This window comes from Mesoplodon densirostris, chromosome 1 (assembly GCF_025265405.1).
Source record: "Mesoplodon densirostris isolate mMesDen1 chromosome 1, mMesDen1 primary haplotype, whole genome shotgun sequence".
Lineage (NCBI taxonomy): Eukaryota > Metazoa > Chordata > Mammalia > Artiodactyla > Ziphiidae > Mesoplodon > Mesoplodon densirostris.
This window is the reverse complement of record NC_082661.1, coordinates 49,930,412-50,001,315: the sequence shown is the minus strand read 5'-3', so window position 1 is coordinate 50,001,315 and position 70,904 is coordinate 49,930,412. Positions and strand designations below refer to the sequence as shown.

At 50.7% G+C, this 70,904-nt stretch overlaps 2 protein-coding genes across 2 annotated transcripts; one reads left to right on the top strand and one right to left on the bottom strand.

Annotated features, from left to right (window-relative positions):
* Positions 1–42,595: 42,595 nt before the first annotated feature.
* Positions 42,596–43,570, top strand: ZNF488 (zinc finger protein 488). Its single transcript, XM_060079556.1, has one exon. It carries the CDS (start codon positions 42,596–42,598, stop codon positions 43,568–43,570), a length of 975 nt encoding a protein of 324 aa, XP_059935539.1.
* A 9,979-nt stretch (positions 43,571–53,549) lies between these two features.
* RBP3 (retinol binding protein 3) lies at positions 53,550–63,033 on the bottom strand. The gene is made up of 4 exons (XM_060079495.1): positions 59,986–63,033; positions 57,549–57,739; positions 55,527–55,669; positions 53,550–54,028 (listed from the first exon to the last, which is right to left on the bottom strand). Exons 1-4 carry the CDS (start codon positions 63,031–63,033, stop codon positions 53,550–53,552), a joined length of 3,861 nt encoding a protein of 1,286 aa, XP_059935478.1.
* Positions 63,034–70,904: the final 7,871 nt, after the last annotated feature.

Below are 70,904 nucleotides of genomic sequence, written 5' to 3'. Positions count from 1 at the left end.
CAAAGATATTTGGGGCTTTTTGGAAAGAGCATATTTTGGCTAAAACCCCACGTATCTCAACCCATGTTGACAGATGAAGGCCTGTCTGTGGGGAATGAGACTCATCATGTCTACATCCACAGGACACCAGGGTGCTTTGTCCTGGCAGGAGCAGTAGAGCTGCATCTCATACAGTGGAGCAGTGCTCACCAGGTAACAAACTCTCTTGCTAATCAACAACAAATCCCAACTCCTTTTGACTGTAAACCAAAACATAATATATGTGTCTAATTCAGTATAAAAGGGGCTCTTAACAATTTTGTGTTTTTGGTGCTTTAGATGTTGGGCTATGGGGGTTGGGGGGACAAAGTACTTCTGCAGAGGTTCCGGGCAGTAGGATGGATCAGCGGCAGCATCCTGGAGAGTGACTGACAGCATATGGTATGCAGATGTTGACCATGTGAACAGCAGTTACTGAGGGGGAAGGACTCCTGGCCGGGTTGAAGGCAGATATTTGGGCTGCAGAACATTTGTGTGCAGTGGGGATTCCTTAAGGTGAAGTTGATGCACCTCCCCTGTGTGAAGAAGAGTAGAGAGAGAAGGTCACTGAGAAGCCATTGGAATTGGGAGCAGAAGGCTGTGCTTTCCTTGCCTCAAGGGGATTAGGCTCAGTACCTGCCAGGATCCCCAGGGTGAGCCTTTGTTGATGCCCTTCCTCTTCCTAGGTCCTGGCCTCCAGCCTGCGCTTCTAATTCTAGACTCTGTTCAGATATTGGACATATGCCCTCCCTTCCCTATGGAGCCCCATTGTTGTGACTCTGGACTCCCTTTGCTCCGGTGTTGAACTTGCCTGCTCCCCTCTGCACTGGGAGCCTGGTTAGCAAGGACAAGGGCTTATTGCTACTGTAGCCCCAGCATTGCCCAGGATCTCTTGATGAGTATGTGCCGAAGGGATGGGTTCTCTCTGCAACCCTCAGGCTGGGGTTGAGTCCAAAGTGCAAGGGCAGGTGACGGTGCCCTCAGATGGGTGATGGGCTCTGGAGGCAACAGCACATACAGACCCCTTGGTTTGGGTAGAGATTGATGCGGACCCTTTGGGACACCATAATCTGTCTGCAGCATCACAGGGAGGGTGGTGAGCACACTGACCAGCTGACAGCATCTATGAGCAGCCCTGGACTGGATCTGTCAAGGGGACTCCAGGACCTGTGGACTTTTGGTTATTCGGACTCACCTGGACACTTTCTTAGCCTCACCAAAAACTGACCGAGCATTCTTCATAACTGCATTATTTGTTCAGTGGCATTTTATTATTTTATCCCTGTTTTTGTTTAAAAAAAAGGTAAGGCTTGGAGCGTTTCAGAAACTAGACTAACTTCGGAGATTTAGTAACAGGTTGAAGTCAGTACTTTCCTACAATCACTCCTGAAAATGCCAAAGGGACCTTTCCCCATCCCTGCACAGTGTCCCGCAAAGCAGATTTCTGTGCCCTATATTGTCAGATCCAAAATGCCTCCTTGTGTCACAGAAATGACCTAAAGCCTCTACACAGGAGCACGTGTAACTAGAAGTGCCCATTCATTCATTCATTCATTCATCATCAGAGGGCTCAGTGTGTGGACCATGTGCGTCGGAACAACTGGATTTGGTGCCCTCGCAACACTCTGACCTGCAGGACTGGTGTGCCTCTGTCCCCCACACCCTATTGGGTGACACTGGGTATCCTGTGACATCTTGACCATTGGATTGATGAGGACAGTACTTGATTTCCAGCCTTTCAATTCACCAAGCCCTACAGCCCCAGGGCATACGCACTGGCTGTTTCCTCCGTTTGGAAGCACCTCTCTGGATTTATTTTTATCAGTTATTTCTCAGCTTAACTGTCACTCTCTCACAGATTCTGATCTGGCCAAACAGGCACTCACTGAGATATTCATGACTTTCAAGTGTCTAGAGAGCTGTCTAGAGACAGGTGGAGAATGGGGCTTCTGTGCAAGCAAGGCTGGGACTCAGAGCTCGATTCAGACCCAGAGCCGGGAGCCAAGCTGCAGAAGGAGCCCCAACACCACTGTCACCAGACAGTGTCTCTGCTGGATGTGAGCATGCCTCAGGTGTGTCATCAGCAGTGTCCAAGAGACTTTCAGGCCTATCCAGAGCTTCTAAGTGCCCACCTGTCCAGCCACCAAGAACCAGTGTTTTCCTGATTCAGTGAATGTGGTCAGTACAGACCTCACTGCAGATCTTGGGACTGCAACATCCTCCAGGCCCCTGGCCCGGTCTGTACAAAAGGTCTGATAATGGGGACACCAGGAATATGATGCCCAGGCAGGTGCTTCCCAAGAGAACCAGGAGCAAGGCCCTCCTTGGATCTGGAGGCCTGAGAAGGGCAGCTCTCTGATGGTTTGGGGGTAACCATCATGAGACCATGAGTGCCGAACCGAATGGGGGACAGAGCGGTGAGAAGGGTGGAGCCAGGCTCAGAATTCAAGTCCCGCTCTGCTGCTCCCAACCTTTGTGAGCTGGGACAAGTCACTCAGCCTCTCTGTGGGTCAGACCCGCCTCCATAAAGCTGGGATCTACCAGTACAGTAGTATCTACCTGTACATTCACTGGGAGGATTCAAGCAGTGAGAACATGTAAATTTCTTGAGCAACTGACCCACAGAAAGGATGCAATAAAATTATCTATCATTATTATTATTAAATAACAAGGATGACAAGTGGAGAAATTGGGCTTCTCCACATTGTCACAGGCACTGACACAAGGAGGGCATCTTTACTAGCTGGTAAAACCAGTCAGTGTTGACCAGACAACATTGGGGAGGGGTGTCACCATGTCCTCCGGCACTCCTGCAGCTGAGTGAGCAGCCCAGGAGGGACTTATGGATGGGGTACAGCCAGCAGTCCCACAGGGTCGGGTAGGCAGTGGGGAGGGACGATGGACGGGAGTCCAATAGGCCTCTCCAGCCCTTTTCGCTTAAGATTGCAATTGCTGGGCATTGCTCTGGAGAAGAAAGGTCCTGACATCCTTGAGACGAGGACGCAGGGGAAATGCACGGGCACCACGTTGAGTATCGTCTGGAAGCTCATGAGCTCCAGGTCTCCACACCTTGGGCATTCCTCTCGGAAGATGCCCGGAGAGGGCTCTCTGACCCACAGTCCCGGGGGCAACTGTCAAGGGTAAAAGCAAGACCCCAGCCCACGGGGAGCATCCCTGTGCCCTGCTTACCATGTCCCTGGGCGGACAGCACGTCAATGGCAGCTGGCTGCAGTGCTGGACAAATTCACAAAACGTATCCAGTTTTCCCTGAAAAGCAGATGTGGTTGTGAGGAAGCTACAGGCACAGATGCTGCTCCCAGATGGGTGGTGTCCCCTCTGTCTCCCATGGCTTCCCAGGGCTGTGTCCCCACGAACTGGCTAAGACAGCACTGCAGCCGTCACCTGGGCAGGGGGCTTAAAAGCCTTCTGTGTGTGTTGGGAGCTCGTCACTGTGGGTCACAGATAGTTTTGTTTTCTGGAACAAATCAGTACTTTTGGTGTAGGAGGAGGAGTCGGGGCTACATTTGAAAAAAGTGTCAAAGTTTGGAGGAGATATGCAGTAGCCAAGGAGAGGTCTTCAAGGAGAAAGATGAGGGGGGCATGGGGACTGGGCAGTAGCTTAAAGAAGAGGGAAGAGGGCCTGCTTTTGGGGGGCTCAGAGGGAGAAGGCAGGGAAGAGACCCAGTCCGTGCTCAGGGCGGAGGATCCTGAAATGGGGGGGAAAGAGAGAGATGAGGAAACCAAAGAACAGGTGAAAACGTGGACGTGGTGTGGGTGGAAGGTGGGGCCGGGCCTGCGGCAGGAACGAGCCCGTGGCAGGTGCTTCCTCCCTCCCTGGAAGGTGAGCTCTGGCTTCTCCGTGCCCTCACACTGACTCTCAGGGGACATGAGGGGCCCGCCCTCCGGCTGCCATTTGAAGCTCCCAGGAGGACCAATGGATCCCAGAGCAACAGAGGCAGGACCAGGGGGAGGAAGGCAAAGCTGAACCCAGAGATGGTGGGGTCTTTCTTCCTCACACCTCCCACCTGGGGCCCTCTTCATCCCTGTCATCTCTCAGCCCCCTTCCAGCTGGGGTCTCAGTCACCTGGGGGAGGGAAGTGTCCTCCATGTGGCCCTTGTCACCCCATCTCAAGTGCCTCAAGGACAATGCGGTGAGCTCTCTCCCTCCCTCACTGAGCAGACAAGAGCCATAGCCACTCCCAGGTTAGTTTGATGCTGGTAAGATCTTGGCTCAGAAGTTTCTTTTCTTTTTCATTTCTTTTTTCCCCTGACCGGTGTGTGTCTTTGTCATTATATGTTTTCAGTCATCCAGTCACTGGCCAGTGAAACCAAGGACATTGCCAGAGCTGATGACAACCTCTATGAGAATCAGGAATTGGCCGGCTGTGAGTCAGCCCCCAACATCCAGAGTCCTGGGCCCATCCCTAGGCGAGGTCCCTGGTGCTGGCACTGCCTGGAGGTAGGGGGCACCTGAACCTTCAGCTCTTTGTCCTCCCCTGGGCCATTAGGGTCGGGAGGGCCTCTGGTTTTTCTCTGTCACCGAGGGGTGGGAGACCAGAGCCCATAAAGCTCATCTCCATGCAAGCCAGGTGTTTTAGGCCCAAGTCTGTGTGCATTGAACTGGCTCCCCCTCCTCCAAACTCCCAGCCCTGAGGGGCTCATCCCTCCCTTTCTAAGTTTGCTTGTCACCTCCATCTGTTTTATCCTGTCTTCTTGGCACCCACAGCAGGAGACAATAATCGTGGTCTCTACAGAGCATGGATTCTAGAAAGAGAAATAAATTTCAGGCTTTCTTGTCTGGCAGCTCCTGGGTGCAGACACACGACATCTGTTGCCTGGGCCCCTGTCAAGTAGTGGCCAGTCAGCAAATGTTTGTTTGAGAATCAAGGACAAATGAGCAGGACCCAGCACAGTAAGAGAGTGGCCTCCATGTGAAAAACACACCAACTCCTTTTGGTTTACAAAGATGGCTCTTTTCCAAATAACAACAAACTCTATCCTGTCCCCTTGGTTCCTGGCAGCCACCCTTGTAGGAGAAGCTGGGCGTGAGGCTGTGCCATGTGATGGAGGCGGGCAGGGGTGGGGGCATTAGTAGGTGACAGGGCTGTATTCACCCAACTCTGGCAGATCCAGCCTCCCCAGGCCACACTGCAGCCAGTGTAGACGTCAGCCCGGGCAGTGATCCTGTTTCCCACCAGATCTCAGGCCCAGCTCCCACTGTCTGGTGACATGGCACCCCTGCTCTAACTACTTCTTATGGGCCGTGGGTTGGGCCCCACCTCGGGTCAGCCCCAGCCTCCTCACCTGACCCTTGATCCCTGTGCTCACCTGCGCTATGCCCCAACAGCTCAAAGTCAGGTTAGGATTTCCTCCGCCCTCCCCAGTCCCCGGTCCCTAAAGGCCAACCCTGCCACGACCCTCATCCGGACATAAGCCAGGGATGAAGAACAAGGAAATGGAGTCCAGCATACATCAGAGCCCGGGGAGGGGGACCAGGTCCCTGAAACCTGAGGATCCTTTTCCAAATGCTAGCGTGAGTCCTGGGAAGGTTCAGTCTACAAAGAGTCTTTTGGGAATTGAGAAAAGGCCCATTTATATCAGGAGGGACCATAGCTGTTTCTGAAAGAGGCTACCCCATGTTGCTGATTCAGTGATAAAGGCCCTGGTGCAGGCTGTCTTCGGAGGTGGGGAACCGTGTTGTCTGGGTGACATTTTGTGAGTCTCAGGTCCTCTCTGGGGTCCCTCCATGCCATCTGTCACCGTCTTCCTTCTGCCACCTCTCTCTGCCCAGGTAGGTGGGAGCGGGAGGGGTGGGGGACGGCATCTCCCCATACATGTCAGAGGGCCTCTCTGTGCAGGTCCGTGTGGGCATCAAGTATGCTGACAACATCACTACGAAACACACCACTTACTTTTTCTGGTTTCTGGGCTGGTGGTGGCTCCTTGACGATCTAGGATGTTAAAGAGACATAAACACAGGCTGAAAGGGGCATGGAGGGCTCTGGCTCAGCTATGCAGACAGAAGGGGACCCTGCTCGGCAGCAGTAAGGGATCAAAACATGGGCTTTGGGGTGTCAACCTAGGTGCCCAGAGCCTGAGGGTCTGTGGCCAACAGGCTCCACCTCCCTGAGCCTCAGGCTCCTCAGTCATGAAAGGGGAATGGGTACCTCCATGGAGGGTCAAGGTGGAGAGAGGCAGACTAAGGCCCCTGGTCCCTGGTAGAGTTTTCAGCAGCAGCCCTGACATCATATGAAGACAAGAGAACACTCCCCACACCCCTCCTCCTCTCCCCTTCCCTCCCTCCCCCTGCAGCCCTCCCTGCCTCCCAGCCCTCAGGGATGACAGTCCACCTCCCTCTCCACGACCTGGCTTTCTCTCCTCACTTCTCGCCCTTTGCAGAAATTTGACCTGCTGGCTTCTATGCTGCTTTGCTTGTCCTTTCTCAACTCTGCTTGTTCGTCTTCTTCACCCACCTCTGGCCTGTGTCCTTGCAAACCCAGCCGGCCAGTGCCTCTGCCTTCCCTCCCACCCAGGGCCAGTCTCTGTCCTTTATCATTATCAGGACACCTGCCACACCCTCTGAAGGTGACAGTTACCCTCAACGCTCCCCAGCTACCAATACCAGACCAGACACCAGATGGTGAGCGCCTGTGGGCAAGGGAGGCGGCTGCTTCATTTCTGCCCCTCTGTGCCCAGCACGGGGCCCTGCACATCCTGGTGACTTAGTGATGACTGATGAAGGAATGACGGAAGGCACCAGAGATGGGCAGGGATCCATGCTGTTTTCAAAGGCGCAGCTGCCCCCGGGGTTAGCATCCTCCCGGCCAGCATCCTTCTCCCTTTGGACCATCAGTGCCCTTGCAGACCCTTCTTCGTCTGCCAACAGCAGAGAGTCTTGAGGCCTTGGTCCACCTGAGTCCTTCAGAAGCCTGACTGCTCTGGGGGCAGCCCTGGTCTCAGGAGGCCTGGGGTCCTTTTTCCCCAGTGTCTGGGACAGTCCATAGGCCACCTCCCTGTGAAGGTGAAAGCATGAAGCAGGTGGCCCCCTAGAAGCCCAGGCTGTGTCTATGCCCGGGATGGGAGGACAGAGTCTGTGCCTTGTTTGCTGGTGTGAGGACCCCAGAGCTGATGGAACCTGGCCACAGGCAGAATCATGGGGCAGGCATGGGGCTGGTCCCTCAGGGGTCGGTGAGGGCTGGATGCAGGCTGTGTGGGCAGGGGTCACTCACCCTCTTGCAGCAGCAGATGCAGACAATCAGCAACGGTATCACGACCAGGGACGGGATGAGTGTTGGGTACAAGTGAGGCTTGTTGGGAACTGGGCTCTGGGTGACAACCATGGGGACTGTGGTCTCCTCCTCTGTGACAACAGTAGTCTCTGTGGTGGTTGTCACGGCAGTTGTTGTCATGGTGACAGTGGTAGGCAGTGTGGTCTTCGTTGTCATCATTGTTGTCGTGCTTGTTGTCGTCCTCCTGGTCCTGACGGTGGTAGGCACTGTGGTCACTGTGGTTGTAGTTGGGACAGCTGGGCGCTCCACAGTCTCATGCTGTACAGGGCACACATGCCAAAGTCCTGGGGTTGGCCTGGGTGATCTCTTCCCGTGAACCCAATATCCACTTCCCACACCAGACCTCACAGTTCCCCTTCTCCTCAGGTTGCCTCATCCAGAGGGATCACAGAGGGGCGAGGGGATCATGGCTGGTACCCAGAGAGCCACTGTGGAGCCCTGGGCCACAGACCCCACCACTGTCCCTGTTCCGAGACTCTTCAGGGCCTTGTCAAGGAAGCCCAGTCCTCTAAGGAGTGACAACACAGCTTCACTGCCTCTCTTGGCTGAGAGCACAGGGGTTTTGTGAGGACCACAAAGTGCTACGATACACAGATTGGTGAGGGAGGGGCTTCGGGGCCCCAGAGAGGTGTGGGTGCAAGAGCAGAGGCAGGACACCCTGCTCACCTCCCCGTAGCCTCCCTCCCCTACTTCCCTGCTCTGCATTCTCGGGCCAAGCTACTCTCTCTCCCAGAGCCTCCGTGCACGTCGGGATTGAGAAAGAGAGCAGTTACTTGAGAGCATTAGAGAGCGGCTATAGAAAGGCCACGCACAGGCCAGGTCCACGTGGGGGATTAAGGAACGGGCTCTGTTCTCTTGTTTTGTGCATAACCAAGGGCACGTGTGCTGCATCTGTGGACCCGCGCTGCCCAGCCCTTCCCTACATCGAGCCTCTGCTTGAGAGAAGCAGGGGTTGAAGGGGGCAGAGAGAACCTATGCCCAGGAAACAGGGAGGCCAAAAGGAGAGGCCGAGTGGGGCTGAGGGTGACCCTGTGCTGGGCCCAGAGCCACGGGTGGCTCTCGAGTTCTCAATGTGCCTGTGGACGGGGGCCATCCGGTGGCGGGACTCCTGCTGGGAAACGTGTAGGTGAATCCTGGGTCCAGAGGTGGATGTGCAGGGACCAGCGGAGACAGACACACAGGGGACCGTCACGCTGCGGGAACCCTCACCAGCTGGGACTGGACACAAGGGCGGTGGCATTAGGCACACGTGTCCCTCCTCCCAGGGGAACCTCACTCCAGGCTCACACGCTCTGTCCCCCATGGCGGGCTGCCCCAGGCTAAGGGGCCTGGATGCTGTGGAGCTGGGAAAAGAGGGCCCCTGGGAGCAGCACTTTGTTCCCAGCTTCCTCTCCCTGAGCTGAGCCCTGCCCTTCCCACCAACCCTGCCAGCTTCCCAGCAACAGAGGGGAGAGTCCCCGTGCAGAGGTCAGAGCCAGTTAGGGGAGAGGGTAACTGAGGAGCACGAGAAAGGAGGAGTGGCCGCAGTGAGGTTGATGACATCTGCAAAGTGACAGCCGGTGTTCCCCAAACGGGTGTCGGAGGCCAGGGCTGTGACGGTCATGAGAGGGTCCAGACCCCTGCCCGCTGCTACACCAGCGCATGCAAACACACCCTGACTAAGCACGGCCACAGCTGCTCCCACCCTCCTGACCCCTGTGCCGGGGACCCCGACTTGGAGGGCCCAGGGTTCCTAGAGGCCCTGGACCCTGTCCCCTAGTGCACAGTGCCCCAGCCTCTCCTGCTCACCCCGGCTGGAATCCAGGATGGAGCCTTGAGCTCCCCACCACAAGGCCGGGGCCAGGGGAGGTGGCAAGGTGGGTCCAGGGTGGGCAGAGCCTCAGCACGGTTCCTGGACTCTGCTTAGGGCTCTAATTGGTCTCTTCCACATACGTTCAATGATACTTGGTTCACAGACAGGGCAGAGTTTCTGCAGGACCTGGGCAGCTGGCTTTACCTCAAGTCTTATAGAAGCATTCCAGTGAATTTCACAAACCAGAGTAGGGGGACAGCTCCGCAGTAAAGCACTAAGGGCACCGAGCTGGCTGTGAAATGCTACCCGAGGCGCGTACCTGCAAAGGCTACTTCTGTACTTGCTGGCATTTCCCCGGTGATGTTATTCCCCTCTCTTGCATCCCCAGTTGTCTCTCCCTCCCAAGCAGGGTCTCTGGCTAGCCCAGAGGGATGTTGCAGCCCAACATTCACTCACACAGTCCTTGCTGGTGATATTCAAGCTTCTCTCACTCCAGGTATTGCCCATGTCCAGAGAGTAATCAACAACGACCACCCTAAAGCACAGAAAGGGCAGATGGTGACCCAAGAGACAGGATAGATACAGTTCCTGCACTTGGCTCAATCTGTAGCCCTAGCTCTCCTCACGGTAATGGCTTTACACTTTAGGCATTTGGAGCTCCTCAAATGCAGGCAGCAGGGGTAAGGGGAGCCCATCCCCAGGCACCATGAGATTGACCTCTGCAATGAGGGCTGACCAGGCAGTGAGGAGCCCTGCATGGGGTCAGATGCCCTTAAGACCAGGAGCGAAGTGACCAGGGATGGCTGTATGGTGGCATCATCCCGACTCCTCTGTATGTACATGGTATGTTGGCTTCACTCGGAAAAGCTGCCTGGAGCAAAGGTACCAGCCTTGGGGTGCACCATTTCCCACATCCTGCCCTCCTCAGCAGAGCCTGGGCCACCGCGGGCCCCTGAGCAGCTCGGGGGATTGTCAGCCAGGGCAGGTGCGGAGGATGCCCTGAGCTCTCCCATTGACAGACATGTGCTGTGCCAGTGAAGGGGGCAGTCCACATTCTGGACTCCTCATGGTAGCGACACCTGCCCAAATGGCCCCCTAACCTAAACACTTACTGTCCAGCTTTAAGAAAAATATGTCCTGGGCAAATTATTTTTTCTCCAGTCACTGAGTCAGGTGGTTTAGCTGAAAGACAATCACATGAGAAGAATGTCAGTGGACTTGTCCACCCATCCGCCCCTCCCCTTCTGCCTGCCCTTGGAAGCAGAGCTACCACTTTGGCAGAAGCAGCTTCTCTTCTCTGCCTTCTTCTGACACCTACTGTGCACCAGGCATTGTCAGGGCTCTGGGGTTTAGTGGGAACAAGGCACGCAGAGGCCCTGCTCTCAAGGACCTGACATTTGTGGGACTGGAGAGGGAGACACACAATAAAGTAACAAGCAATGAACAAAATAAATGCCAGAGTGAAAAGTGCAGTGACATCAATAAGCAAGGGACAGGATAGAGAAAGGAGGGGAAGAGACAGCTGCTTAGGAGCAGGTGACCTGTCCTGTCCTTTAGAGACTGAATTTCTCTTTAAGAGAAAGTGAAATATTTATACAGGACATGATGGGATGTCTGGGATTTGCTTCACAATAATCAATGGTGAGAATATCAGCAAAACCAGATTGGCCAGGATTGGTAATTACTGAAAGTAGGGGAAGGCTGCTTCAAGGGCATTATACGATTTTTGCTACTTTTGTGTATTATTGAAAATTCCCATTAAAGATAAGGTCTCTGTGAGGCGGTGTTCCTGGAGCTGAAAGTGGATGAGGGGAAAGGCAGGGAAAGGTCTAGGGAAGAGGGTCTGGGCTGTGGGAGCCTGTTCCGAGGCCTGAGGCATAAGTAGCTGAGCTTGTTGTGGGAAAGAGGTGAGTGAGGAGAGGGGTCGGGGCCTCGTGGGCCCTGGGAAGGGGTTTGGGCTTTATTCTAAGTTCAGTGAGCCTGTCGCGTGGCTCGCCAGGTTCAGGTAAGTTTGGACAGAGAGGTAGCAGGGCCTGCAGGTGGCCTGGATGTGGGATGAGAGCAAAGAGGAGCCGAGGGCGACGTGCCCGTTAGTGAGCAGAGCGCCTGGGCGGGTGGTGGTGACATTTATGGACACAGGGAAGCCTGAGGGGAGCAGGGCTTCTGGGTTCCTGCTTGTTCTGTAATTTTATGGGATCTGGGAGGTGGCACTCCGGAGGCTAGGACAGTCTGTAACTAGTAGCTGTGGATCCTTCTCTCTCCTGAGCCCTAAAACTTCTCACACCCTGACAGTGGCCACAGGTCAGGCCTGTTCCGCACAGATGGTCCCCTTCCAGGTGACCAGCTTTCGGCCATAACTGAGTTGTCAGATTAGCTAAGAACTTCTGAACTGTTTTCCCCTCCTTGGTGCTGACATAGAAATTAATCACCAGTTATGTTTAGGGGGAATGATTTGTGTCTGAGGGGTAGGGTGATTGGGATTAGTGTGAAAACATCAGAAGGAAATGTGGTGTAATTTCCGTAGTATTCACAGAGCAGGGAGAGTGAGGTGAAGGCAGGCACCTCACATACTGAGGGCAAAGAAAAGCCTGGTTGACTGCAGAGGAGCTTTGAAACCAATATTAACTGATTAAACCAAATATTTCCATTGCTGTATTTTAAAGATTTCTTAATACATGAAATCATTATACACTAAAATAGATACTATAAAACATACAGAAATATTGGTTTTAAAATTACTCCTTGTTATTCTTTTCTATATATATGAAAATGTTTTCCCAGATGTTTTAATCAGAGGAAAATACAGTTAGAGACAACCACATCAATCCTCATCAGTGCATCGGGGCTCATGGCCATAAACAGTCCTGATCCTCCACTTCTGGTCCGCCTCCGACCACGTGCAGCATGGCGGTCAGCAGAGGAGTGCAGGACATGGGAAACCCTAGTGCTGGTGCACCTCAGAGAGAAACACAGGTGATAGCAAGGGTGAGAAAACAGTACAGCCACTGAACCCAGAGGAGGTATCTGAATACACTTCTTGGAGGATAGGCTGTTCCCGATCTTTTTCAAGGACTGTCATTAGCAAAGTCAAAGTCCTAGATTATGCAATCAGGTCACCTGTGTCTACTTTCTAGCTCTTGCTGCATCAGCTGCATACAAAGCAATAACACTAGGTCTTTTGAGAATTAACTGGGGTAGTGCATGTAAGACACAGCACACTACCAGATGTAATAAACATTAGCTCTCCATATCAATGTGTTACTCAGTCCTAATCACTTCTGAAGTAGAAACCAAGAGATATCTAACTCCCTGAGGCCATCTACACACTATGTGGTGTGAGAGTGTGGCAATGGCAGAGCCCTGCACATTCTATGCACCCGTGGAAGGAGGAGAGATGGCCCAGAACTGTGCTGGGGCAGAGGGCTCGCTCTGGGTTTACCAGATGGCCCTAGAGTGAAGAGTGTCACTGAACATAATATAATCATATTAAGTCAATGCATCAGGGGAGGGTTGAGAAGGAAGAGAAAGTCCCACTGTCCCCAGGCGCTCTTTCTGAGAGATCAGCCCCACCTCAGCACTGAGGACACATCTGCTTCCCCAACTGTGTGCTTCCTCAGGCCTCTCACCCTTCCTGGAAGGACATCTGGTGCCTGAGTATTTCCAAACAGTAGCTTTACATATGTGATAGAGCTTAGTTAGTACACCTACCATACTGGCCCCATTTCCCAGTACAGATAATAGAGGCTGAGAGCAGAACACTCATTAGGTCAAGATCACACATGAAATGTGGGCCAGAGCCAGGATTCCGGGGCTCAGGCCTGGCAGTTGGCATCCTCTCTCAGTCCCAGGTGACCACACGGTCCTGGGAGAGCTCAGTGCACCTGGCCCAGACTCAGGGCCCTGGGGCCGCCTCCACTTCCCACCCGCAGACTCGTGAGATTCAAGTCCTTGTCTCTCAAGGGAAGTGAGGGCCGAGGAAAGTGTGGGGGAAGTGTAGCAGTGAGGACAGACCCAGCACTCCCAACCCAGCCTTGAAAGGTGCACTCCCCGACCCAAGATGCTCTTGATGTGCTGGGGACTGATCACTGCCTGGCCTGAGATGTAGGGAGCAGTGGCCAGGCTTCCCAGCCAGGTCCCTCCTTCCATTGCCCATGCTGCCTCTATCCTCACAGTGTCCACAGTGAATGGCCAGCAAGGGCTTTGAAGTCTTGGTTGGCTGTAAGGAACGCAGAGCAATGTGGGAAGTGTGTTACTTGGAGGCATCAAGGTGGGTACTTACTGAAGACTTCGGTTTTTTCCAACTTATATCTGCAAGTATAGTCTTTCATTCTGTCTGGACTTAGGCCATATGCATAAAACCCAAGTTGGTAGGATTCTGTAAGGGCAACATCCAAAGGTTTGTGTTAGGAGTGGCTGAGTGCTGACTTCCCTCTGATCTCACAATTATTTCAGGCTGCCCTGTAACTGAATTCCCAGGGGACTCCTCTGAGGAAGCAGTTGTGTCGGAGCCCACATCCTTTTTCCTCCCCCTGGGCTCACCTGTTGTCACTGATGGTCCACTCTGAGGCAGCGGGGCTGGGCTTTGAGCAATCAGGGGGCCTCTCACCACCGCCTCTGACCCATCAAGCTCATTAAAGGCACCTAATGTCGTCCCCTCCACAGAGGCGAACCCAGCCATGGGTTCCCAACCCAGATGGTCCAAGGTCTTTCCTAAGAGGCACAGGCAGTGCTCTCCACCAGGCCCTCCCTTACATAAGTGAAAGAGGAACCACGACAACACAGGCTAAAGACAGTCCTGACCCTTGTCTGAGCTGAGCACACAAGCCTGGGTGTCTGTGGGGCTTTCTGACACTAGGGGGTCTGCTCCTCCTCCGTGTCTCTCTCTCTGCCTATGGCAGGCTGGAGACCCCAGGAGCAAGGCCAGGACCTGGGTGAGGCACGGAGGAGGCGAGGACCCTGCCCCGGAGAATCCCCCATGGCAGGCGACGTCCTGTCTCAGCTGTGGGTCTGAAGTCTGCAGTGCGTGCTCTGCCCCGCCCCCTTCCTGCCCCTCCACGGGCCTCACACAGCCCCCCAGGGATTCACCAAGCACCTCCTTCTGTCAGGGTGGGAGACATTGATTTGCTAAGATACAGTTTTGGGCCATAACCTCTCTCCAGGCTGTTGGGGATTTCTGGCCCGTGAAACAAATACTAGGGGATCCAGAGAGGGCAGTTATTGGGCCTGCCCCCTTGGGAGCTGTCCAGGATAACATGCAAGTCATCCTGTTGCAAGTCCAAGGTCATTAGCCTCCACCTCTGCCTCCTGGCCCAGGCTGCTCATTCCAATCCCAGATGCTTGATTTGCCCAAAGTCAATTAACTCGAAGAATATTCCTCAGAAATGCCAGCACAGCCTTGGACCTGGCAGTCTGATTCCTCCTGCTTCAGGTCTTCCTGCAGGTCCCATCAGATCAAGGCAAAGTTTGCAATTTCTCTGCTTGCAGAAAATAGATTCTCAGCCTGTGGGCTGAAGATGGCCGCCAGATGACATATTTTGTTAACTTTTCAAGTGTCTTCAAACAATTGGACCCCATATTTAAAAGTCTGCATACTTTCTCAACACAAAATAGCCAAAAATTTCTTGGGAGAGTACAGAGCTGGAGGTATTATGCTTCTTATTTTCAGACTATACTCCAAAGCTACAGTAACCATAACAGTATAGTACTATACAGAAACAGACACATAGATACAGAGAGCCCCAAAGTAAACCCATGTACATATGGTCAATTGAACTATGACACAAAAGGCAAGAAGATACAATGGGGAAAAGACAATCTCTTCAATAACTGTGGCAGGCAAAACTGGACAGCTACATGTAAAAGATGAAATTAGAATATTTTCTCAGACCATGTACAAAAATACACTTATTTTGGATTAAAGAACCAAATATATGTCTGGAAGCCATAATACTCCTAGAAAGGAAAGGAGGCAGAACACTCTTTGTCATAAATTGTGGCCCTATTTTTTTGATTTGTATCCTAAAGAAAGAGAAACAAAACCAAAAATAAACAAATGGGATCTTATTAAACTTAAAAGCTTTTGCACAGCAAAAGAAGTCATCAACAAAATGAGAAGACAACTTAATGAATGGGAGAAAATATTTGTAAGTGATATGGCAGATAAGGGGTTAATATCCAAAATACATAAACAGGGAATACACCTCAATATAAAAAAAAAAATGTAGAACCTGATTACAGAATGGGCAGAAGACCTATATATCCCAAGAAGACATACTGATGGACAACAGGTACATGAAAAGGTGGTCAACATTACTAATCATCAGAAAAATGCAAATCAAAACCCCAATGAGATATCACTTCTCACCTGTCAGAATGGCTATAATCAAAAAGACCACAAATAACAAATGTTGGCCAGAATGTGGAGAAAGGGAACGCTTGCACACTGTTGGTGGGAATGTAGGTGGGTATAACCACCACGGAGGTTCCTTAAAAAACTAAAAATAGAGTTATCATATGATCCAGCAATCCCACTCCTGGGCGTATATCCAGAGAAAACTCTAATTCAAAAAGATACATGCGGGACTTCCCTGGTGGTCCAGTGGCTAAGAATCCGCCTTCCAATGCAGGGGACGCACGTTTGATCCTTGGTCGGGGAACTAAGATCTCACATGCCATGGGGCAACTAAGCCCACGTGCTCTAGAGCCTGCATGCCACAACTCGAGAGCCTGTGTGCCATAACTACTGAGCCTGTGCACTCTAGAGCCCACGTGCCACAACTAGAGAGAAGCCCGCGTGCTGCAACCAAGACCCGATGCAGCCAGATAAATGAATAGATATTTAAAAAAAGATACATGCAACCCAACGTTCATAGCAGCACTATTTACAATAGCTAAGACATGGAAGCAACCCAAATGTCCATCGACAGATGAATGGATAAAGAAGATGCGATATATATGTATATATGTGTGGAATATTACACAGTATGGAATATTACTCAACCATAAAAAATGAAATTTTGCCATTTGTAACAACATGGATGGAGTTGGAAGGCACTATGCTTAGTGAAATAAGTCAGACAGGGAAAGATATATACTGTATGTTATCACCTATATGTGGAATCTAAAAAAAAGAAAACAAAAATGAATATAACAAAACAGAAACAGACTCACAGATAAAGAGAACAAACTAGTGGTTACCAATGGGGAAAGGGAAGGGGAGAGTGACCAGATAGGGGTAGAGGATTAAGAAGTACAAACTGGGTTTCCCTGGTGGCGCAGTGGTTGGGAGTCCGCCTGCCGATGCAGGGGACGCGGGTTCGTGCCCCGGTCCGGGAAGATCCCACGTGCTGCGGAGTGGCCGGGCCCGTGAGCCATGGCTGCTGAGCATGCGTGTCCAGAGAAGGCAATTATACTCATCTTACTGGGGTAATTATTTCCTAACATATGTATGTCAAGTCATTTTGTGGTATACCTTCAATTTACACAGAGCTGTATGTCAAGTATATCTCAATAAAACTGGAAGAAAATGTAATTACACACAATATCCACACCACAGTCTGTGGCAGACGTGCCTCATACAAACACATGGTTACTTATATACTTAACGCACGATAACATACCCGACATATTTCTGTCAAAACACCCATGCACGCACACAGCACTCAGACACCACACACACACATTCACATACCAAACACACACACACACCACCCTCAAACGGACACACTCAGGCACATTCACTCCACACATGCACAAATGCCATTCAGTCTAGAACAGTGATTCCAGCACGTACCTCTTACACAGGCATAGAATGTGTTCCGCCCCGTAACTTCCTTACAGGAATTTCCCACGAGCTGGAACAGACGGGTGGGTGGCAGGGTCAGGGCGAGACAGGCGTGACTGTGGTGAGAAGCCCCCCTCCCCCTTCTCACATTTAGCCCACACTCACCGATATAATAAAGCCTTCCTCATCACTGGATTTGGGCACTTCATATAAGTGGGTCTTTCCTTCTACAATCTGCATCAGCTACAAGGAAGAGGAGATGGTTGGCATACAGCCAGCGGTTGAGGACACAGCAGATCCCATGCAAGAAGACAGGCTCTTGCCTCTTGCCGTGTTGGACTCCAATGGCCACGCCCTGGCATCTGCCAGCAGCCCACCCTTGGCAAGTGGAAAGCTCCTCCACCCACATGGATGGTGTGTAGCTTTATAGAACACTGGCTATTCATCTGCTGTGGCTACCTGTTGTCCAGACACTTGGGACGGGTAGAGGGCCATCCTCTGGGGAACCCTGGGACAACTGCCTTTGAGAGCGTTCTCCAACTGGGCTCAAGAGTGGCACCTGGTTACCTGTTCTGAATTACCTGGTCTCTCTGATAGTCATTGACACCCAGGCAGTAAACCTTGGTCTTCATATTCCGAAGCCTGCTGGCCTAACAGAAGAAACATTTTGAGTATAAAATACACAAATACATGAGGCACAAAGCTGTTAATGATGGACTAGACTCACTTCATTCTTAGCATCCCGTAATGTCGATGGCAGCAGTGGTCCAGCGGTCAGAACATAAACTAGGCTGGCAGCTTTCCTGTCTGCAGAAGAAGCAGGGAGTGGCCTGGTCAGCAAGGCACCTGGAGTGACCTGCCTCAGGCTGCCAGGCCCACAGCACTGCTCCCACACCTCCTCCTCCTGGGGAGAGGCCACCCTGACCTGAGTACCCACCACCCAGAGCCCCTGGAGGGAGAAGGGGCCTCAGCCCAGGACCCACTTGACAGACGAGGAGCCTGAGACCGGATCAGAGCCCTTCCTAGTGGACCTTCACTATGGGCAGGTGGCACAGCCTTTGCCCTGAAAGGCAACTGCAGCTACTTCACTGGACGAGGACAAGCCTCTCAGATGAGCGCAGGGAGGAGCAGCCAGAATGACCGTCACGGTGCTTGGACAGCAGCCCCCGCCCAGCTCCCCGCCTTTCCCCAGCAGCCCATGCATCCTTCCCAACAAGGGCTGCAACCCTACAGTCTCGATGCAGCTGGTCTGGGCCAAGTACAGCCATTTCCACAGTCGGAGGCACAGTCAAAGGATGAGAGTCAACCAGAGGAAAGAGGCTCAAGGGAAAGGAGGAAGAGCCAGAGCTCTGGTGGACAAAGTGTGGGCAGCCAGGGGGACAACAAGGTCTCTGTTCCCTAAACTGAACCCCGTCTGCTCGCCATCCCTGGAAGTTCTCTTTTCTTTTTCATGCAGCCCAACCATAGGTCAAGCACTTGATATCTAGTAAGAACCAGGAATGTAATGCATGATCCCATGTGGTTCTCGGAAGCATCCCTGGGGGTGGTTTTCCTCCTCACTGTGCAGAGGAGGAACCTGCAGCCCAGAGAGGACAAGGGACTCGCTCCAAGGTCAGCGCTAGGAATTGGCCAAGGTGGGTCTGCACCAGCCCTCGCTGAGGCCCGCGCCTGGCTCTGTCCCACCTGAGCACAGTGACGTCAGCAGGCAACTTACTATTGTAGAAAACTCTTGAAATCTGCTCACTTGCCTGCAACAAAATGAAGGAATGTTGGGGGAGGGCAGTGAGATGACCCAATAATTCTTTAAGAACTTGACAAAGCAGAGTAAATTCCCTTAGCCTTAGAGTCTGTACCTTTCTCAATCCTTCCTGTATGTTTCTGGGTCCTGAGGGCACTACATTCCGAAGTCTTTTAAGAGCATGTTTTAGCATATTTCTGAAAACAAATCAGAAAAGAGGGTTGAGGAGCAATGAAGGTTGATTGCTATGAAACAGCTCCAGCTGTCCTGGTGCCGTTCTGCCCTGTGCAGACCTGCCTTGACAAGAGAGGACACTAGCCACACTGTCGTGACCCTTCTGCCTGTGGCTTTGACACTGACAGAACTAACCCTAACCTTTCTCTGTCTCCCATTCAGTAAGCATGGAGGATGCTGCTTTTCTGGTCCCACGAGTAGGGCCTGGCTTTCAGTGTGCTCATGCAGACCTCAGGGGACTCAGCAAGGGCCCTGCCTTGACTGTCCATGGTGAGGGGGGAGCACCCATGGATGCACACCTGTGAATCCAGCACCCCCAATGTGACTGGTGGTACTGCGGGCACCTAAGGGGTCCCTGGTGAGAACCCATCATCCTCCAACAGGCAAGGCTGAGTTTGGAAAAGCCACTCTGCTGATACCCCTGCCCTGTCCCCTCCTCCCCTGCCACAGACCCCTGAGGTGGACTTGGTCTCTCCAAGCCACTTCCCCCTCTGGATTGGTACTAAAGGAAGTAGTCAGGATGCTCCGTTAGAGTCTAGGGCTCCTGGGCTTCATGTGCTCCTGAAGAAAGAGACCATAAGCTGGAAAAGAGGCCTGAGGCCCGTCCATGTGGGAGGAAGAGAAGTGACCTCAGGCTGCCATAGGGATGGGCTGTCGGCCTCTGTTAAAGCAGATAGCAGGGGATGGGACTGGGACACACCAGGGGTGGGGCTCAGGTTCAGGCTTATCCAGTGTGATGGGCTGAGCTGTCACAGCAAGTCTAAGGAGAATGTGGTCCCTGAAGGCTGATTTCTCACTGTGGGCAGAAGAGATGCTCGTGTGTGGTGAGATATGAGAGCCCCAGACCTACTCAACCCAGTTCAGGAGGAGAGGAGACCTGGAACCAGTGGCCAGGGCAGGCCAAAGCAGGCCTTGCCTAGTCTAGCATAAATACAGGTCTTGGCGCTTTGGGAAGATTTCAGTTTTGTTGTTCTCACCTCGGAATATCCTGAAACTCTCAGCCCTCCCCAGCCTCCTGCCCAGGACTCAAGTCACCAGGCAAAGTTCTCACCTGAGTGGCTCTCCCTAGTGCTGCCCTCCCAGCTCTTCTCATACAGGGACACCAGGCTCCCAGCACCCTCACCAATCCCTCCTGCTCTTAAAATACCCCTCTCATACCAGAAGAGCCCCTTCCACCTCATCCCAGTTCTCACCCACCCCCACCATCACCCCTGGGGCTTCCTAGCCCTGTGCCCTCTGGCTTCTCCAGCACCCAGAGCAAGCCCTGTGTGGACCGCGCCATCCTCAGCCTGCTCCCCCTAGTGGCAGGGCTCAGAAAGCACCATCCCGGGTCCCAGTCCTGGCCCCACACGCTCTGCAGACCCACCAGAGTCACACCTCGTATCAGATCCCATCGGCCACTGCTGGACTCACCCTGTACACCAGGACCCACCCCAGCCCTCTGCCACACCCTCCTAAACTCCTAGGGAGTTTCGGGAATGCCCAATCCCAGGCTGAGCCTTGATCTCAGCAAGATTCTGTGGGCTCCTCCCGAGCTGGAAGCATCAGGGCCATGGTTGATTTTGAGCTGTCCTCCTAGGTACGTATCCCCCCCATCCCAACACACACACTTAGAGGATTTCATATCTTTTCCTCTCCCCTGAGCCCCACTCCCTCTCCTGAACCCTCTGTCATGGAAGACTTCCTCTCCTACACTCTCCAGAGAGGACCAGGGATGCCCTCCATGAACCTCACCAAACCTCTCGGTCTGGGTCTTGAGCCTGCTGCCTTGGAGGGGGCAGTGGTCCTCCTGCCGCCCACGGGCAGCTCCTCCCCCAGAGGCCCCCGTCCAGCCCCCGCCTCTCTCTGCCACCTGCCAGTATCCCTCCCCATGGACTTTCTTTCCCCACTTCAAACCCACTCTGGTCTCTCTCTTCTAAACTCAAACATGCACAAAACCACACCTGCCCCTAGCTCACTGAACAGGAAGCACAGCCCCTGCTTCTCCAGGGAGCCGGGCATGTGGAGTGCTGTGTCCACGCACTGGCACCAGCACTCCCTCCCCTGCAGCCTTGCTGCGCCTCCTAACCTGCTGCTCTGGCTTCTCTCCAAGCTCCCGAACACGGCTCTGTGCCACAATTCCCGGACCCACTCAATTCTAAATGTCCTCAACCTCTCTTTGGTATTTCACCCACTGAACTGGGTTCCAGTCATTTGCATCATGAGCATCGGAACCTCCCGGCTACTCAGGAGCTCCATAGCTTCCCACCTCCAGGGCTTTGGGCACATCGCTGGGCCCTCCTAACGGCCCACCTAGGATGCTGGGGTGTCATGCTTCCCTCCTGCACCCCAGCCCACACTCATGGGCTCCCTTGTCTCAGACCCACCAAGGGACCAAGCTCCCCTCCACTGAAGCTCCAGCGCTGCCCACCCCTGCCTCCTGGTTCTGACTGTGCCTCCCGGTTCTAACTGTGCCTCCCCTCTTCCCCCACTGGCCCAGAGCAGAGCGTGACACACAGAGCAGGTGCCCAACACAGGCCAGTGTTCACAAAGGGCCCACACGTCTGCTCCACCAGATCCCAGGCGTCCTTGCAGTGAGCCGGTTCTCAGAAAAGGGAAGAGCGCTGAGAGGACACAGGACAGGTGGAGGGTGGGGCTTAGAGGGGGCGGAGATGCTCTAGCAGCACGGGGTCTGCCAGGGTCAGCACAGTCAGGGCTCAGTGGGAGCCATGGAGCTGGGGCTGGGCGTCAGAGTGGACACTGAGGGGAGCCCAGGACGGCCCAGCCTGCACCCAGTGGGAACTGTCAGCTCCCTGGGCTCTCAATGGATCCCATCCACTAGGCCTGCCTGGGGGATGAAAGCAGCACTTACCTGTCTGAGGTGAGCTTCAGGACAACGTTGCCATATGAGGAGTAGGTGATGAGGGACGTCCGCAGGTTAGGGCTGGGGAGGAAGCGTGAGCTCATAAGAAGCCATGCACACTGGTCAAAATGAACATCAGTGAGCAGCCAGGGAGGGGTGCCTGTCAATTTGCCTCCTTCCACCCCAACTCTTTTGCTTTGTTGTGCATTTCTCGAATCCTGGAAGTTTCCTTCCTTTTGTGAAGGATTCGGAGGCCTATAAGGTGTGCGATCTTGCTGGAAGTGAGTGCTGAGATGGCATCCTGTTCCGTCCCTACACTCCCAACACCCCCAAAGTCCCTCTCTCTCACACACACACACACGCACACACACAGAGGCATATGCACACGCTCCCTGCACTCACAAGAAGGCAGACACTTATAAACTGCTGCATGAGGGCCTCTCCACTGGCCTCTCTTCTAATGTAAAATTCTCTGGACCTTCCCACACTTCCCTCCTCTCCTATCTTCCCTGCCCGCCTCTTATCTCAGGGAAATTGCTCTACCTCTCAGCAGCCATTCATACACATCCTTCCCTCTTTCTCCCACTGTCTTCTTGTCTCTTGACTCTCATCTTTTGTGAAATTGCTGCAGTAGGTTCTTGCTGGGTTCCCCACTTCTCCTGGGTCATGTTCCACCTCATTTAATCCATAATTATCAGACATTTCTCCTGGAGCACAACCTTGATCATGTCAGACTCCTGCCCTAGAATCATCTATAGCTCCCTATTGCTCAGAGCAGGAAATCATAAGCCCCAGGGCCTGGCATTATGAGCCCCATGGACTTGGCCCCATGCTGTCCTGTTCAGCCTCATCTCCTAGCTCTCCCTTGAAGTAACCCCACTTTCCAGCCAAACAGACCACTCACTGCACAAGAAGTCTCCTTGATGGTTCCTGTTACCTTGTCCTTCCTCATCCTTCAAGATTTAGTTCAAAATTCCACAGTCTCTGGGAAGCCACGCTTCCTTTTTTTTGTTTGTTTGTTTTTTTCCTAAGAATACTTGCTTTTTCCTTAAAAGTTGCAAGTAACTCCTTTGTTCTTTTCTTTTGGTCCTTAGCACCCTTTAGCCCAGTGTTTAGCTATGTGTTACCGATTTGCCCGTTTCCTCATCTATGAGGTCCTCAAGGATAGACTGTGCCCCCCACATTGTAACCTGATTCCCAGGCAGGAGCCAAGAAGGATGTCGACACCTGATCAAACCAGTGATTGGTAATTCTTTCTGCTTCAGAACACTGCCCTGGGCTCTCTGCTCCTGATCCAAAGGACTCCCATGCCCACCGATTGTAAAGAGCTGTGTACTCTGCCTGTCAGAGGAAAACACCAGCCTTACTTTGTAAACCTCTTCAACAGCTTTTCTACTAAATCGCAAATGTCATCCCAGGATCTGCTCACGCTCGCCGACCTGAAAACAAAGAAGACTTGATTAAGAGGGATGAGGCCCCTCCTCCCGGCGGGCAGAGCCACTGCCTCCCGTTTCCAGCAGACCCTTCAGCATCTCTTCCCCACCACACATAGCTGAAGGCTGCCACACTCCCGCAGCAAGCTCAGTGGGTCACCTTGGTGGTAACTGTCACCAGTGTGAGTGGTGGGGAGGGTGACCAACCTGACTTGTGTGCCTGGGGATGAGGGACTTTGGGTGGCCAACCAGGACGGCTGATCCACAAGGAATACGGGAGGATACAGCGGTTGGAGAAGCCTAAGCAATTCTGCGATGTTTGCTCTCCTGGCGCCCCAGTTTTGACACCACCACAAGAACCCTGGCCTCAGGCAGGAGAGGGATGTGCTACTCAGACTATTTTACTTCACTACTTTCTTATCAGCCTGCAAAGCTGAGCCACCCTGGACACTGAAGGCCTTTCCTGGGAACACTTATGGGGAGGAACAGAACCAGGCCTGGGACACTGCTGTCTTGGGGTCATCATACCCCACCAGCAGGGAAAGGTGTGGGACCTTCCTATCCCTACTTTCAGTTTCTCACTGCCATTGGCTCTGACTTCAGTACCTGAATGGAGAATGAGGAGGCTGAAGGGGGTTGGAGCCTCATGCCCCCTCTGTCTAGGTGGGAAGAACCTCCATGTGCCCTACTGGCCAGGGCTCAAAGGTCCTTGTAATCCCACGCCTCTGCAGGTGTGCACTAGTGCAGGTTACGCAGGGCAAATGTGGGTCTCACAGGCTAAGTGTTTTTTCAAGGTTCTGCAGATGGCAGGGATGAAACTGAGGCTGGTGCCCTGTTCTGGGCTCTTCCCCAGTGAATGTTGGCTCGTGTCTTTGATATGGATTGTAAGTCTGAGGAACCCACCAGGAGCTCCTTCCTTTCACCTCCAGTGATCACCATGCCCATAAACATCCTGAATGTCATATTTATACGTGTAATTCCCATATACCCAAAAGCATCCTTCTCCCCTCTACCATTCCTTCTGCCTCCCCTTGGCTGTATCTAGAACTGTCAAGAGATGGCGAGTACACTAAGGATATATAATTCTAACAATACTATGGTTATCATTCCTGGAGTAGGTATATACCAGACATGTTACATGCATGATTTCCAATTCCAAATCAGTTCTAGGATATCATTATTCCCATTTTACAGATGAGAAAACTGAGGCTCTCACGGGTCAAGGAATTTGCCAAAATTTCCATGGATCTGAGCCCAGAACTAGCTGCAAACCCCATGATTTACCCCCTGAACTTGGCAGATGTGGGAGACACTGCTGTGTGTGACAACTGTGGGTGGCAAAGCATAAGACTCTGTCAACCCAACTGCAATACAGACTTTTCCTTAGGAGCTCCTATACTTAAGTGCGTGGCAACTCCTTTCCGAACTATTCGTACCACATTCCACTTTCCTTCTCATTACTCCTCTCGTCTGTGTTCTCCCCAACTGAAGAGGATCTTCCAAAGGAGATATATAGGAAACAAAAGTCTTCAACCCACCCACCTCTTCTGGAAAAGGTTTCAGTGTGTGATTATTGTGAATGAAGGTCTCGATTCTAGAATGCAGAAGAACACGAGTGCTCATGGCAGTGGAAAATACTACAGGGACCCTCAGGTACCCAGGAGGGAGGTAGTTTGGAACAGAGCATGGGCTTCTGGCACACAGAGCTTCAATCATGATTTAGTGCCCACTCTTAAAGGATAATGGAGAGACGAGGGTCACCAGCAATTTGAGGATATCTCTGAGATTAAAGCTTGAGGCCAAAACATCCTAGTGAGATAACTATGCTGGGACATCGGAAGTGGCTATGGCAGTGTCATGCAGGGGAGCTGAGCTATCAGAAAGCTACATTTTCCTCTCCCCCTAATAAGAACTCAATAGAGAATGTATAAACCTCAAAAAGCAGGAAATAGCAGTCGATACAAGCACAGCATTGGAAACATGGTCATATTGTCAGAAGAAAAATCTGGAATATTTGTAAGTGGCTGCCTCTGGGAAGTGAGATCAAAAGTGAGGAGGAAAGGGTCAGGGGCCTCAAGATTTTTGTTGTGAACAATAATAGTGTTTCATTTAAAATTTATGTTCATTCAGTTTCTCCTAAATGTGAAAATAAAATTGCAAACAGAAACTTGTAGCATGAATGATGTCACCAGAATGGCAGATCTGAAAATCTAAGCCCTCGTTCCCCCATGGAGACATTGAACAAACAACCATAAGCTGTCAGCACCAACTTTGTAGGAGCCCTAGGAAACAAAAAAAGCTTACAACAATAAAGCAAATGTGCAATCAAGAAATAGCTATTTTCAAAATGATAGGAGTTTTGTTGCATATTTCATCACATTTCTCCCACACCTTCTCTGGCATGGTGGCAGTTTGGGTCTTGATCACTGGCCCAGTCCCAGGTTGTCCTTGATCTAGAGGGAGCAGTGTCGACCTTACTTACAAATTACTGTGTAAAACTCTCCTTACCTGGCTGGAGTCAATTAGGATGTTTAAAATCAGCTGTGGGCATAGGTGAATTTAAAAACAGACACATATGCTCAGGCCAGGAGAAACTTCAGGAAAGTCTTGAGAAGACCTTAAGTTTCACCTTAGGATGATCCCTAGGCTCAGTGGTAGTCTAGCTAAGTGCTAAAGGAATGTCCCAGCAAAGAAATATTCTGCAAAGAATGGAAGAGGTGGCCTCTCCCTGCCACCCCAGGTCTTTTTACAATTTTGTAATGGTTTTATGTTTGTTTCAGATCCTGGCATTTGGGAAATCTCTGTCAATGCATTCAGTGAATAAGAGTTAGTGGAACAGAAACTCCAGTGATCACACACAACAAGGAATATTCTTTGCAGAAGTAGTTTGGAAAAGTTTCAGAATAAATGGACTACTACACAAGTCTACATTAACAGATAAAAGCAAATACAACCCAGTAAGCTGCAGTGAATTCTGCTTTCTAGAGATACCACATTATAGTAATAAAAATCCTAATTTTCAACAAAAAAAAAAAAACATGAAACATACAAAGAAACAGGATCATTGTTCAATCAAAGGAACTAAATAAAATTTCAGAAACCATTCCTGAAGAAGCCAAGACATCAGACTTACTAGACAAACACTTAAAAGCATCTTAAATATGCTCAGAAGTAGGAAAATAAAGACAAAGAAATAGAGGAAATCAGGATAATGATATATGAGCAAAATAACATAAATTATTGAAAAAAACAAGCAGAAATTTTGGAGCAGAAAGTATAATAATAAATTGAAAAATTCATTAGGGTGGTTCAATAACAAATTTTACTAGGCAGAGCAAGGAATCAGCAAAGTGGAGGATAGGACAATTGCTACTGTTTAGTGTTGGCAGCATAAAGAAAAAAGAATGAATAAAAGTGGTCAGAGAGGGTGGGAGGGAGGGACATGCAAGAGGGAAGGGATAGGGGAACAGATGTATAACTGATTCATTTTGTTATAAAGCAGAAACTAACACACCATTGTGAAGCAATTATACTCCAATAAAGTTGTAAAAAAAAAAAGTGGTCGGAGTCTAAGGGACCTGTAGGACATGCTTAAGCAGACCAACAAACATATTGTACGAATTCTTGAAGCAAATAAGAAAAAGAAGCAGAAACATTATTTGAAGAAATAACATCCAAAAATGTCCAAAATTAGATGAAAGACATGATCGTACAATTTCCAAGAACCTCAACTAACTCCAAATGCAATAAAATAAAAAGATCCACATCAAGGCACACTATAATCAAACTGTTGAAAAAAAAGACTAAGATTCCAGAGTTCAAATTCTGGATCCGTGTATTCTATACGGAGGCTTTGGTGGGTCATCCCCCGGCCTTGAGCTACCTCCTTGCCTCATCTGTAAAATAGGGATAATAATACTTATTCACATAATGATGAAGACATGGTGATGAAACTGCTTTCATCCCCTACCCCTATTCCCAATCTAGGGACACACCTGGCTTTCCCCCCATCCACACTCTCTGGAATCCTGTGGCCTCTAATTTCAAAATAGCTCCAGAATCTGTCCACTCATCATTGCCACCCATACCTACTGGTCCACACCACCATCATATCCTCCCTGGATCCCTGCGCCAGGCCCCTCACTGGTCTCCCGGAAGGCTCTATTCTTGCGTCCTTCAACTGTGGCCCTTTTAAACATGATCCAATCACACATCTCCTCTGCTCAAAAATCACCAAAGCTTCCCCCACACTGCCCCAGTCTGTCAGCATAGCCTTTCCTGAGCACTTCTTCAGCACTTCTGATCCTCCCTCAGCACTTCTCATCCTCCTGTCCTGTCTCCCCCCATCTCTGATTTATCCCCAGCTAATACCCTAGTTCCTCTTTGATTTATTTCTTGCCTCCTACAATGAAAGCTCCAAGAGAACAAGGACTTTTTCAAGTTTTGTTTGATGCCTTATCCCCACTGCCCAAAACAGTGACTGGCGTATAGCAGTTTTCCAGTAATTATTTCAGTGAGTGGATGAACAAGGGAATGAGAGAATGGATAAGACTGCTCACCAATGGATAAAAGATCCAGAGAACCTTGGGAGTGCCACCAGCAGAGGTGTCTGACCCACACCCCACCTCCCCACAAAGGGCACATGCAGAGAGAGTGAGCCACGGAGTCAGGGCTGGATCAGGGGTCCCTGCAGTGCTGGGGAGTTCCCAGGGTGTGTGACTCTGCCTTCCCTGGAAGTTTGTTTTATGCTCATCCTCCACGACTGCATCTGACACATGCTGGGCAAACCATATAAACTCCCCTTCATCCCCATCCCAACCTGGTGAGGTGGGTATGAAGGCCCCATTGTACAGATGGGGACACTGAGGCAGAGAGAGGTGAGGCGACTTGCCCTAGGCCGCATGACTGATGATGAGTGGAGTCTGCCTGACTGCAAAGCTGGGGCTGCCTCCTCAGTGGTCATTAGTCCCCTCTCCCCAAGAGTAGCAGGGGACATCAGGAGGGAATTTGTCCTCAACCTCCAAATATTCTCATCAAGATGGTTTCGAAGACAGCAAGGCTTTCTATAACCAGACTGAGTGAGCACAGGTCCCAGAGAGACAGTGTTATTTCTCTGGAACTGAGGAATTTGCTGTGTTTTCACACAAGCCTAGCCTGGCCCACAATGGCCGTGCTGTAGGCCTACTCTTCTCTGATGGCCTGGGGCTGGGAAATGGGTGTGTAGGTCCCTTTCCTGGACACCCACAGCTCCTCCTCCCACTTGCAGAATCCAGCAGGATTCAGTCCTGTCACCCCCACCAGCTTCTGTCATACCTCATCCAACCTCTAGGAGCCTGTTCCCCTTCCCAGGAGATTGCATATGCATATACCTTCCCACTTTACTTCCCAGGATTGTTTTGAGGATGACAGATGTGCAGTGATGGACTTTGGAAACCATAAAATATTTCAATGATATTAAGAGTCATGCCACTGTTACTACTAAATGTAAGCTTTATCCTCAGCCCCACAGAGGAGTTGAAATTGGAACCAAGGCAATCTCTCCAGCCTGAGGATTCACCCCTCCCTTTCCTTCTTTGAGGGCCAGAAGGTAATTAATGCACAGCACAGGTTTCCCAGGGCCACACTCAGACAGACCAAACTGTTCTGAAAGTGCACACAAATTGTAACGTGGGTCTCCAAGTTGTCAAAGAAAGCAGCAAAGCAAAGGACTTTCTAAGCAGTGACACTATGAGAATGCCTAACAGATGATACACCAATCTCTCTGGGGCCCAGTAAAAACAGAGGTTATTTGGGTAAAAAAAAAAAAAAAAAAAAAAAAAACAGAAAGAAAGAAAGAAAAGAAAAGAAACCCAAATGCGCTGTGAGCTTCTCACAACTGCTGAGAAGGCAGCCTCTAGCAATTGCCTGCCCCTCCAGCTGTTTAAGGGGCATGCAGGTCACAGATCCAGGTCAAGTTGATGGAGAGACTGAGAGCCATTGAGAAACCTTATGGTGACCTTTTTCCTTTCCAGAAGTAAGAGCCCCAGGAAATAAATGCCTGGGGCTTGCTTTCTGTCCAGGAACAAGGAGGCCACAGAGGTCTGTTCCTTGGGTCTGACCAAGACTGTCCTTGCCTCCCCTCTCTCAGAGCCTGGAATCCCCCTGGACCACTTCTTGCCATCAGTAACCTTGGTGACAGTGGTGCCTCGAGAAGCACGGGGGCCAGATGGGAAGGCCACTCACGCATCCAAGATGATGTAGAGGTCGAAGACACCATCGCAGTCATACAACTTGTTTGCTTTGCTCCTGTGTTGACTGGTGACCCTGTGGACGCTTCTCCACTCTGGGTTGAGGGAGCGGTCAATGGTTCTCCAGCCAAGGTCAAGGTGGTGGAAATTTCTCCAGTTCGGGATGCTATGCTGGAAGCTCCCTGCACTCAGCAGCAACAGCAACAGGAAGAGCCCAGGGCTGGGCATCCAGGGCCAGCCACTCTCCATTCACCTGGCTGTACCTACAGTCCCGTTGGACCCTGGTCACTCCAGGCCACCTCAGGCCGCAGCCTCCACCCCTGCAGCCCTCTAACGACGGGGCACTCTGAGCCTCCCCTTGTACCTGTCCTAAGGGCAGAAGAGGCAAAGATCGCTAGCCTTGGGCGATGGCCCACTACCTGCTCGGCCTGCCCCCAGCCCCAAGGAGGCAGAATTCCCTTATGATGTCACTTATGATGGACAGAAAGGTTGGCATGGTGACTTTGTGACCTGCAGCTCTGCTCAGTGTCCTGCCTGTTGACAATCCCAGGGGGGAGTCAGGGGCTCTTTGGAGGGGCAGTAAGATGAGGCCTCCGTTTGTTCCTCATCCCAAACCCTCTCAGGTGGCCATTAAGATCCTGGAGGAATCCTGCCTTCTTGTCAGCTGAAAGAGGGCAGCTGAGGTGGCTTAGATGAGGCATAGCTGTGGGGGAGGAGGTCCAGGAACTGGGAGTGTAGCATGTTGCCGTGGTCATTCGTGTGACCCAGTGGATGGGAGGATCTAGAAGGGGAAGAAGGTCCTGCAAGGATGTCAAAGTCCCTTGTGACTGAAGGGCAGGCCAGTTATCTTCTGCTGTTTAACAAACCACCACAAACTGAGTGACATAGAACAAGAACTTTTATATTATGCCCACAAATTCTGTGACTAGAAATCAGAAAGGGCTGAACGGGGATGGCCTCTCTCTTCTCCATGGATCAACATTGGGCATTAACAACTTTGAGTCAAAAGTGTTTCAAAAACTCAGGCTGTGAATGTAAAAATTTTTAGAAATACTTTAACCCATTTAGTTTGTTTTCTTTTGTATGCACAAAAGAAGAGTGATATATGCTAAAAGTCATTTGTAATAAGTCTAAAATAGATCTTTCAATATGTATAATGAAAATACAAAAATGGTCAAATGCACTGTGTTGGTGATTTTCGTAGTTCTTGTTGCTTGAGTGATATTTTAAATAATGGAATATCTTAAATAAATAATATTTGGAATTGATGAAATCTGGTATACTTCTCCCTAGAGCCTATTAGGTTTTCCTTGCTTCACATCCTTCATGATACTTGCTATTGTCATATTTTTATATATTTTTCTATTGATTCAACGTCTGTTTTGGTCTTAATTTGCATTCCCCTCATTACTGATGGGATTGGTCTTCTATTCAACAGATTTCAGGTAATTCATTTTCCCTCCTTTGTGAAATGCCTGTATCCATTCTCCAATTCAGTTGTTTTTCTTTCATATTGATTCCTTAGAATTCCTTGTATATTTAGGATATTAATCTTTTGTCAGTTGTTGCAAAGATCTTCTTCAGTGTGTGGCTCTTTTTTCACTCTATTTAATGCCTTTTAATAAAACAGAAGTTCTTAATTTTTTTATTGAAGTATAGTTGATTTACAGTGTTGTGTCAGTTTCAGGTGTACAGCAAAGTGATTCAGGAATACATATATTTACATATATGTATTTACATATATGTATTCCTGAATACGTATATATATATATATATATATATATATATATGTTCTTGTATTCTATGTATATATCTGTATTCTTTTACAAGTTCTTAATTTTAATGACAAATGTTGAATTTGTCACTTTTAAGTGAAACTGTTAAGATTTGCACTCTTTGTATCTTATTTAAGAAATCCTTCCCTGTTAAGCTGAAACAGATTTTATCTTAAAAGTTTTAAAGATTTAAAACTTAAAAGTTTTAAAAGATTTAAAGATTTTATCTTAAAAGTTTTAAAGAGTTCACACTGGTGTCTTGAATCCATCTGGAATTAATTTATAAGTCTGATTCTTGCCAGGGATCTGATTTCATGTTTCCCATATTTAGAGTAAACTGTCCCAGCATCATTTGTTGTCTATCCCATTTTTTCCTTCATGATTTCTATGTCACCTCTGATGTGTTTCAAATTCCATATAGTTGTGGGCCTGGTTCTGTGCTCTCTGTTCCATTGTCTTTATCCGTCTATTGGTTTACATTGAAAGTGTTGAAACCACACTGTCTAAATTATTGTGTGAACAACTGTATTACTGTTCCTCACTGTCCCTTCCTCTTGCAGAGGAGGACCGCTTCCCTGCCACACTCATGGCAGGCTTGGACTTGATTCCACCAAGGAAACGTTAATAGAAGTTACACGTGCCACTTCTGGACAGAATCTTTAAGAATCCAGGTGTGACTCAGGTGAATCCAACAGCCTGGTAGCTGAGTAACTGTGATGTGCTGGTCCCTCTTGGGAACCTGGGATGGACATGTATATGTGGGAGAGTGAGATATACGAGCGGGAAATAAAGTTTGTGCTTTCAGCTGATTAGATTTGGTGGGTTTTGTTACTGAAGATAACCCAGTAGAACCTGATACACATGGTGTTCAGTTACCTAACCTAACATACGCAGAGTGCTACAGCAAGCCTTGATAGTACAGGGTAAATCACCCACCTAATTTTTCTTAGGGTACTTGTTGGCCATTTGCTCGTTCATGCAAATTTTAGAATCAACTCTTCAAGTCTCCACTCCACCAAAACCCTCTTGATATTTGTTTATGATATCAACATATATACATATACCTTTGGAGGGATTTGAATCTGCAATCAGGAGTCCTCTTATCAGTGAACATGGCACTGTCTTCATTTATTTAGGTCTTTTTCAATGCTTTTCATTTCTATTTCCCTATGAAGATCTTCACTTCTTTTGTAAGTGCCTTCTCTAAATACCTTATATTTTTGCTGCTAGTGTAAATGGCATTTTGAAATAGAGTTTTAAACTGTTTATTGGTATTGGGAAGCAATGTATTTATTGGTTGATATATTCACTCAACTTGCTAAGCTCTCTTATTCTAAAGATTTAACTGTAAAATCCATTGGGTCAGTATAAAAATAAAAATTAAAAAACACTGTCTTGATTACTTCTTCAACGAATAGAGCTATGATGGAGGCATTCTTGATTTTAAAGAGAATGCCTCTAACACATCACCGTTAAGAATGATATTTATTGAAAGCTTTTGGTAGAAATCCTTTATCAGATAAGGGTATTTCACTAATATTCTTGGTGTGCTAGATATCATGAACAAGTCCTGAATTTTATCTAAAATTTTCTGTATGTTTTGTGAGAAGTATATATTTTTCTCCAGTAATCTATTAATATGGTAAATGAATGCATCTGAAACAATATTAACATATTGTAAATAGACCCAAATTGGCCATGATATGTTTTAAACACTGCTGGATTGAATTTAGTATTAGTTTAGATTTTTTTGCCTATGCTCAGGAGAGAGGTTGGCCTGTAATTTCCTATTTTTGTGCTGCTCTTATCTGGATTTGATATTACTAGATATTACTACTAGTAAGACTAGCCTCCTGAACTGCACTTGGGAGTGTTTTATGTTGTCTTTGGGAAGACTTTGAATGTGATCACAATAGTCTGCTTCTTGAATATTTGGTAGGATATCTCCTATATCTGGTGTTTTCTTGGTGTAAAGTCTTTAAACTACTGATACAATTTATTTAATATTTACTGAATGCTATGGACTGAATTGTGCCCTTCCTCCCAAATTCATATATTGAGCCCTAATCCTTAATGTTATTGCACTTGGACGTCAGGCCTTTCAGGAGATAATTACGGTTAAGTGAGGTCATAAGTGTTAGGCCCTAATCCTATAGGTCTAGTGTCCTCCTAAGAAAAGGAAGAGACACCAGTGCTGTCCTTCACACAGTCACAGTGAAAAGGCAGTGGGGGACACAGAAGGAAGGGGGCCACCGAAATCCAGGAAGAGAGGTCTCATCAGAAACCAACTCTGCTGACACCTTGATCTTGGACTTCCAGTCATGGTTTCTTGACACTCTCTCCTTTCCTCTGGGTTCAGTTTCCTTCCTTCTGAAATACATTCTTTAGTGGTTCCTTCACCAAGGTTGTGAGGGTGTTCAACTTAGGCTTTGTACCTCCGAAAAGATCTCTGTTTTGTGTTCATTCTTGAATAACAGTTCAGTTAGATACAGGATTCTAAGTGGACAGATTATTTTCAAGGTTTGTCCTAGACATTCTATAATTTTACTAAGGCTGAGTGAGCTGTACATTTGGGATTTGATCTCTCAGGTCCTTATTCATTAACGGGTTCTCTTCACAGAAGAAAATGTTTGTTTTGGGGACGGTTACTCAGAGCTTTACTGTCTGTTCTGAATCTCATTTTGCCCACCTCAGACTCATCATAATTTTGTTCCTTTACAATCTTATCTGTGTACTATATGCTCCCAACCCTTTGGGGAAAGCACAGAGCTTTGTCTCCTTATGTCTCCACACCCTCTCCTCTCAGGGGCATCCAGAGCAGTTACGGAGTGACTGAAGGAAGGAAGGAAGGAGCGGGGACTCAGGGCTCCCTCTCAGTTCCTCAAGGATTCCCTCTTCCCCTATCTAGCCTGCTCTGCCCCTCTTCTGGGCTCAAACAATGTGACTCGTACACCTGGCTGCCACTGCAACAATTCTGGTTACCTGAGACCCCACTCCTATCTCCTCTCACCCTCACTACAGGGAAATGTCCTAGGTAGTCCAAGACCTGGCATGAATGTAGTCACTTAGAAGGCATTCCCTCCTGTCCCCACCCTTTAGGCCCTGACCTGTCCCTCCCTCCATGGGTAGTTAAGTTCCCGGACACCTTTGCATTCTGTGAAATCACAGAACTCACCATTATCTGGCACAATGCTGCCATTTCAGAACTGAGGAGGCTCAGGAAAGGCTGAAAGGCCGAGGATCAGCTCCAGTGAAGTCTGGAAGTTTCTCAGTGCTCCACAAAGATGGAGCGTGCGTGGCCGCTCAGCCTGGAGGCGGAAGGAGAGTCCAACGCGCTGATGGGGTCTCTGGGCAGCACGGAGGATCCGCAGTCGCAGGACACGGAACACCTGCACTGACAACCAGGCTGTTGCCCGGGTCCCTGAGACCCAAGAGGGTAGAAGTCGCGGCGCACAGGGCGAGTGAGCAGCGGCAAGTGCAGCCTCCGCCGTGGCCCGAGGGCCACCTCCAAAGGCAGGTCCGCGCCAGGGCACCCTCCTCAGTCCCGCACCTGGGAGGCGCGGGGCAAGGCCTGAACCAGCGGGGACGGCGGGCCGGGGTTTGCGGAGCTGGACTCGCGGGAGGGCCGGGCCCAGCCGAGTGGGCGCGCAGCCGGCGTGCACTCCGGCGTCCAGATCTGCTGCGGGCGGTGCCCGGGAAGCGGGTCTCCTGGGCGCCCCTTTCTGCGGATTCAGCCCACTCACAGGCCCCTCCCCCAAGGCCCGCGGACCCCTAGGAACTGGGCGGTGCCCGAGGCCCCGCCCCAGAGGCGGGGGCAGCCCGGGAAGGCGGGGTCTGGCCGGCCCCCCAGGGCTCGCGCGCCAAGTTCCGACGCGCGTGTCACTCCCCCGACCTGGAGGCGGCCGGGGCTGCCAGCGCGTCCCCAGCGCCCAGCGCCGCGCGAGAGCCGAGGTGAGACGCGCTGTCCTGCCCACCGGGACGGACCCGCGAGTGGGCGTGGGGGTCGGGAGTCATCTCATTTCTACTGGCTTTTCCCCAGGGCAGGTTCTCAGTCCTGCCCTTGACTGTCCGGTTCTTCTCTTCCCTCTGCCACCAGCTTTCTCCATCGTTCCTTTTTTTTTTTTTTTTTTTTCTCCCGTGCTACTCCTGTCCCTGCCCTCTGCCTCTGTCTTTTGTCTCCTTGCCTCTTCTGTATTTTTCTCTCATCTGTCTCACTTTTTCCTACCCATCTTTTTATTACTTGTGTCCCCTGTCCTTCCCTTTCTCTGTTTTTTCTTCTTCTTCTCTCCCTCTCTCTCTCTCTCCTCCCCCCTTCTTCCCTTTTTCCTTCTCGCCATCAAGAATTCCACCTTGGATTTTTGTTTTTTCCGCTAGGTCGACTTTTTCCGGCTGCAATTCTTTTAATTCATCCATTCACCCACCCTGTGCCGCTCCGTTATTCTCAGCCAGGGCTTGTACTGGGCAGGGGGTAAGAACGATGCATTTGCCCCAGATCCTTTCTCCAACAGATTATATCCAAAGATCTGGGCATGTAACCTGTTCAGTGCCTGTTGTGGGAAAAATACATGAAGGATCAAGTTGTAAATCTCTGAGTTTTCAGGGTGGGCTGAAAGACATACTTGGCTTTCGAGACAAGGCATTGAATGAATCCTTTTCTTGGCATTTTGCCTTTAGTTACAGACACAGACAGCACCAGGAAGCTAAATCTTGCAGGATCATTTAGGGAACATGGGGGCCCACACCATCCTTCTGTGGAGGCAGTGCAAGACTAGGTTGGTAGGGAGAATGAGGGTGGGACTCAGAGAGCAGCTATGGGAAGACAATAGGCCAGGGCTTTGCATGTGAAACATTTGGGTGACAGTTGAAATAAGAAATTAACTATAAATTTCTAAATTATATACTTGTCAATGCTGGTGGTGTGCAAAAATTAGGTTCCATAATTACTGTTAACTGATTCAGACTTTTTATAACAATTATTGTGGTATTGGAAATTACTGTTTTTGTGTACACAGTGAAAATGTTTCATCATCATATCAAAGATTGTCTTAGATACATACTAAGTGAAGAAATACAGAAAAACAAATCTGGTTCATTTGTGAGAAATAAAGTAGAAAGTATTAAATAGCAAAGCAATATTTTGCTTCTTAAAAATATAATCTTATCAGGGAGACATGATTTCATTATTTGATGGTATTCTTATGTCATGTATAGCTGTATGTTCAAACACGCACATACACATACATAATATATATATATATATTAAGTTGGAAAAAGAAAACTTGTTTGGTTTTAAAGCTGCTAATTACTGCCCAACACTTGAAGCTTTTCGTTCTTATAATTAACTTAACCTGTCCTTTGAGTTTGTTATGATTTTTAGTGATAATTCAGCTTATTTAACTTTTTGGTTGATATGCAAAAGGAAATTTGTCAATAGATAAATCACACAGAATTGAACAAAAATTAAAAATGATGGAAGAGGATTTCAGTGTGTTTATTGAAAGAAATTTTTTCCCACTTTGTATCAAAGAACGTTGGACACATTCATAGGTATAAGCATGGCACTTTGATTTGGGAGACTGTTCTCTGGATTGAAGAGTTAAATTGTCTTTCACATCATTTAACCGCTGACTTCCCATGTATTAGAATTTTGGGAGGGGAGGGGGAGGGGTTGCTTTTCCAATGATTTAGAACCATCCTGCCTGCTTTGCTTAGCAGATATCTTTTTCAAAAAATAGGCGGTGACAACTTTTCTTTAAAACAGATGATCACATCTTTTTTTTTTTTTTTTTTTTTTGATTCAAGGCTAAGTCTTGAGCTGCAGTGCTTTTAGATTTTTTTTCCTTCCTCAATAGGCTGCATCTCTTCTTTCTAGCTAATGATGCTATTGTAGAGTCTGGCTGAGTAGTCTGTTGTACAAACCATGGCCTTTTCCTCTGAAGGCTGCCACAGGAATTGGTCCATGTGGCCAAGCTGTGTTAGGGCCACAGCTGACCTCACAGTGGGCCTGGGAGCTGGCTACATCCTGAGAATCCTGCATTTGGTTTTGCTTGGACATAGCAGGCATTGCTGCTAGAGGGATGTGGGCATAGATGGACATGGAGCCTTCGAGGGCTGGCTGGGAAGTCCTCTTTCCCACCTCATGGCACAACCAGCCAGCCTCCAGGAAGGCCTGGACAACTCTGCAATTTTTCATTTTCTCGGGGTTCTAGGGCTAGGTGGATGTCTAGAAAACGTGTGTTTTCCTTTTCAGGAAAACACAGCACCTCACAATCCACATGTGGAAGAGGTAGATGGATGATTATCCTTAGAAATCTTCCAAAAAGGTGTGAGAAGCATCTCCAGAGTCTGGGGAAACCAAAGAATTGGGGCACAGGAGATTTTTTTCTGTTCTCATTTGTTTTAGCTGAAGAGGAAGGCAGCACAGGAAGGCACCGTTGGTGTAGATGGTGTCACTAAATAAGACCTAATTTCCGAGCTGCAGCTTGGGACAGCTGGAGGCTGACCAGCTGACTTGGGGTGGTAAGTATCTGCAGACATCTCAGTAACATGCTGTCGTTCAGTTGTTTGCAAAGAGTTCTACTGTAAGTGGAGGGGGGAGGAGGAAACTGCCCAGGCCATCTGGTCACTTGTTAAACACTCTTGTGCGCTGGTCCCTGGAGGGGCATGAATGGAGGGTAGGCAACCTTGAGGCTGTCTCTAAGCTTCAAAACTAGTGCGATAATAAATTGATGCTACCTAACATTTATTGAGCCAGGCTCTTTAGCACTCTAGACATGTTAATCCATTATAATCTTCACAACCACCTGATGAAGTGGGCACCAAGGTGATCCATGATGAGAAATCAGAGGCAGGGAGAAGATCAGCACCTTGCCCAAGGTCATGTGATTGGTAAGAGCAGAGCTATATTTGATCCCGGCATTCTGACCCTAGAACCCACACACTTAACCTCTATGTGGATGTGAGGCTGGAAGGTTCCTGGGACGGCCTGGTTAGAACCTGAACAGAAAGGTAGAATGTGGCCAGTGCTTCTCAGGTGAAGCAATGATTCCTATTATCTAGGAATAGATACTAAACAGAGAAACAAGTGCTTTTATGCTATGGGGTGGGTGAGGTATCATTTCTCAGAGAACTTCATGTTTTGGTCAGTAGAATCATGGTTGGTGGCCCAGGAGGACTGAACCCTGAGGCAGAAGTATCCCCATTGATAGGGAAGATTGGACATGGTCAGACACCCTGTTGACTTGGGGAGCTCAGTTTCAGAAGGTTGCCAAGATCATCTGAGGGCTGGGAAAAGGTTCAGAGCCTGGAATTGAAATTAGGTTCTTTCAATAGGAAGACTATGGGTGGTACTGAAGGATGTCTGTATGACTCAGAGGGTTGTCTTGCTGAGCTCAGACTGAAAGAACCAAGGAAGACAAGAAGAGTCCCTTCTCAGGACACACACAATAGAGCGCCAAGGGTGAGTAAATAGTGTCAGGGGGTGAGAGGCCAGAATGAACTGAGGCTATTGAGGGGAGTGGAGGACAGCAACGGTCTTTTAATACTGGATGGGAGCAAAAGAACAAGGGCTGCATAGATCCACTCGCTGCCAGAACTGCTGGTGTCTGTGGAGGGAGAAAGAGGAGGGAGCAGCTCTGCTTTGCCCAGCGATTGTCTGGACAGAGAACCAGCCTCCAGTTGCAAAGGGCGTTGGTAGGTCCATGTAGGAAAGGGGGACAGAGGCAGCCCTGAGCAGCTGTGCATGTGGTCTCCTGACCCAGAACTCACTGTCCAGGGCCAGGAGTGACCCAGAGATGCCCTCACACATCTGCAGAGGTCACCTGAGAGGAGTTGAGGACCATGGCAGAGGTGCATGTAGCCTGGAGCTGGATGAGACTCAAAGTCTGATGGGAGAGAGCCTGTGATCTCTCGACAAGAGGAGATGAGCATTAAGAGCCCGCAGGGCGGGGCTTCCCTGGTGGCGCAGTGGTTGAGAGTCCGCCTGCTGATGCGGGGGACACGGGTTCGTGCCCCAGTCTGGGAAGATCCCACATGCCACGGAGCGGCTGGGCCCGTGAGCCATGGCCGCTGAGCCTGCGCATCCGGAGCCTGTGCTCCGCGACGGGAGAGGCCACAACAGTGAGAGGCCCGCATACCGCAAAAAAAAAAAAAAAAAAAAAAAAAAAAAAAAAAACAGCTGGCATGGCTCCCCAGGAACAAGCCACGGCAGACTCACATCATCTTCCATCTGAAAGACTTCCATCTGATGATGGTCGCAGAGTGGACTGAGGTTAGATGGGGCCCCAGATGGAGTTTGGTAGGACATTCTTTGCATTTGCCCGAGTGATCTTACCCAGCAGTGCTGGTGCATGTGAGGGTGGTGACCCGCAGGGAGCGTGGGCAGCAGGCTGAGGTCCCTTGGCAGGTCAGTGCCTTGTCCCCTCCTTTTCTTCCTCCTCCTCCTCGTTCTCATTATCATTGTTAAGATTTGGATGACAACATTGCCAGAAGCGATTTTGGGTGGATTCAGCAGTTGGCCAGATCTGCCACAAGCTGGCGCAACACAGAGTTTAGCACTGTGGCACTTGCAGGTTGGAGATGAACACATTTGGGTTGAGAGCTGCAAATTTCCTCACGTGGTTGTTGTGAAAACTCCATGATATAAGGTGTGTTAAGCTCTTGGCATCTCTGACATGTAGACACTTACATAGTCAAGAAGTGGTGAGTTGCATATTTATATCATGAAGCATCCTGTTAGCAAACATTCCATCCTGAAGTAAGACCACATGTTGCAAATTTTACCCCTGAGAAGGTTGTCCCATCTGTGGCTCAGGGCACTCCGGACGGTTCTGTCAATGGGGTCTACGTGGCTGTGGTTGGACAAGGTTGCCTAAGCTGTGAGGGTAGTGCAGCGGGGCTGTGTGCAGAGGGATGCAGGGGTGCAGCCGGACCAGGGTCAGCAGGGCAGCCTCCTGCCCGGGCATGGGATACGTCAGGTGGTTCTAAACTGTCATCTGGAGAACAGTGAGAGACAGAGAGACAGAGAGCGAGAGAAAGGGGGAGTTTGTGTGATGGTGTATGTGCATTTGAGTGTGTGATAGTATGTGTATGTGTTTGAGTGTATGTGAACATATGTGACTGTATGTATGTGAGTGTATGTGTATATGAGTGTGTGTATATGAGATTGTGAGTGTGTATGTGCTGTGAAAGTGTGTGTGAGGGTATGAGTGTGCCTGGGTGTGCGTGTGTCTTTGTGAGCTCACGGAAGCTCAGCATCAGGGCTTCAAGCAGACCAGTTATTCTTTGACAAAGGGGGAGAAGTGGCTTCATCCCAGTTGGAGTCATACACTGGTAGATCTGGAAAGGACTGTGGAGATAATTAAGCCCAATCCCAGGTGATGGGAATTCGAGGCTGAGAGAGGTGGGAAGGACATCTCAGGGTCAGCTCGTGGAGTGATGCGACTGCCTCTTCCTCGTCAAGGAACATTGGTGGGCACTAATCTCTGATGTCAGTGGCATCCCCTTTGAGGACTCAGTTTGGAAAGGATGTTAGGAGAGGCTCAGCTCTCCCTGGTGGCCAGTCTTGTAAGTCCTTGACAAAGCTCAAGACCAGGCTCACAGAGGAATGGGCTGAAATGTAGGTCTGGCATGTGTTTCCTCAGGAGCTGTTTAAAGCTCAGAGGTTAGACAAAGAATTTGACTTTTTGATGGGGTAAAACTTGGGAGAAGTCGGAGAGAAGGCAGGAAAAGGAGAACTAAACCCTCCACATGCCCTCATTTGGTGTTTGGGTCACATGGTTGACTTGGTGTTCACCTCTGGGGGCTCTGGGAGGGCGACATGGCCAGTGCAGCCAAAGCAGGCTTGGGGACACACACTTGAGTTTCAGTCCCAGCTGTGCCTCATCCTTGCAGGCGACATGGGGCAAGATGCTTAGTATTGCAGGACTTGGGTCCTCTTCATCTGTGAAAGAGAGTGATGACCCTCCAGGTGTGCTGAAGATGGAAGGAGGTGACATATGCAAAACGTGTGTCACAGACTCCTGTTGCCAAGATAGTGAGAAGGAGGGCAGGCCCCTGTGCTTCCTTTTACAGGTGGGGCAGGAGGCGGGGCGAGAGGAAGGAGCTAAGTTGGACTCAAGTGATGTTCCTGTGAGGAGGGAGCGGAGCTGTCCCCTCCTCACGGTCCTCCTGGGCTCAGGAGACGTATTTGTTAATGATGAAAACTCGGGACACTCAGCTGAGTGTGGTCCAGCAAAGCTCTCACAAGCTGAGGGGGCGCTTGAAGATGGGTTTGCAAGCCTCAAGAACTTGCTGGTGGAGCAGATCAGGGAAGGGCAGGGATGAATGTCTTCCCAGAAGGGCTGATGGCTCCCTTTCCTCCTGGGTGCCACCCTCACTTATGGCCATTGTGTGTCTCCCCTGCAGCCGTGAGCGCCTCAAGGGCAAAGCAGAAGCGGATTCACCTGTTAGTGCCCAACAGGTTGTCCCAAGAAGGCATTTGACAGTTGACAGGTGAGCAGAGCAGAAGCAAGTGTATGAACATGTGAAGAACAGTTGTGGTCACTTCAGAAGAGTGGAGAGGGAGACCCACAGTTGGTGCAGGGGCAGGGCCTGGTGGATAGATGGCTGTCCCCAGGTGTGGGAGCAGACAACAGGAACAGCTCCAGACCCAAGCCACCATGTCTGGATGTTACTGTCCAGCTTTTCCCCTCTGGTCACCTGTGCTACAGCAGCTCCTGTGTCCAAGTGCTTGTAGTGTCTTGGAGTTTCTGATGATTTGGGAGAAAAATTAGCGTACTGAGCAGCAAGGAACATAAACTGCTTTAAATCAGGGTGCAAACATATTAGAGTTGTCAGCCAAGTCAGACTGACTGGTAGAAGCCTTGTGTCGCTGTTAAAAGATAGCAGCTGCTGCCTGGAGGTTGACAGATGTGGGGCAGTACTGAGCCTGGCCTCTGGGTGGGAGCATTGTGCGCTGTGGTCCTTCCCCCCAATGGAGTCCTGGAGGTGAAAGCATTGTGCTCTGAGTCAGGGTGAGTTGCTGCATCTGTAGTAGTCAGGGTTCTTTGGATGCAAAGGACAAAAACTGTCTCTTGCCAAGTTAGCCAAGAAGATTAATTAGAAGGACTGCTTGTCTAACATCACACAGCTGAGGACTGGCAGAGCCTGGACTCACAGGGACACTTGTCTGCCCTGAGTTCATGCTCCTATCAGCACTTGCCCTGAGACACCAAGGTCCCAGGTGAGAGAAGGCTTTCTATAAGTTCCTACAACCTGCGTGCTCCTGTACGTCCCTGAGTGGAGAGCACGCTTCTCACTGCCTTTTGCTTCCTCTCTCTGCAGAGCCCTGTGGTCCTAGTGTGCCAACCCAAGCACCAGGGGGAGCCCTTCAATCTCAGGGCCCCTCCCCGGTCCCAGAAGCCTCAGAGACTGACAGCTGTTGGAGCGTCCACCTTGCGCAGCTGGCCCAGGCCCTGCGGTCCCCATGGCTGCCGGGAAGGGAGCTCTGCAGAGCCCTTCAGCTGAAAACAGATGGCAGCTTAGTGAACCCGAGCAGGGCTGGGGCTGCAAGCCAGTGCTGCTGGAGAAAACAAACTGCCTGGGCTCTGAGGCTGCCCCAGTCAGCGGTGGCCGGGATGAGGCCTGTGCCGAGATGGCGCTGTCAGCAGCCCCGGGCAAGCTCAGGCTGGGAAAGCTGATGCCCCGAAAGGCTTGCTGGGAACACGGGCAGAGCGCCTTCATGGAGGTGCCTCGGCTCAAGAAGAGGCTTGGGGGCAGGCAGGCCCAGGAGAGGGTGCACAGTGACCCTGCAGGCCAGCCTGGGCCCCAGAAGCTGACCCTGGACATCCCCAGGGACCCGGCTAGCATCACCTGCTTCTCAGTGTGGCCCAGTGGAGCCCGCGGGGAGCAGAGAAGTGCCTTCAGCAAGCCAACCAGGAGTCCAGCAGGGAGACCAGGGCCAGCCTCCGTCTTCCAGGAAGGCAGACCTGTAGACGCCCTGGGGGAGGTGCTGGGACTCATCAACACAGTAGATGTCAGTTGCTGGGGTCGACTTTCCAACTCCAAGCTTTTGGTGGGTGATTTCTGGAACCTGCAAATGGTGCCACCAAATGCTCCTCTCTGCGGCACTTTCCTGGGTGACCCCATGCTGTGGCTCAAGCACGCCACGGCCCAGATGCCCACACCTCCGTCGTGCTCCTCCACCGCCTCTCGGGCCCTGCTGCCCGCCACGCTCACCTCCCTAGGCCTGTCCACCCAGAACTGGTGCGCCAAGTGCAACCTCTCCTTCCGCCTGACCTCCGACCTGGTCTTCCACATGCGGTCCCACCACACAAAGGAGCACATGGGGCCCGACCTGCATTCTAAGAGGCTGAGAGAAGAGGCCCTCACGTGCCCCGTTTGCCACGAGTACTTCCGCGAACGCCACCATCTCTCCCGGCACATGACTTCTCACAGTTAGCAGGCGGTTTGGAACAAGGGCGTCCAGCACGTGGTCGTGAGGCTGAGATGGCTCATGGAGCCTTCCTCCGAAAAGACTAGTCACAGTTGTCCACAGGGCCGTCTCCTTGGGTGTTTGAGGATGAACAGCTCAGTCATAATTGGAAAAAGTCAACCCACCTCCAGGATGTGCTTTAAAGGAAGTAAAGTCGTGAAATGATGCGCTTTGCTAATGGCAGGGTATGGTGACGAATAGGCATCAAGTGTTTCTGACATTTTCAAGAGTGAGGGCTGTGCTCCCGTCCCCGTAACTCTTGCTCCATGTGGAAGCAAGTCTGGCACCCAGCATGGGCTTTGGAGGCAGACAGACCTGGATTGGGATCTTGGCCCTTTCGCATACTGGCCCTGAGCCTGGGCAGATTGCTCTAACTATCTGAGTCCCGGCGTACTTCTCTGCAATATAGAGATGGTAACACCTGTGTCTGAGGGATGTTGTCAGGATCGTATGGGAAGACGTGTGGGAAATGGCCAGCATGTGCCCGGCAGTGTCATCGCAGAGTAAACGGTACTATTAGCATGATCCACATTAGTCAACTATTGTTAAGTGACAAAATTTCAGTGGCAAACAATGCAGAGCCCCTGTTTCTCAGTCATGGCCCTGTGGGTTGGCTGGGGTTGAGCTGGGCTTGGCTGATCTTGGCTCCAAGGTTGCTTTCTCTCTCAGGACTGTTGGGCTGCCCAGTCATGCTTCTCTCATGGTTACACCAAGAGCACAGCAGGACAAGTCCAAATACCCAAACACAACCCAAGCCCCTGCTTGCTCCCTTCCACTAATGTCCCGTTGGCCAATACAAGTAGATGGCCAAACCCAAAGTTAAGGGGTGAGGTGTGCATATGGCCAATGGGGAAGTCATGAGTGAGTGTATAATCCTACAGGGGCCGGCGGAATTGGGACCAATAATTCAACCAACACCTGGTCCCGGGTTCTTCACACTCTGAATACGTGAAAATGGGAAAATGAAACAATGCATACATGCACAGACACCCCTTAACTCTCAGGAAGTGAGCATGCACAAAACCTTAAGGCTTGAGACATTGTGAAGACTGGGAGAGTTCTGGGTACCGTTTATTATCTGATGCATGTTGAGTTTCAGTACCTATGCTGTTTATCCACATTTGTCCTTTTTCCTAACAATGCAAACCTCAGGTCATAAACTCTGCTGGAACACAAGCCAGTCTGTGTGAAAGCCCTTTGTTGGAATTTCTTTCAAGTCACTGCAGTTCTTTTGAGTGGTTTCCACCTCACTTTCAAGATTCGTTCATTTGACCTGCAGTTTCCAACCCCTCCTTTGGGGCCTCGGTCACAGAGCTCAGGCTTGTGGGTGGGAAGGAGCTGGTGGGGGTCTCAGCCAGCAGCGAGCCAGCCATCCAAACACCCGCAGACTCCGCCTCCCCTCTCCATTTCCACGGCAGGCTCCCACCTTGCCCAAGGCAGCTGCATGTCCCCCCTCTGGCCCAGCCCACACCTGTCCCTCTCTCTCCCACTCCCCCCACCTCCCACCCATTCTCCACAGCCAGAGGTATATTCATTCATTTCTTGGCCTCCCTGGGCACCCGTGCTGTGCCGGATTGTGTGCCAGGCCCCACCGGGGGCACAGTGAGTTCGACCCACTGTGTGAGTCGAACACAGTCCTTGTTCAGGATGTGAGATGATTAGGGTGCAGTGCAACAGATGCAGAACAGAGGCCTGTGCCGGGGTGCTGGGCACGTTGGGGGGCATGCCCAAGTCAGACCTGTGGGTAGGGGAGGAGGGTACCCCTGGAGGCCTCCTGAGGGGTGGGGATGTGATCTGAGCCTCAGAGTCCAGCAGGAGCTGGTGATTCAGACAGCGAGGGCAGTGCTGGGGAGAAGGTGGTCCTGAGCTATAGTGTCTGAGGCTTCTCCAAGGCCCAGGTGGGGCAGACTTAGTGGGGAGGTGGGCCTCTGAGATGGAGACATAGGAAGGCATCGAAGGAAAGGAGTTCGGACCAGGGCCCTGGAGGGCCGGCTCCAAGAAACCCTTCCAGGGGGCCTCTGGCTGCAGCAGGAAACGTGGGCTGGAGGAGAGGAGATGGACCCCCTGAGCCATTTCCTCTGCATCTGGAAGGAAGCAGCAGTGCTCCACAGAGGCAACAAGGAAGCACCCCCATTTCTACAGGGAGACTTGGAGGCCCCACCCTCCCTGAAGGAGGTCAGGAACCCTGCAGGCTGGGCCCCTTTAGGAGCTGCGTGGGGCTACAATTTGCCCACCGGGAGGCTGTGCCCATAAGGGGGCTGAAGCTTTGGGGAGCCTCCCTCTCCTGCCATCCCATGTGGGGAAGAAGATTAATTAGAAGGGCTGCCGTCCCATGTGGGGCAGGAGAGGACACCTCATGGGGTTGGAATCTGAGACTCCACCCCATGCACTGATGTACGTTATGTCATTTAATCCACATGATACGCCCAGGAGGGAGATACTTTTTTAAATTAATTAATTAATCAATTGATTGATTTTTAATTTTTGGCTGTGTTGGGTCTTCATTGCACGCGGGCTTTCTCTAGTTGCGGCGAGCGGGGGCTGCTCTTTGTTGCGGTGCGCGGGTTTCTCACTGCGGTGGCTTCTCTTGTTGTGGAGCACGGGCTCTAGGTGCGTGGGCTTCAGTAGTTGCGGCATGTGGGCTCAGTAGTTGCAGCACGTAGGCTCTAGAGCACAGGCTCAGTAGTTGTGGCACACGGACTTAGTTGCTCTGCAGCAGGTGGGATCTTCCCAGATCAGGGCTCGAACCCGTGTCCCCTGCATTGGCCGGCAGACTCCCAACCACTGTGCCACCAGAGAAGTCCTGCAGGAGGTAGATACTTAATTCCCATTTTACTACGGAAGAAACTGAACTCCAAGAGGTCAGGTGACTTCCCTAAGACCATGGGTTCTGGAGAAGCAGTACAAGAATAAGACCCCAGGACTGCCCCACTTGTGCTCACATCCTTCCCAGCCTGCCATGCGTCTGCTCAGCCCAGCCAGGTTGTGTGGCATTGTGGACGATGAAAAAACTGGGACTTAAGACAGGCATTGACTCCCTGTCTGCAATTTCAACTTGCACCCTTCCTCCCCTCCCCAACATTTTCTATTGCCCTTCTCTTGAGCACTTTTCACCGTTTTGCTTACTCTTTTTACTGATTTGTCTTGTTTCTTGTATTTCCCATCACTAGAATGTAAGTTCCATAAGGGATTTTTGCTGTTTTGTTCGCTGCTGTATCCCCAGCAGCTAGAACAATGTAGGCAAATAGCAGGCATCCAACAGACCTCTGTGGGAGGAATGAACGAGATGCCTGGTTCTGGCCTCATTCCTGACAAACCAGCTTTGCACAAGGGTTTCGACATCTGTTAAAATGGATGCACAGCTGTTCTCCTCTGACTTGTTGGATTGCTCTATAATTTCTTTGAAATCAGTTTGACAGGCATAAGTGCACTATACTAAAACAATAGAAATTTAGAATTGAAAGGGATTCTACATTTCTAGTCCATTCCCTGACTTCATAGCAGTGAGCATTGAGGTCCATGATGAGCTGACATGCAAAGCGATGCAGGGCAAGAGGTGGTGAGGTCAAGGCTAGGACCCCTGAGATGTCTACAATGGTGTGTCTTCCCTGGCCCACCCACACTTCTCTGGGAACCTCGGCTATGGCTGCAAACAGAATGATTACTGATAGTGACCACATCATTCATAAGCAAGAGAGACATTTTGAAAAAAAATTAAAGTTAATTAATTTTATGAAGAAGCACAAGAAAACATCTCCCAAGTCAACTTTTTAAGATGGAGTTCATTTTGGTAAAAATTGATGTAGATGCAAGTTGCTTTGTAGCCATTCAAATGGACAGACGCCAAGATGGCTTATGGAGGTGATGACTTACAGTTTATTAATGTGGCAGTTCCTACTTGTCACCAGGCTGCGTTCCCAAAGTCCCCATGGCAGTTGAAGCCTGTCTCGTCCCTTTTCTCTCCTACCCTCCTATATCGACTGGGGATCAGTCACTTTTAATCATGACTTTGCCCACACTCTCTCTGCCACCTTCCATCCCAGTTAAGAGTTGGCAGATGATGTTGCCACAGAACATCACATCAGCAGGTATGAATTTTACTCGACAATTCTGGGGTAAGAATCATCACATTCCTTAAATTCTCTATATCTAATTTAATCTGTTCTCTACCGTAATCCTATTCTTTTTTTTTTTTTTTTTTTTTTTTTTTTTTTGCGGTACGCGGACCTCTCACTGTTGTGGCCTCTCCCGTTGCGGAGCACAGGCTCTGGACCCGCAGACCCCGCGGCCATGGCTCACGGGCCCAGCCGCTCCGTGGCATGTGGGATCTTCCTGGACCAGGGCACGAACCCGTGTCCCCTGCATCGGCAGGCGGACTCTCAAGCACTGCGCCACCAAGGAAGCCCCGGTGATCCTATTCTGGTAGGACAGGCAGTCTGTCTTTTTAAAATCCCTCCCCTGTCTCTCCAGTTTACAGAACATTCCCTAGCACCTCCCACCTAAGAATACCCTCTCTTAGCATCAAGCAGCGTCCCCATGCCGTGTTGGTGTCTTTGCCTCTATCCTCCAACGTGCTCTGGATCTTCTCCCAGGATCTCAGCCCTGGTGGTTTTCTGGCAATACCATCATTAGGCAGGTAACACAGGAGCCCCTAAGCCAATAAACAGAAAGTCTTGGCTTGCTTTTTGGACAATGGAAGAGAAAATACCTATAGTGGCTGGAAAAATAGCAAATTATATCTCAATATATGACCTCCCAAACAGCAGCCATTCCATTAAGATTTCTAAAAGTCCCCCAAATGTGCTCATGAGGCTAAAATGAGACATTCTGAATTCAGATCCATTTTAGTTCTCAATTTTAACCAAGATTTGCTTTTCTTTCTGCTTTTATCTGGAAGAGAAGTAAAACCTTAACAAGGCCAGGGTCCTAGGTCCATATCTACTTCTGGCCAATTCCTGAATCTTAGACCGCAGATTCTACTCAAAAGACTATATAATTATGTTAATGAAAGTGTGTGTAGCCCACTGGGCTTGGGGAGAGTGGAGGGAAGAGGAGGTGAGGGTCACCCTGACACCTGGAGCTCATGTGTCCTAGGTGAAGGCTCCTTAGTGCCAGGCCAAGTGCAGCTCTCAAGAGAGGCCAGAAATCAGGACCGTATGTGGAATTGTCTCTCTGAAAAACCGATGGCCAAAATGACATGGACTTAAGGAAGTACGTTAGTGGTGGTGGCATGGGGAGGGGCAGGAACCACCAGCTGGAGACCCCTAACTCTGTTATGCTCCCAGCCTTTGAACCAACTGGGTGGTGGGCCTGGCCCTGCTAACCTCACAGTACGGCCCTGTTCCTCTAGGCACAGGGAGAGACCCTATAGAGGGGTGAAAGTCAGCAGGCGTTGTCCTAAGGTAAACCTCCTAGCCTTTCTTTCCTTGGGAGGTGCTGCCGCCCCCTGGTGGCAGCATGCCTCCCCTGCAGGCCACTTCTCTTCAGAGAAGGGGTTTTACATGCCCTGCCTGTATGTATAATTTTGGTTTTGTTTTTGGTAGTAGAAGTCATGTGTGAGGTCTAAGCATCATATAGTAAGATGGGAAATCCATAGAATAAAACTTCTATTTTAAAAACAAATTATTCTCCAATGTGTTTTGATTTGTGCCGCACCCTAGAAAAGAAGAATTTTTGGAAAGCGATTTTGAATGGGCGTTGGGGAGACAGTGCCTTCTGGAAGGAGGGTAGCCGTTCTTGTTCTTTAAATGTAACTTTTTCTTCCCCAGCCATCTTATGTTTTCCTGGAGCAGGAGACAGGAAGCCAGTAGCCTCTGATACCCTTGCTATTCTAAGCTGCTTGGATTAGGAGGCTATTTTCACTGCCAGCCACCCTGATCTGCAAGGTAGCAAGGAGGTCCTTAGGCAGCTAATCCTATAGAAATCAGGAAGTGTGAGTTGAGCGCTCTCCACTGGGGACCTTGGAGGCAGGTTTCTTTGCCCACAGCTGTGATTCGGGCTGTATCCTTTTTCTTTCCAAGTTGTATCCTTTCATTGCATTAAAGCTGTGTGGGTGGCCATGACCCTCACTGACACACAAATGGGGCCGTCTGCTTTGTGTTGGGCTGTTCGGTAGATGGAGGCACACAGGAAGTAGGGGGTGAGTGAGATGGGAGAAGAGCTGGGGTCCTACCCTCTGGTGATCCAACGTGTGCCTGAGAGCTGGGTCAAGCTTCCAGCAACGATCCTGATGGCGAAGGTCCAGCCTGTCTGTGGCTGGGGATACCCTGGGAAAGGGGGTGGATGGCCTGGTCCAGCCCCTCTCACAGCACATCAGTGGGTGCCTTGAGGGGTCCTCAAGCGGGGGGACATGGGAGAAGGTTGCATGGCAGAGCAGTGGCCCTGGCTACAGGCCGGAACACAGAAATGGGGCAGGAGGCTGTGGTGGGGATTTAGGTACCGAGCCAGGACCTCAGGACAAGGCAGAGGGGATGGACGGTGCAGTTCATTGTAAGAAAGCAAAGTCTGTGGCTGGTTGAAGCGGAGAAGGATATCTTGAGAGGAGCCAGGGCTGCACCCAGTGTTGGGTGGGCAAGCAGGGGGCCCAGGCTGAATAGTAGGCAGAAGCAAGGAGCTACTCAGCAGGACCTCAGCTGTGGTCAGGCAGGGGAACCACCTCTGGAAGGTGCTGCTTCTGCCCCTGATAAGTCGGGGCATGACCATGCTGCCCTGCACACTGGACATCTGGCCATTGCTGCTACCAAGCTTCCCTGGGTCACTTGCTCCATAAAAAAAAAAAAAAAGTCCTGCATAGGGGCCTCTGGTTGGCCCAGGCAGGACCACCTGTCCATACCCCACAGCCAGGGAGCTGGAAAAGTGAACGTCCAGGACATCTGGTTTCATGGTGGGGGAATGGTTACAGCTGACATTGGCCAAGCACTAGATTAATCATTCAATCTACACAGCCCCCAAAGTGTTATTATCTCGTCCATCGCATGAATGAGGAAACTGAGGCTCAGAGATGTGAAGTAAGTTGCCCAGAGTCACACAGCCTGGAAGGGGCAGGGCTGGCCTTCCTATGTGGGCAGGCTCAAGCTGGAACCTGAGCTCCTAACCACCTCTCTGCTTCTGAGTAAGTCTGTTTCCCACAGGTTCATATGGGGAGCAATTCTCTGAACATCCAAAGGGGGTGCAAATGCTGGTGGCCTAAAGGAGGGCAAACATCCACTGTGTTAGGTGTGTGACCGCCAGTGAATAACTGATCCTGTCCAAAGCTCTGGGCGGAGCTGACTCTGGTGGAGATGGTAATAATGGATGTCCATGTGGTGTGAAGCTCAGAAGAGAGATCTGTGTATGTCACCCACCCTAAACCGCTCCGCCCCTTCCCCTGTTTAAGACCCACCAGGGTATTTGCCATCTGTGACACCACAGTGCCTGTGGGACACCTTAAACAAATTAAACTGCAGGAAACACCAGTGGTGCAAATCAAGGAAAACCAAAAGATGTGAAAGGAAAACCCATAAAAAAATGAACGACCACTAATGATCACTAAGGTATAGATAGTGAGTCAGTTATATAATTTATGTTATCTTATTTATTATATTTTTGGAATAATGATGGCCACATTTGAAAATAATGATATATGCTAATTATAAGGATTTAAGAAAAAGAGAAGGTATAAATAAGAAAGTTAAAACATCACCCCAGGGCTTCCCTGGTGGCGCAGTGGTTGAGAATCTGCCTGCTAATGCAGGGGACACGGGTTCGAGCCCTGGTCTGGGAAGATCCCACATGCCGCGGAACAACTGGGCCCGTGAGCCACAGCTACTGAGCCTGCGCATCTGGAGCCTGTGCTCCAGCAACAAAAGAGGCCTCGATAGTGAGAGGCCCGCGCACCGCAATGAAGAGTGACCCCCCGCTTGCCACAACTAGAGAAAGCCCTCGCACAGAAGTGAAGAACCAACATAGCCAAAAATAAATAAATAAACAAATGTGGGTTTAAAAAAAAAATTTTTAAAAAAACTGGAAATAATAACAGTCCTTTATAAAAAAAAAAAAACATCACCCCAAATGCTACCATCTAGAAGAAACCATTGTTTGATTTAGGTAATCATCTCACAGCTGTGTGTGTGTATATATATATATACACACACACACACACACACATACATATATATGCATGTATATATATGTATGTATCTCTTTGTGGGTGTATGTAAGAGAGAGAGAAAGAGGGAAGAGAGAGAGTCCTAGAGTGTAAGCATATAATGTGGTCACACATTTGCCTGGATAGCAGTAGGTTTAATGAAGAAAAATGTGAGTATGTATGATAACTACTAAAATTCGATCATGTCATGAATCTTACTTGAATTTAGCAGGAGGAAAAGGAGCTGGAGAGAAATCTTGCCTTCCATCAGGGCTTTCCAGTTTAGACAGGGTTGTTTTGAGGTGTTCTAGTGGAGAAACCCCTAGGGATGGAGGTGGCCCAGATTCCCCACATCTCTGAGGTCTAGGGAAGGGGCTGATGAAGCCCAGGCCATGCCTGGTGCCCTGGGGAGTCGCCTTTGGCAGCTGCAGCCTGGACTCACCAGAGGGCCAGGCCAGACAGGACCAGAACTTCATCCTCTCCCTGGCAGTCCTGGAGCCTGGAGCTCTGGGAGCAGGGATTGTGCACTGGGATCTCCCCGCCCTCCAGGCCTCGCCCCACCATGACTTTGGGCAGAGCCTCCGAGGTCTCTCATTTTTGAATCCCTGTGACTCTAGCAGAGCAGAGTTGCATGGACCCAGGGCACAAACCGGGGGCCTCTCATCCCCCCAGGTTACCCCTGGGCTCCAGGTCTCCCAGGGCTGGCCCAAACCTGGGGGAGGTCTTGGGCTCTGCCTGCCTCAAACTTCTCACCCTGTTAGGAGTCATCTTGGTCACCAGAGCTGGCACAGTGCCAGGCTGCACTTGGACGAGCAGGGCAGGTCCCCAGACCACCACCCAGGGCCACTCTCCCCTCTGGTAGCATCGCTGCATGGCGGGATTCTGTGTGGCACCAGAGCTCACTTTTGGGTCCGTGGCAGAAGCAGGAGAACAAGGTCATGGAAGGAACGTGAAGGAAAGATAGACTTGCTGTGTAGAATTAGATTGGGAGGGTTTAGGGCAGGGAGGAGAGGGTTCTAAGTGAAACTGAACTTGTCTTCGTGTGTCTGAGGGCTGCTGCTTGGAGGAAAGCATAGTTTTGCAGCTTGATAGCCCTGTGTGTTTACTGTGTATCCACTGCCTGTGTCAGTGCTGGGCGGTAGGAGACGAGGATGCGTAGGACGGTTTCCACCCCTGAGGACTACACAGCATGGTGGGGACAGAAATGATCCCAGGGCAGAGAGGGAGAGGTACACTACTGGGGAAGATGCAGGTGCAGGGACGACAGAATGGGGACAGTGTAGCGGGGGAGTGGGGCTCCTGACCTCTGGGCCTGCACTGTCCCACATGGGAGCCACGAGGTGCAGGTGGTTGCTGTGTGCTAGACCCGTGACATGTGCCAATGGAGATGTACTATAAGCGCGGGACACACACCGGATCTCAAAGACTTGGTGCAAAAGCATCTCATTCGTAACAATTTTTATATTGAATACACATTGAAATGATACTACTGGGAATATAGTGGGTTAGAGTATACTATTAAGATTAATTTCACCTGCGTCTTTATACTTTCCTTAAAAATGTAAAGTGACACATGTGCCTGGCATCCGTGGCTCACGTTATGACGTTATTGGACAGAGATGCTCTAGTTGACAGCATGAGGACCAGGGGTTGGTGACTAAGAAGCGTGGGTGGGGATAGATATGGACTCCACTTCCCTGGAGGGGGTTGACTTTGTGAAGGGGGTGAGCTTCCTGTCCTGAGGTGTTCCAACAGAGAGGATGCTGGCAATTGGGAAGACACCAGGTATATGAGCTCCAAGGGTACCTCTGATTCTCAAGCCTAGCCAGAGGGCAGCAGGCCCCTTTTCTGCCCTTTGGGGGCCTCAGTCAGGACCTCATGCCTGGGTGCCCCTTGGATGTGTCCCAGAGGTCCCGCCCTTTTCTGGTTCTGACCACGGTGGCCCTTGCGGCGGCCCTGCAGGCGTGGGCTCCGCCTCGCCCTTAGCAGAGTGTGCTGGAGCATCTCCTTGGCTCTGGCGAGGGCTGCATCTGCAGGGACAGCCACGTCAGGCACCACGCCCACCCCTTCCCAGGAGCTGCCGTCTGCAGCCCCCACTGAGCGGGCAGTGGGGATGGTGATGTACAGGTCGGTGTCATCCACGTGGTAGGTTTGCGGCAGCTGGCAGCCCCCACTGGTCACCTCCCCGATGACCAGTGCCCGGCCCAGCCTCTTCAAGATGTAGGTAAATTCCTCTGCGGCGCCAGCTGTCAAACTGCTGGTCAGAATGACCATACTCTTCTTGGAGCCGTAGCGTTCACCTGCAGAATATAAGGCCCTTCAAAATAGGGAGTCAAGTCCCCACCCTGGGCACCTGCCTTCTCCATACTGCTTAGACTCCAGAGAGGAGGGCCAGGGATTTAGTTCTGTGTCCTTGTGTCTACAGGCAAGTCACCCCACCTTTCCGAGCCCCAGTTTCTGCATCTGTAAAATGGGGATAAGGATGTGTGCCAGATCCCGAGCATGCCAGTGCTTGAGAGATTTTATCACCAGTGATGGGAAGAGGCTGGACTGACTTACCCGAGAAAAGGGCTAACCTGACCAGACTCTCTTCACTTTGGACCCTCAGAAGAGCCAAGTTTGTGACTTAATGACGACAGCCCTCTAGGACAGTGATGTCCAATAGAAAAGCAACATGAGCCCGAATGCAAGCCACATATGTCATTTCAAGTTTTCTAGAAGCCACATTAAACAAGTAAAACAAAATTGATAAAATGAATTTTAATACTGTTTTATCTAACTCACTAAATCCAAAATTTGTTCCTCTCAAAATGTCATCAATAAAATTACTGAGATATTTTACATCCTTTTCTTCATAAAAAGTCTTCAAAATCTGGTGTGCACTGAACACTTTATGCATCTCAATCCATGTGTGGCATGTGGCTTTTGTACTGGACATCGCAATTCCAAGACCCCATGATCTGCAGATCTGTTTTTAACTACTGGTCTTGAATGTCTATTTGAATTGAGAATTCACCTGGTCCTGATTTTTATTTATATTTTGCAATATTATTGAATGTATATCTTGGAAGGTTCCCCCCAAATGCTTGTGTGATAAGGAAGTACGCAAATGAAAATTGCAGGGTGCTTTTCTGATCGGAGGAGGCACACCCCCCCATTGGTTTCCCAGCCCCCTCTTTTCAGATGGATGCACAGGTTCCTTGGTTTTGCAAGCTAGGCAAGGGAGATGGAGCAAGGCTATCCACCTGGGATGTGGCTGGAGACCCGTGGCTCTGTAAAGTGCGGGGCCTGTACTGCTTCCTCTGGCCACTGCTCTGGGCCCAGGGCAGGTAACAGAAGCCCCATCAGAGTTATGAACTTCCTTTAGGTAGGTGTGCTGGGAAGCTGCTGAGAGTTCAGGTGAGATGGAAAACCACTGGAAACGCCATGGGATTTGGTGATGGCCCAAGGACCCTTCTAGCTTTACATTTGTCTTGCAGGCTGATGGTTGCCGTGGCAGGAATGGCAGGCATTTTGGTTTTAGACAAACCAGTGTTCGAGTTTGGGAGCTATCACTTATTAGCTGAGTGACCTTAGACAAGCCATTTGACCTAGTTGGGACTCATTTTTCTCATCTAGAAAATAGGTATAATGGTACAGGTTTTGCATGGATTAAAGGTCTTATGTACAGAGTACATGGCATAGGACGGGGGCTTTATATTCTAGCTACAGTTACTTTTACCCGAACCCAAACTGTCTTTCCTTGATTTCCCAGAAGCTTCTAGAATGATAATAGGAAGGAAAGGCTTCTGTACCCACCTTCGAGCTGTGCGTGGGTCCAGAGCTCGCTGACAGAGTCATTGGGCCGGTTGTAGATTTTGTCCAGCAGAATAGGTGGGCCTTCGTCGAAAAAGTAGGAGCATATGGCAGAGATGGAGGAGGTGGGACCACCGATGTTGAACCTGAGGGAAGGGAAATGTTGCCCAGTGAGGGGCGGAGCCCACAGGGGAGCCCTCGGTGCCCCTCTGGGTGTCCTAATCCTTGCCCTGTGAAGGGTTCTAATTCCAGGCAGCCTCAGTCTGGTGTCCTTTCTTCCTCCTACAGAATTCTTTGGTTGGCATTTCCCAGAGTACAAGATTCTTGAGAACCAGAGACTTTGTGGTCAAATTCATTTAGAAAATACTGCATAACTTACCCACCCCTTCTGTTCACACATTAATACCTTATGTGATACATATTGTATATGTTATATTAAAGGCCCTAAGTCCTGCAGTCTGGAACTTGTTGATAAATTTCCCCAGCTTACTGACCATGGACTGCTCCCATGCACCCATGCTGCCTGCACATTTTGAGAGCACTGTCTTCCCTAGTTTCATGCTTGATAATTTCACAAAACCCACTAGGTATCTTAGTTGAGGCGTCCTAACATGGCTCTTAGTGTGGTGGAGTGTTCAGAGTTGTGGTACTGCATTGGGGTTGAGGGATCCTGTGATCATTCCAGGCTATTTGGATTTGTCCTGCTATGCGACCTCGCTGGGCTCCTGTCTCCTTATTTGTGAAACGAAGAATCCTGGGCTGGCAGTGTATTAGGAGTCTCTTCCAGTTGATGGTCTAGGATGACCCGGATGGGTTCAGGGCCCATGACTTCAGCATCTGAACCTCCAAACCTTGGCTTGGAAGGATCTTTAAGCAAAGTACACCTGTGGGCTGGGTCTCCTCTTTAGAGGAATGTGGATGACACAGTTAAGCAGAAAGAGACTTAGCATCAGGGTCATTTGGATGTTCAATAGAGCGTTGGGAGAATAAAGTCATCAGAGGTGCCACAGGAGTCCCCAAGCTCAAGTTCTGTGTATACCCAAACCCAAGCCCTGGGAGATGGTTCATCTTCCAGGGAGGAGAGTCCGCCTCTGGGATCCAGCGCCACCTAGTGACGACTAAGAATCACAAGAGTTTTGCAAGCCAGAAACCAGAGCTCCCTCTCAGTCAATCCAGCAGCTGGGGATGCAGGGGTGGGTGGCGGGGGGGAAAGTGTCCAATTCCCAGGGGAGCTGGCTTCCCCCTTCCCAGTGCCCATGGAAGGTGCCCAGGGCACGTCTGCTGATGGCCCCGGGAGTGACAAGCGGTCTGGTCACTGAAGGGCATTCTTCTACCCATTACCCTCCCAAGTCCCCTCCCCCAGCTCTCGGAAGGAAACTCAACCTGTATGAGGCATACCTTCACAGAAGCAGATGAGAGGTCTAGCTGAAAGCATACCCCCAACAATCATTTTGTAGAGTAAAGAGTTCTTTTTGCAACAATAGTGGCTAAATCGCAAATTCTCTCTGGGCCACTGGCTTTATGATTCTCATGACCAGGGTTGTCCTGGGCTGATTTTGTGAGATGTGAGGCACAAGCACAGGTGGAAGCCTAGCTGTCCCGAACACGGCTGATCATCAGTCACCTGGATGATGCCTGTTAAATATACGGATCACTGGACCTCACTCCTGGGGCTTTGGATTCAGCAGGGAGGGGTCCTGGAATCAGTGTGTTCAAGGTCACCCTTCCCCTCTCTCCTCACTGAATCCTGTGACTAGGTAAGGTTGGGGACCACTGGATTAGCTCAGTGGTTCTCAGACTTGGTCACCTGAGCTTAAAAAAAACCAACAGTGGTGGGGCCCCACCTGGCTAATTAAACCAGAACCCCAGAATAGCTGGCCAGAGCCCTGAGAGCCAGGCGGGCTATTCCACTTGGGTTCTGCCCGGCGTCCCAGGGTCCTTTCTTCCCTACTAGACTCATGGCTTTGACTGTCTTCCAGCAGCTGACCCAGCCTCACTGGGAACTGTTGAGCCCCGCCCACTGACCTCATGTCGACAATCAGGGCGTCCGTGTGTACAATCTTCTTCCAGACATGCTCCACCAGCAGCTCGGAGACCTGGGTGAGCAGCTCACAGTCCCCAAACATATCAAACCTCAAGTATCCAATGTTGCCCTCAAGCACATTAGTGTGGAAGGAAAACTTGATCAGGTCTTCAAAGACTTCAGGGGAAGGGATCTGAAAGAGTGGGAGGTCGGCTCCGTGTCAGGAGAGGAAAGATTTGAAAGCGCAAAAAAAATTTTTTTTAAGGTTCTGAGTATCTTTATTTCATTATTGACCATAGTACTTAAATGGACAATTAGCTCCGCTAAAGAAGAAAGTCCAGGTCAAACTCTCCCATAGCCATGGTTCCCTGTTCTCCTGCCAAACCATGCCCAGCATCCACCCCCTGTCCCTTCTGCCAGATACAGTGAAAGGTCAGATTTGAAAGTGGGTGTCATGGAGGTCCTTTATATCCTGAGATATATTGAGCCCACGGGAAGGGAGCTCACATTTCCTAAGGAGGTTGTAGGTGCCGGGGCCTTTCCTGATGGTATCCGGGAGGTTACATGGGAAGTGGGCCTGGGATATGAACCCCAATGAGTGGTCAGCAGCCTCCTTACAGGGAATGCTCATGGGTGCCAACCTCTCACCCTGGCGTCAGAGCTGAAAGGCCCAGGCATGGTCTCCACTCTGACTCCCCTGAGCTCCCCAGACACTTCTTGTCTCTGAGCTCATCATCTAAAGACATCATCATCTGAAGACAAGAACTACTGGGCCCTTGAGTCTTTACCAGGGGTCTGGCCCTGTGCTGAGCATGTTGTAGCAGTTACTGTAGAGAAGACACTATTATCCCCATCTTTTTACTGAAAAAAATTGAAGCACAGAGTGATTAAGTAACTTGCCCAAGGTCACACAGCTAATAAGTGGAAGATCCAGAATATGAATCCACACCAGGTGACTGCAAACCAGGAACACCCCTGCTGACTAGGACACCCGACCTCCAGGCCTTGTGCTGACCTCAGTCACAAGTCCTTGGGCCATGGGCCACTCTCCTCTGTACCCCTCCGGGCCTCAGTTACTCTTTTTGTAAAATGGGATAACAATTCGGCAGATAAGATTCGGCAGTAGGGTGCCCTCAGCCCTCCTCTGATTTCAGCCACAGCTTGACCCAGGCTGACAGGGCTTTGCCTCTAGCATACCCTTGTTTTTTACTCTCTACTTCAGGACCTTCTCCAAGCTGCCCCAGAATCTGAGAGAGTTCATGTCCCCAGGGGGACCTTTAGCTAACAGAGAGCAGGAGCCGTGGGGTCAGGTCTGCAGAGGCATTCCTCACACTTGTCAGGGCGCTGTTGCAATCTTCAGAAGCAACAGGCTCAATAATGCGCCCACACTTCCTGTCCCACTTTCCCTGCTCCCTCACTCCTGCTTCAGTGACCACCTCCCACATCAACTGACCGCACCTAAGCCCCTGTCTCAGGTCCTGGCTTCAAGGGAACCAGGACGAATGCTGCCTTGCCTACTTGTTGTGACTATGCAGTTATATCATAGATGATAAACACCATGGAGAGGTGCTGTAAAGGTGCTTTAGATCCAGCTCTTTGCTGATGGGAGTTCTTGGTGAGTCCTGTGGTGTGCTTTGGCCCTTGATAGGGAGAATTTTTCCCTCATCTACCCTGCAGCAAAGCTCCTCAGCCTTGATTTAACTTTTTAGTGTTCCCCAGACCTGCAGTGCTGGCTTCAAATATCTGGACCACACAGCCTGGCCCAGAATTTCCCATTCAGTTGGCCCTTGTATCATGGTGCACACCCACCCAGCACAATTCCTTTGGGAGACAGTACTTGGCATTGGGGGAGGGGAGGAGAAGGCAGTTGGTGTCTAACTAAGGCAGCCTCACTGCAGGGTTGTCCAGGCTGTGCGTGGACACTCCTGGACCTGTCCCCAGGCTCCATGCTCTAGCTCCAAGGAAACTGTGATGCCAGGACCTGTGCTGATTCCCTGTCTCCATCCCCCTGACTCATTCACACAAACTGCAAACCCCTGAGGCAGGCAGGTGATGTGGATGCACACAAACCCCACATTTCCAGAATAGGAAATCATGGGGACCTCATGTGACTTACCAACTTCTTTCTCCACCACTGACAATGAGAAGCCCTACAAACCCTTGCATTCTACCCAACCAAGAGTGAAGCTCCTTCTATACTAGCACTTTTCAAACTGAGCTCCTGTGGGTACCAATGTTCTACTGAGATGCTTAGGGACCTCATGGGCACATGAGGGACTGGAAGACAGGGTGAGAGAGAGGAAAAGATGTGACTGGTGAAAAATTTAACATGAAAACACGTCTGGAAGCCGTTGCCTTGCACCCTGCACAGAGCCCTGGATGTGTGGACAGTTGGTTGACTCTCTCCTGGGACTGTGCCAAGTCTCCCTTGTAACTCACCTGCATGGGTACAATCCCAGGAATGCGGTCCTTGGCATCCTCAGGGATATGGGCTGTCTTCAGGTGTGGGTCCCCGGACAGTACCTGCAGGTCAGCCTCCAGCATCTCGGCCAGGGCAGCTTCTGAGGTCACCCTGGCATAGCGGCTCTGCAGACGGCTCAGTTTGGATGCCATCTTGGCTCCCAGCTCGGGGGAGGCGTAGTTATCTGCCACGAGCTTCCCAGCTGTCTGCAGCACAGTGGGCACCTTGGCACGCAGGGCCACTATGTCCTGGGCTGTGGAGAGGGCCACGCTCATGGGCACGGTGATATCTGGCTCCACCCCAGCCAGGTCCCAGGCCTCACCAGTGCTGGCACTCAGGGCCATCTGCGTGGGCATGGAGGCATATAAGGGGCTGCTGCCCACCTGGTAGATGCCCACAGAGAGCGCCCCTCCAGCCGTGGGCTCGCCGATGATGGTGGCGCGCTGCAGGTCCTGCATGGTGTGAGCGAAAGCCTCAGCCGCCGACCCGCTGGTGTGGCTCACCAGGATGTAGAGGTCCTTGTGGGAGCCGTAGCGCTGGCCTGCCACCTGGGGCAGGGTCCATACCTCTGTGACCCTCGATGTGGCCCTGTCAAAGACAGAGTAGAGGTGCTGGCGGGGCTCTGCCTCAAAGAAGTAGGAACAGAGCAGCGGCACGGCCGTGGAGTAGCTACCAGGGTTGTAGCGCAGGTCGACCACCAGCGCGGGTGTGTCTACCAGCTTCTGCCATACCAGCTGTACCAGCTGCGGCCCAATGGCTTTCACCGTCTCCAGCTCAGCCATGGCGTCGAAACGCAGGTAGCCCAGCCGGCCTGGCAACACCTCTGTCTTGAACAGGGCCTCAATGAGGTAGGAGAGCTCCTCTGGGGAGGGGACGATGGGAGGTGGTAGGGGCACTTCCTCAGCCACCATCTCGCCGGGGCTGTGGAACACCAGCAGACGGTGGTCTCCAGACATCTCCTGCAGGTCTGCTGTGAGCTGGGAGGCCAGCGACTCCAGGTCCACTGCTGTGCGGTAGGCCCCCTGGGCCAGCTTGGCTTGCAACACGGCACCTGTCTGCCCCACGACCTCTGGCCGAGCATAGTGGGCCTCCAGCAGGTGCCCCGTGCCCTCCACCAACTCCCCCAGGCTTCGGTGGAACTCCAGCACCTCCTGGGCTCTGTCCAGGGCTTCCTCAGCCAACACGATGGCATCGGGGACCACGCCGCCCCCCAGCCAGCACTCGCCATGGTTGTCGATGAAGGTGAGCACGGGCACGGTGAGTGCCAGGTTGCCCTCGGGCGTCTCCAGCAGGGGCACCGTGTGCGTGTGCAGCAGGCTGCCTGCCGTGATCTCGCCCACCAGCGTGGCCCAGCCGAGCGACTGCATGAGGAAGGCCAGCTCCTCGGCTGCAGTGGCGGTACGGTGGCTGGTGAGCAGGTACACCCCGCGCTGGCTGCCGTATGGCTGGCCCAGCAGCTCAGTCTGGCTGAAGTGCTCCTGCGTGACATTGGTGCGCCGGTCGTAGGTGGTGAAGAGACGCACGGGTCCGGTGTCCGGTCCCTGGAAATAGGAGAGCAGCAGGGGCACGGCGGAGGACGGCCCCCCAGGATTCTGCCGCAGGTCCATGATGAGGTGCTCCGTGTCCTGCAGGGGCTCCCACACCTGGCGCAGGATGTACGGGGCCAGCACCCCCAGCACTGAGGCGTCGGCAAACCTGTCAAAGCGCAGGTAGCCCACGTTGCCCGGCAACACAGACACCTGGAACACGGAGTCCACCAGGGCCCGCCGGGCAGCCTCGTCCTCAGGCACTTCCGAGACCATCTCCGGGGGTTCTTCAGCTTCATCCTCGGGCCCAGAAGAGGTTTCTTTGGACCTGACCACCTGCACCAGGAGCCTGGGGTCCTCAGACACGGCCTGCAGGCCGGTGTTGAGCTTAGTGACCAGATCCTCCTCGGAGACCACCGAGGACAGGTCCATGTTGGCCAGGTGGTGCAGCAGGGCAGGCACGCGGTCCACCAGTGTGTAGTATTCCCGCAGGGCCTCCTGCAGGCGCTGGATGACTCCCGGCAGGGCGCGGCGCAGAGTGAGGATGGCCAGGGCCTTCTCCAGGGCCTGCTCGGCCGGTGTCCCCACACAAGGCAGCACCCCGCTGCCCTCCCAAGTCTGGCTGCCCTTGCCCAGGGGCCCCAGGGACCTGGACACGGGCACGGTGAGAAAGAAGTCAGACTGGCCTATCCTCAGCTTCTGGAGGTCCAAGGCCCCCCCCACAGTCCGCTCGCCCACCACAATGGCCCTGCGCATTTGTTTGAGGATGTAAGCGATGTCCTCAGCCACACCCCCTGTGCGACCACTGGTGAGGACTACCACATCCTTATCGGCACCGTAGTTCTCTCCTAGGACTTCAGGCAGGGTCCAGATCTCAGTGGTCGTATTAGAGGGGCGATCATAGATGGTATCCACGTGCAGGACTGTGTTCCCTGGGTGCAGGTACGAGATGACATAGGGGATGCCAGAAATGTGGCCCCCAGTGCAGTGGCGGAGGTCCAGCACCAAGGCAGAGGTGCCCATGAGCTTCCTCCAGACGTTGGCCGCCAGGAAGCTCCTCAGCTTGCTCATCACCTCCTGGCCCGGGATGTCGTCCACCCGCAGGTAGCCCACATTGCCTTCCAGAACCTCATGGCGGAGGCCATTATGCAGCCCCGCAATGAGTTCCTCTAGCGTGAGGTTCCTGAGTGCTGGGGCTTGCCGGGGAGCGTCGAGGGTGCTGGGCTCATAGGAGATGACCAGGCGAGGGTCGTTCAAGGAGCTCTGCACGCCAGCTGTCAGCACATGAGCCAGAGTCTGAGGGTCTGAGATGGCCAGGATCTCACCACTCTTGATGGCCTGCTCGATGGCTTCCTGCATCCCCATCAGGTTCTCTGGGAAGCAGTAGTTATCCAAGAGGACCTTGGCCATGTCCAGTACCAGGCTCGGCTGGAATAGGTGTGTAGGGCCAGCCAGGCTGCAGAGCAGCATGGGCAGGAGCAGGGCCCATTTTCTTGACATGGGGATCCAGAGGGAGGGCTGGCTCCTGCACAAAAGCTCTCTTGACACCGTGCGCCAGGCAACAGCACCGCCCTGCACGGTTGCCTTTCTCCCACGTCCTTCTCAGCCAGCGGACAGAAGGTCTGGGGCTAAACACGGGAGTTGGGGTGCAGCTTCCAGCTCCGGTAAGCCTTTAATCCTGTCTAATTCAAGCGCATCAGCCCTGGGGACTGGGGAGAGGCAGCGGAAGTGGTTTGACTCAGAAGGTAGGTGGGGCCTCATCTTGCTGCGCCACCTCTGGTCGACTAACGTGAATAACTACCGTTTGAGTTCCTGCCACGTGCCAGGCACTGTGCTCCATGCTTTACAGGCTGACAGTCTCCACCTTGCAAAGCAGAGTTATTAACCTGCAAGTGAATAGCATTTCCCCACTGCACTGGGTGACACACCCCTCTGGAATTAGAGAGAACTTGGGGACCTGGTGCTGCCACCCTCTACTCTGTGGCCTTAGGGAAGTGTCTTACTTATTGTGTAGATTAAGTGACAAAATATGGGTAAGGCACCTGACCGCATCAGGGAAGAAGGAAGCACTCAATTACTGATAAGTTCTCCGTGTCAGATAGTTGCTCTGTTTTGTAGCTGAAGAAACAGAGTTCGGTAGCTAACGGAAGCCCACCATCCTAGGTGGGGGGATGTGAGGGCAGCCAGAAGAAGCCTGTGGGGTCACAGTCACTTAGACCGTACTGAGGTTGAGTCTGAGGCTCCATCTACTTCACGGCTTGAAGTTTATTCCCCTGTCTTGCTAATGCATCCAGAGAACTGAAGTGGTTCCCCCCGACAGCTTTCAGATGATAGGAGTGAAATGTCTGAACTTCATTGTGGGGCATGATGAACGGGATTGGTGATTCCAGGGCAGATGAAGTTAGCGCTGAGATCTAACAAGCATCCATTATCCTGGCTAAAGTAGACCCTCGCTGGTTGAAGACTCGGCCCCTGGCCCACTGCTTGCAAGGAGAACTGAGTTGGAGGACTTAGGTCTCTGTGGTCCAGACCCCACAGGTATCCAGATCATCAGTCCCCAGAGAACTGCTGGACGCCTGCTCCTTCACATAGAAGTGACGTGGGTCCAGCTGGTGACTGATTTGGCACAGATTTCCAAGAATACCTACCACGGAGCCTAGACCTTAGAACGCCTGCTTTGTCTCCCCATCCCTCTGGGAGTGGGATTGCCCTCACTTAACAGATAAGACAGCTATGGCCCAGAGTGTGGTCACATAGCCAGGGACGAGCGCTGGGAGAGCCGCCTGGCTGCACTCTTTTCCCTTCGCCCCGTTACCGCCAGTGCACCCTCCTGGGACTGGGGGGCCACAGGCAGGTGCGCACGTGTGCCTCAGCCGGCAGCCGGCGGAGGTGCTCTTGGGGCCGGGGGACCTTCTCAGCACATTCGAGAGCCACAATCCGCTCTCTGGAAATCATTATCTGAGGATGTTTACCAAGTGGTTGATGAAGGCCAAAGAGGTCAATTAGCTAAAACAAACATATTCTTAGCTCATTAGGATTTGTTTAATGCCCAAGTGACATATGGTCACATCACTCCGCCGTTTGCAGCCAATCAAGTGAGACTGATTTATTATAATAATAAGGCCTCTTCAGTCCCCACTGGGAAGGCTGAGCCCTCGGCTCCACCGCCGCCTGGGGAATCACAACTCGGAACATGCCAGCCTCATCCTCTGAGGGCACTTTTCCATCATCGCTTGAGCCCAGGCAAAGCCTCTGGACCAGGAAAGGTGCGGATGCAGATAAGCAGGAATAAATATCTCTCTGGGGAAAGTGTTTCCCCTGGACTCATTAAAATGCAGTCTCGGGATGGGATGCCTGGAGCTGGTGTGGGGCTTTGATTTGTGGGGATGGCCCAGAGCCTCGGGGAGGATGTAGAAGCAGGCCTGGGGTCTGTTGCAAGTCCCTGGGGTGCCCAGGTTAGTGCCTGCAAGGGGAGATGATGTGTCCTCCTGTGGTTGTGGCCTGAGGCCAGTTCCCCAAACTCTCCAGGAGGAAGGGGTGTCCTGGCCCCCAGATGAAGGGGGCATAAGCAGGTGGCAGCTGTCTAAGGTGAGCACGTTCTGGGCAAGTCCCATTGTGAGAGCCAGGAGGAACTTCCACGCAGCCTCTGCCAGCTGTCGGCCCAGGGGCTACAGAGAGTCCCATTGTGATCTTGGGCGTTGAGTTTGGAGTTGGGATGCAGTCAAAACCCCTACCTCCCCCTCACTTGTACAAGCAGCCATGTGGGCAGAGGTGTTAAGAGCACGGGCTCAGGAGCCAGCTCCAAACCCTACCGCTTTCTAAAGTACAGACCCAGATTAAGTGACATGACTGCTCTGTGCCTTGGCTTCCTCAAAAGGGAAACAGCTTAAGGAGAAGAGCCTCACAGTATTGTTGTGACAGTGTCAGCATGTATGGTGAAGGAGCTGAGGTCACAGTAGCAGCTGATGAGTGGCAGACAGCCTGTGATCAGATCTCCCCAGTGGGGTTGGGGAGAGATAACCCAAGAGGCAGGGGTTGTCTTAGGGACCCTGGGGGTACCAAGTGCTTCTGAAGACCCAAACCTTCCATGGGCTTCTGTGTATCTGGAGAGTCTGTATACCTGAGAAAGGCCCTGACACAGTGTTCACTCCAGGGCACACCCCAGGGAGATTAAAAGGGGGACAGTGGCGCAGATGGTGTGTTACTGGGAGTCAAATGGAGCACACCTGGAGCCTGGGCAATCCCAGAAAAAGTTAATCTCCTGCTACATTACGGATTCTCTTTTTGCAGTGGTCAGAGGCCTTGTCTGTCTGGTTATTTATCCATTCATCTTCCTATCTATCTACATACCTACCTATCTATTGTTTTATGTTAGTTTTCCCCTCAGTGTTCATTATGGTCATTTTCAAGTGGCACAGCAAATATCCATGACCTATTCACCTAGATTCTACCATTGACATTTTATTACCCTTCCTTTCTCTCACCTCTGTCTCTCTGGTCCCCTCTCTAACCCTCAAGCCAACATATTTTTGGGATGTATTTCAAAGCAAGTTGAATCTTGACTTTATTTTATTTTAATCCTTTTTCTTTTTACTTTTCTAAAAATAACAGTAAAACATACTCATATTTGCAAGTTAAATAATTCATAAACATATGAACAATCTTCTCCCAAAGCCTTTCTAATCCAACCAATAATAACAGTTTAATGTGTAGCTGTCCTCACTTTTCTCTGTGTTCATATGTGGAAGCACATATGTAGGAGATCTATCTGTCCGTTCATCCATGGATCTGCCCATCTATGATGCTCATCCATCCGTCCATCTACCTAGTGTCACCTCATAATAGCACACAGGATAATTTGCATTTTGCTTTACTCACTTAAGCATACAGCAGAAACAACCTTCCAAGTTGAAGCATAAAGTTTGTTCTTTTAATGGCTGCATAATTGTCCTTGACAATTTACTGATCTGTTTTCCTAGCAAAAGATATTTTAAGTTGTTTCTGTTTTTGCTTCTATAAAGAATGCTGTGATAAGTGTTCTCAAATACATATTCTTAGGACTAGTGCCTCTTGCTTCTGTAGAAAAATTTCCAAACCTGGGCTTGCTGAATCAAATGGTTGGACACTTGTTTATTTTATTTTTTTCTTTATTATATTTTCAGTAACTTTAAAATTACATAATAAATGTGTATTTTTTCTTTTTCTTTTTACAACTTTATTTCTGTATGATTTATGTACAACTTTATTTATGTACGATACAATAAACTGCCCATCTTGAAATGTACAATTTGTTAATTTTTTTTTTTTTTTTTTTTTTTTTTTTTGCCGTATGCGGGCCTCTCACTGTTGTGGCCTCTCCTGTTGCGGAGCACAGGCTCCGGAAGCGCAGGCTCAGCGGCCATGGCTCAAGGGCCCAGCCGCTCCGCGGCATGCAGGATCCTCCCAGACCAGGGGCACGAACCCGTGTCCCCTGCATCGGCAGACGGACTCCCAACCACTGCGCCACCAGGGAAGTCCTACAATTTTAATTTCTAGTTATTCATTGTGTATTAATCTTATATCCTGCAACCTTGTTAAATTCATTTATTCATCCACTATGTTTTTAATAGATTCCTTAGAGTTTTCTAGAGGGATATTCATATTGTATTTCTTTCTCTCCCATCTACAGACTTCATTTCTTATCCTTGCCTTATTGCACTCCTTAGGACCTCTGGGGCCTTGATCCTGATCTTAGGGGGAAACAATTCAGTCTTTCATCATCAGTGTAATGTTAACTGTACATTTGTTTCTGTTTTGTTTTGTTTTTTGATAGATGCTCTTTATCAGTTTAAGAAAATTCTTATATTCCTAGCATTTAAGAATTAAAAAGAAAATCGTGAACAGATGTTAAGTATTGTAAAATGCCTCTATTGAGATGATCATGTTTTTTCCTCTTTAGTTTGTTAATATGGTTGATTACATTGATTGGTTTTCTAATATTTAACCAGTCTTTCATTTGTGGGATAAATTTCTCTTTGTCATTATGTATTATCCTATTATATGTTGCTGGATTCAATTTACTGGTGTTTTTTGAGGATTTTTGCATGCTCATGAGGGATATCCATTTGTAGTCTTTTCTTTTGGCTTTGGTTTCAAGGTAGTTCTGACCTCATAAAATGAGTTGGAAAGGATTTTTTCTCTTCCTATTCCTTAATTTTTTCTATTTTGTGGGACAGTTCATGTAGAATCGATATTATTTTAATTATTTGAAGAGCTAAGATGTACTGCTCTAGGCAAGGAAGGGCTGGTTCTGTTTATTCCTTATTCCCACTTCCCAACAAAGTATGTTTACAGTTTGGTGCCATGAAAGGAAAGCAATAACTGAAGTCCCAGAATAACGATCATTCCAGCTGTTAATCACTCACATAAGAAGTGTTCACATAAGAAGTGTTCAGAGCCCCCAGATAACATCATTTGTCTGATGCAGAAGAGACCTAGGGTAACTGTGGGTGCAGCTCCCACTGGCACCTCCAGGGGGCGCTGTGTGCCAGACAGTGAGCCGGGCGGGGCGGGGCGGGGGTGGTGCTTTGAACTGGGATCAGTTCTGAGGTGTGTCTGGCGCTCTGAGTAGTGACCAAGGTCCTAAGGGCAGTGGGAACATCACGCACATGCTTTCTCTGCAGGGGTAAACCTCTATGAAGCGCGTGGCTCTCTTGACTCTTCCCTGCATCAAACATTTTCTGTGCAGTGAGGACAGGAATTCAAGTTTACAGACAATGAAAGTTGTGGCCAGAACCAGCCTAAAGACAAAGCACAGGAGTGCAGGGCCTAAAGAGGTTCTGGGAATGCACGCTTTTTACGAATAAATGAGATTTATTTTAAATTAAATCTGGAGAGAATTTACGTCTAAGCAGTCATTTTTACCAGAGAGGTAAAACCATAAGAATGGTAAACAAGGGTCAAGTAGGTTTCCTGCTGCCCCAAGTCTGCAAGGTCTTGTGCAGTAAGTATTTGTTCACGGGTGATGCCTTCATTCATAGGTCTTGTTCACATCCTGCTTCTAAGGAGATTTCTCCTAAACCATCCTTCCTCCTATTTTATGGGTGAGGAAGCTGGGGCTTGGGAAGGTTACAGAACATGCCCAAGACCACAGAGCTGAGGAGCAGTGGATCGGCCGAAGGAAGGGAGGACATTGCCATCCTCCCTTACCTGGGCTTTGGTTCCTCTCTCTGTGTCGAAACCCCAGGCATAGACTTGTGGTGAGAGGCGGGGTTGGGGACATGAGTAGGGCCTAGATCCCCTATGGCTTTAGTAACCCCAGAAATGCCATGTCTCTGTAACTCCAGGGCAGATAGTCTGCTGGATGCTGATGTGAAGCCTGAACCCAGAACATCTCCCCTCATCCCATGGGAATCCACAGGATAAGACGGATAAGATGGGAGTGGTGGGAATGGTGAATGGAGCACAACCTTGGAAATCTAAGAGCAGGTCCACCTGGAGGCCTTGGAACAGGTCGGGGGGCAGACCCTGGAGGGCCTGGGGCTCTGCTCAGGCCACTGGGCTCAGCTGTCCTCAACCTCTGATGTCCCTTGAGCATCTCTCCAGGAAGGCTGTCTCCTGCTCTCTCCTGTTCATTCGTCTCTCTCTCTCTCCCCTCTTTCTTTTTCTCCCTCTCCAGGCACTAAGAAAAGTCTCCCTTTTCTTGTGCCAGCTCTTTTCTGGAAGACCAGGGAACTAGCACCGCTCATACTATAATTCTTCCAGATTTCCCTCTCAATGGTGCTCTTGGGCCTGGTGTACCTGTAGTCCTCTCTGTCCAGTTGTGTTGCCTGGTGTGGCCTCACCCTGTGTCTGGGGTCATCAGTACATTGCTGGTGAGCAGGGCCTTCCCTCCAGATGCTGACCTCACTTTTCCCCCATGACTTAGCCGTTCTTCTTGCATTTCTTTCTCCCAGGTTTATCAGACATGTCTGTATATGTATGAACCCCAATAATTAAGAGGCATCAGGATTTTCTCCATGAGACCCCTGGGTCCAGGCAAATCAAGGAAGTAGAGAGTTGTCTTTGCAGTTCCCAGATGTCTGGCTACATTTCAGGTTTGGGTGACCAGCACATGGAGGACCTCTGGTGCATGTGCATAGGGAGGGCACATGTAGGCAGAGGTGACTCTTGCTTCCAACCCAGGTACAGGTAGGAAGGCCGAAGATGCTGGGAGGGCATGGGGAAAAATGAAGAGGAGGGAAATAAAAAAAGATAATGAGGAAAGAAATGAAGATTCAGAGTGAAAGAGTATAATAAAAGGTAATAGTGTAGCTCTAACATTTTTCCAAGTATTACTCAGAAAGAGAAGCAAGAACCTACATGAACTTTTCCAAAGTACCTGGGAAGCATTTGCATGTCATTTTGGGGGTGATAAGCAAGGACCTCAAGACTCAGTGACCATTGATGTGACCATGAACCAGCGAGTGACCTGGTCAGGACCTGAGCCCAGGCCAGGCAACCCCACACCCGGTGCTCTTCCAGCCACCCTGCTGTTCCCAACTGCCCTCTGCTATTGGCCCATGAGCTGTCCCTGACTATGGACACCATATAACCTGTCATCCAAACAGAGGCCCTAACTTCAACTATACATGGACAACACACATAAACCAGGACCATCCCAGGCAAATCAGGGTGATGGTCCCTGAGCCAGAGGAAGAAGTCAGCCAAGCACTGCCCAGTAAGAGCATGGTCCAGGTGAAGGAAGGACGGTCATGCACTGATGTGGATGACCTGGAAGGCACTGGAGGTGTGGCCCCAAATGGCCTCCCGAATGCAAGTGTGATACTGGGGTCCTGAGAGGGCCACGAAGCTCACATATTCACTGTCCAGCTCCTTAGTCCCCATCAAGACAGCTCGGGTGTCAGGCTCTCTGGGAGGAAGGGAACCCTCACCCAGAACAGAAGCTCACGGGAGAGAGCCGCAGAGGAGCAGCCGTTTGCTGCGGGTCCAGGGACATCTTTCTGAGGACCGGAGTCGTCTGCTGATGAAAAGGGTTCCCTTGGGGAGGGGTGCTCGTCTTAGTGAGAGGTGTCAGGGAAGCTGAGACAACGGTGTGAGATTTCTACCTGAGTTAGATGATCTGATTTGAAAAGGAAAGAAGTTCCAAAAGGTTTATTCAGTCTGGTCTCATGGAAGCCATCTGTGTACCCCCAGTGCTGCCTGTCTAGTGTACAGTCTCCGGCCTCCTCTTTAAGGCGCATCTGGGAAAAGTGGGACCCCCTTTGTATCAGGCTGCTCCCATGGGAGCTGCCCTATAGATGGAATGGACCAGCCTTTGAGAGCCAAACAGTGTTGCTGCCTTTGGTCACAGACCAGAGAAGCCCCTGGGCCCCCTCGGCGTGGGCCAGGGT

Bases quoted from the DNA above. Each gene is read 5' to 3' on its own strand.
- ZNF488 (XM_060079556.1), top strand. From the start codon at position 42,596: ATGGCTGCCGGGAAGGGAGCTCTGCAGAGCCCTTCAGCTGAAAACAGA.
- RBP3 (XM_060079495.1), bottom strand. From the start codon at position 63,033: ATGTCAAGAAAATGGGCCCTGCTCCTGCCCATGCTGCTCTGCAGCCTG. The intron at 57,740-59,985 runs GTGAGTTACAAG...CCACTCTTTCAG, and splicing joins CTGGGATTGTACCCATGCAG to ATCCCTTCCCCTGAAGTCTT. The intron at 54,029-55,526 runs GTGGGTACAGAA...TATATTCTGCAG, and splicing joins GACCCACGCACAGCTCGAAG to GTGAACGCTACGGCTCCAAG.